Here is a 72,089-nt window from a genome sequence, read left to right as displayed (position 1 = left end):
CTCAAAACAAATAGCAGCACCTCTCATTTTGTTTAAGCATTTATAAATTCACAAATAGCCACTTTTAAAGAATGTTTTCCAATTTCCAAACTTCCATCCCTGTCAAACATAAAAGAAAGTGTCATAGCCAGGCAGCTTACTAAGTTTCATAATTCAAATCATATTTATGTCGTTCTCCACTCTCTGAGACAGCTCTAATAAAGGCAAACACATGACTTGCTATTAGCCACAGACCTGGGCTAGTGAAATAACACAGCTAAAAACATTCAACATGAACACTGTTAAGTTTTTCTTTCAACTTTCTTCTCCTCTGTGTAGACAAGACTGTAAGCCTCAGTATGGCACCTAATCAGGAAGAGCTCTATTGATACTTCATATCTTTCTGCCTGGTGTGTCATAGTATATTGTATATGCTCGCAGTTGCATCCTGAGCCTTACGGTAAAAATCAAGAGAACTGTGGGGGGAACAAACAGGATGAGGGGGGAAAATTGTGGTCCTTCCTTCCTTACCGGCAAATACTCTCCTCACTAGAGCCCATCACTTCCCAGCAAAAAGGAAATCTCTATTGAGGGACTGTTCAACAAGGTAACGCTTTTTAATTTCAGCCCAGTTGAAGGCCGGGTATTTGCAAGGTCAGCAGGGTGCAAATCTCCCCGCTCCCCACCCGGCCTTGTGCAGACGCCCCTGTGGAAAGCAGAATCATGACTGGAAATATAAACGGACAAATCAACAATTTTCACAAAATGCCGCTTTTCTACTGGGTTTGATACACAGTTGAATTTGCCATTTTAAATGATATTACCTCACGTCCTGCGTTAGTGTTTGGCATTCGTTTTTCCATTCTAAACTAAGGATTAGATGCATTACTGTCATTAAAGTTGTATTAGGATTTTTTTTTAGGGACCCCATTTTCATATAAAGGGCCACACTTGTAGTCCCGACCCCAAGGTTTGGAAACTCTGGGGGTTGTGCCTTTCTTTTCTTGTGCAAAGCAAATTAAGCGGTATGTTCTGATTGAAGGATACGTTTCTCTGATTCTGTCACTTTCAACTTTTGTGTTTGATGTTAGAATGTTATAGCCTGTCTTTTTGTGATTGTTTAGAAATTTGCATATACCTGTGTAGCTAATGTACATATTTAAACTATTAAAGTACCTTTCAAAATATGTGCCTGCAGGTACTGAGCTATTTTGAATTTAATAAAAGCAAGAAACACAGTCTCAATCCAGTCTCAATCAATGAAAGGCTCATTTCATGTTAATGTTGGTCTGTGTATCCGTTTGCTTGATGGTAGAAAGGTCGGCATTTTTATCAGTGAGGCTTAAAGTCCTCCATATACACCTCACAAGGGAAAACAAACAGTTCTTCAACGTCCCACAACAGCCCATAGCCATGAGGTCCTCCCACATTTTTGACTGGGAGCCAACTTGGCCAAAGTCACTGTGGGAGAGCCGTGCATACCGAACTATCCAAACACATCCAAAATGATTTTTAAAAAAGGCATTTAAATATAGCTTTTATATTCCATTTGTCATTAAAGCTCTCCGTGGTTGAAAGCAATCAACTTTTTTTCAAATGGATTCGCACAGCTTTTGAGAAAATTTGGAAAAGAGTAAGCTATTCAAAATTGGTTCCAACTATATCGCTGCTCCAGTTTGTCATATTTTTAATAGTTGTTTGTTAGAAGAAGGGTTCCCAAGAATGTGGAGGGAGGCAAAGTTGTGCCTTCACCTAAGTATCACAAAGTATCACAAGTATCACAGCCTTCAACAGTACAAACAGTAGACCAACCAGCTTGCCTCCGATCCTACGTACAGTGTTTGAAAGTATTATATTTGAGCAAATACAACACTACTTTGATTTAGTTTAACTATCAATTCACAACATGCTTACAGGAAGGAGCACTCTGCCTGCTCAGCCATGCTTCAGGTGTCTGATGACTGGCTCAGCAAAATGGATCATGGAAACTTAGTGGCTGCACTAATGCTGGATTTAAGCGCTGCTTTGATGTTATTGATCATAACCTACTGATAAACAAACTTAAATGCTATGGATTTTGTGACACTGCCATCTTGTGGACAAAAAGCTACCGGTCCTGGTCCATTGACAATATAGTTATGACGATGGGCAGAGGTGTAGCAATGGCTAAAAAATTTCTCATTGCATCTCACAAAACATATTACCCTGCTGGTTGTTAAATCTCTAGTTCTTTGCCATCTACTTTACTGAGCTCAGCAGTTTTGTTATCAGCTGCTAAAAAATACCTGCAAGTTACACTTAGTGCAGAGCAGCAGCTATGTCAGCGCTCAGCTGTTCAATGAGAGCGAGCAGAGAAACAGTGCATGCCCGTTTGTCTTGGTTACTAGTTGAAAAACACTGCTTAGGCAAATCTTCCAGTTCAGAAATATAATCTCCAGTCAGCACCAACTGTTATTTTCAAACATGTGCATTTTATTGCTCACTCACACTGTCACAATACTAGAATGACCAGCTAGGATCTGATATCATTACCCAGACCTAGAATCAACTTCCTCAAAAGGGCCGTCATTTACAGAGCAACCACACAATGGATGCAGTGTCACCAGCACTAGCACATAACCAGGTGAGGTTGTAAACAGGATGTCAGTCAATTATTTCAATTTTCTGATCTTATTTTTACCATATATATTGCTTATTTCTCTCACTCTCCATTATTTTTTTCTATCTGTTGTAATTTGTGATTTGTATTATCTATTGTTGACTTTGTCCTGTGTTTTTTGTTAGACCCCAGGAAGACTAGTTACCACTGTGTGTGGTAGCTAATGGGGATCCTAACATAACAAGAAAACAATCTCCCAGTCTGCCTGAGAGCACCTTGGGATCCCCTAGGAGGAGCTAGAAGAAGTTGCTGGGAAAAAAGGCCGTCTGGGCTGCTCTGCTGCCCTGTTGCCACAACAACCCTGACCCAGATAAGCAGAAAATGGATGGTTGGATTTACATATGATCAAAGGCTATTTTTTAGGTCTTAACTTACAGACTTGGTAGCCTAAACGAACCAAATGAATGAACAAATCTGGAGTCATTTTCTTGAGAAATATTGACTGATTTTTTTTGTCACTAAATTAAAAATGACCCTTAGCTTGTTTATCATACCAAACACACTCCACTACTGGTGCTTCAGTGAAACTTGCCGTGCCTCAAAGATCCACAAGGACACCTCAGGACTCCTCAAGAACTCTGTAGCTGGTTGAGTTCTCTGATGGGATTTGGGTGTGCTTGGACTTTCGAAATCCAATAGAATTAGCATAAATATATAAGCATGTACATTTTTCATTGATATTATGTATTTTTTCGCATGTTACTTATGTTAGGGTAAAGGTTGTATGCATTTGATAGTATTCTGTCTAGCCACCCAATGCTACCAAGACATGAAGAATTGATCTGGGAAAAATCATCACAGGAAAGCTCTGGTATTACTGAGTTTAACTGCAGCTGTCGCATTTTACAGTACAGTTGTTGGGTTCCTTGAGGAATCCTTTGTTTTTAGCGCCGGGTTTAAGAACCAGGTCTATGGCCACTGTTCATCAAAACAGACTTTCTGTAACTGAACACAGTCATACTATTTCCCCTATTTGAAGTAGAGCATTCGATATTGTTCAAAGAGAAACCGAGGCATGCTGCCAACTTGCTGGTCCCACAAGGAGCCTTGGACGAGTGTGGCAGAAAGCAGAGAGTTTATGATTATTTATGATTACTTGCATGGTAGCATTCAGCTTGTGTTTAGGGTTTAACCACAGCAAGGAAAAAAACAAACAATAAGACAGTAACAAAAAGCAGCTGTTATGGTGGTAACTTTCCCAACCCCACAGTAAGCCTGCAAAAACAGTGGTATAGGGCTGATGCAGTTATTGTTTATACTTCACCAAATCTGCCTTAATCTGTACAACACCCTAAAATAGGGAGGCCATGCATACATACCAACATACCCATCCCATGGTAGTCCCAGACTTTACCTGTGAGCGCGCCCCCTAGGCTCTTTCTTCGGACGTGCTTCCCATCCTCACTGAGGTGTCGCTTAAACTTCAGCGCAGGATTGAATCCGCGAGTCAACTCTGGGTTGCTGGACTTCCTGAAGGGTATGGAGGGAGGGTATAGGATGTTGTCCAACTAGAGGGAACGACAGAAAGAAAAGCAAGTAGGTTAGGGGATCAACTTGAAGATTCTGAAGCTAGAGTTTTGTAGTCATGAACAAAACAAATCTCAGGTCATGATCGTGTACAATACCAGATTTTTTTTAAACCAGGCCATCAGAGGTCCCTAAGGTGATGCGGCACTACAGCATATTCCCCTCCCACCACTTTTCTCACGCCCCTTCTCTCCAATCCACTATCTCCCAGTAGAATTCTATTCTTTAATCCACCCATCAGTGCCACATCAGACTACTCTCTAGCAAAATTGACCAAATTCTCCAAAATCACTCCATAATTAAGAGGGCAGGGATTAAAACAAACAAGGCAACATTAAACACGTCGTTCCCCACGAATGGTCCCCATCTGGGTCAATCAATAACAAATATCACCTTGTTCCTGTGCTGCAGTTCCCCCTTGGGCCAATCAGTGTCATTCTGAATGCTGGGAAGCAGCAGTGAGATGCATCATTTTATGTCAAAACTGGATCAGTGGTGTCTGAGATGATGAACCCTTGGGCTTATCAGTGTCATTTTCAAAATATGAGAACACAGCGGTGAGATGCATCATTCCGACAACTTTGGGCAAAATACACTGAGTAAACAAGCATTGTAGCGCCCCAGGACAGTCTCTTTAACTACTCGACCAATCTGCCTCAAAATCAGTCACAGAACTATATTAAGAGAAAACAAATATGCTATATTAGTGAGAAAAGTAGAGCAAATACAGTATTCAACTGCCTACATCAGGGAACATGGCAGGTTACAAATACAATACATTACACACAATGACACATTAAACCAGCCTCGCCCATTGTATTCCCAGAAGATAATGAGCTTCCATGAAGCTCTGACTACATAACAATGCCCAGTGGTGAGGAAGAGGCCCTCCCAGAGAATACAAACACATACATGGCTCAGAGTGTGTGTTTTCTGGAGGGAAACACCCTCTGTTGTTTTTTTCTGTGGGATGATTCATGATCCCAGTACAGGCACAGAGAACTAACAGTGAAACAGATCTGTGTAGAGCGTCCTGAACTCTCAATGAATGTAGAGACCCAGAGCCAGGGACGCTATGGGAGACTGACATGTGAGACATTACTATGGGCCACAAGAGAACTCAAATATAATAAGACTGAGTCTGAGAACAAATGGTACAAAATGAAAGTGATGCTCAGTGGCTGAAACCAATATACCAAGGTCCTTACTGTAGGAACATGTCACTTAATAAAGCCTATAGCTGTGGAATCACAAAGTCATCAGTATACTATAGGCAAGAACTTGATACCTAACCAGGCAATCACAGGCTGATCAACTGATCAACCCATGACACTAAAACAGTGTCGTTCATTGTTGAAAAATACTGTAGCGTTTATGGCAAGAACGGATGTTACTGTGCATGTTTACCATCAGTGTCCCTCTGTCTGACATGTAGCAGTGAGTTTACGCCTAGAGCGGAGGAGCTGCAGTGAAACATAATGTGTGAAGGGAGAAGGAACAGGATGCCAAAGCGCCTGTAGATAAGTCAGAAAAATTCAAAGGAAATAAAAATCAAGATTATACACCATGTTTCAGTCAAGGGCAGCAACTAGCGATTATTTTGGTAATACATTTATCTGTATCTCAAGTTTCGATTCCTGTGGGCGGACAAGTGTCCATGCCCGACACCAGAATGTCACTTAATTGGGCAAATAGGGAAACTCTATAAGGTCTCAATTAGTGGGGATGGGACACTCCTCTGTTGCAGCCCCACTGTGTGATATAGCCTGATAATGGGTGTATTTTTTTTTTTTTACATGAAAATTTTGCCTAGTTTAGCTTTAACTACTCATTGTAGAAATGTTACACTATTTCTGCAACAATCTCACAATGAGAAGACTTTCTGTTTTTAAACTTAGATTTTGTGACCCTTCTATAATTTCTGAAAACCACAAACCAGAGCCCTATTAACAACTCTAGGGATTAATTCATTGAGTCGGGGGAGAATGCATTTTCTCTAAAACATGCCTTAGCAGAGACATCAATTTCATTCATCGTGAGGTGCCAAACACATGCTCACATTGTTATGGAAAAAACAAGATGGCTTAATAGTATATGCCCACAGAGGAAATTTGTTTTCATTATATAATGGAAGGCTACAGAGAGACTGAGATAAAAGGGGAGACACAGAGAGAATACTTTCCATATGTGCATATCTGTTGTAATGTAGGGAGGGATCAACCCAACCTGAATACTGTCACACTGAAGAGGGCCTGAACTAGGGATTTGCATATCAGCTGAAGCAGGACAAGATGACATCACTGTGGCGTGGGCACAAGCTCTTTTTAGACAAAGGAACCCGCCTAAAATTAATCTTGTTAAAACTGTATGCACAATATTATCAAATGTTTAGTCAACATTATCTCATGTAATCTCTGCCTGACTGCTTATTATGTAACTGTAATGAACTGACTTCTTTAAATTAGCGAAAATAGTTTTAAGTTTATCTTGGACTGGGACTTTTGTTGTCGATCATTAGCCACAACAACAACATAATAGCACCTCTACCTTTGACAGACTTGATACAATTATTACAACGAAGTCATTGTTGAATGGCAATTCAGCCTGTCTTGACAACTGATCCTAGCACATATTAAGCCCAATAAAAGCAAATTGAGTCATAATACACCCAGAATGCACTGCGTGAATGATTCATACTCTGACCTCACCAGCTAGTATTTAGGCAATAAACATCTCTGCCTCAACAGGTAGAGATGAAGACCTGTGATAGCCAAATGTTGCACATTTGTCTTGTAAATGATTCATAGGAAACCCCAGAGTTTCAGAAAAACATATATTCTCTCCATAGACAAACACCATGTTGTAAACAATATGAAAAGTTAGAAACCTTTGACCTAAATGAAAATCAGCAGGATTTTGGGCCTATTTTAAGATCAGGTGTTTTAAGGCAAATACATTCAGATTAATCACACTGATAAGGGATGGACGGAGGATTACGTAATTTATAAGGAAACAGATAATAACTAAGCAATGACCCCTTAAGCAGCTTAGGGAGATGCTGTAAAAACAATCACTGGTAAACTTCCCCATCATCCAGGCAACCAGAAACATCTGGCTCCAAACAAACATTCTCAGATTATCATATGGACCGTCTGAACACCATGCAACATGAGGCGAAGGGGAGCCATGAGGCCAATTTGACGAGGATTTCTGTAGCAGCAAGTTAAACTCATTCAAGTATTAAAGTAAAGTATTATAAAGAATGCAGGCTGTTTACTTTGTTTCACCATTCAGCAACCCCTGCTGATATTTACCAGTCATATTATGCTTCAGTAAAGCAGAAATATTACACATTTAACCTTTAAGCCTTGCAATCCTATTCACTTTTTGCTTTCCCCTTCATGAGTCAATTGATGAAGCATAATGGAGTCTGAGCATGTCAAAAAAAGGGAAGTGTGTTCACAACCATCCAGTCCTGTCCTGATCACTAAACCCATGTTGCCCATCGTAGGCCTACTGTATTTGAATTTAAACAAACTTCATGAGCCAGCCTGACAGTAAGCTCTATTACTAAAATATATTAGACAAGTCTCTGCCAGTCCAAACATATCTGCATTGCTTTTTCGAGGGGGGTGTCAGCCCATTTAATGCTCATTTGATTACATTGGCAGTACTGCAGTAAGCCAACAGTAATTTCCTTTCCGTACCTGCTCTGCTGCACGGCAGGCAGTAGACACATGCAGCAGTGTTGGCAGCTGCCGGTGCCCTTTCACCTACCGTTCCTTTCTCCCCGTGCCACAGAGCCGCACTGAGATCCTGTATGCAAGACCGAACTTGACCTGCCCCTCCTTCCCTCCATCCTCTTTTCCACCCAGAGTAGACAGTACCAACAATCCTTTGTTGTCAAAGCAAAGAGCAGACATTGGTCCTTTCATGACCAAGACAGGTGAATGAAAGTAGGTGAACGGCACAACATGGGAAGCCGGTTGTGTTTACCAACTCAAAGACGAGGCTACCTTAACCATAATATGGACTGTAGCAACATAGAATTACAGTAAGACGACGGGCTGGCAGACAGTGGCGTAACCAATAACCAATCACTCATGTGACTGAACTTGAGTCGATTTTTAGAGTAATGCTACTTATTCAGTTATTTTTTAGACAACTGCTTTATTTCTACAGAGTAATTTTTCAATTATTTACTGTTAACAACTTGACAACAAACTTGAAGTTTAAGTAGTAAATACAAGATTTACAGTAAACAACACTGACAGTAAATAATCACTTTACAGTTACGAATTACTAAGTGATATTATAGCTCTGTTGACCTAAAATAACCTCGAGCTGATCTGACCAATCAAAATATTTGCAAAGACCATGCAAAAAATGGTAATATGATTTTGTTTTTCTTGTTTTGTTTTGTTTAATTTAGAGGGGGAGCTATATTGAAACAATTTGGATAGACTATTAGATTGTTAGAGCAATAGAGATATGCACAGAGTCGTTCTTATTTTGATTATACCCATTTGCTTTTTGAAGAAAAGACTGAAAGGAAAAAAATATAAAATTATCAAATGAATGTTACCACCATTTATTTCTTGAATTATGATTTCCTTCCAATATTTTGCAGTGGTATTTTACATGTGTGTGATTGTCAAATGAAGAGCAAGTGTGCTGGCCACAGCACCCTCCAGGTAAATGGCTTGTCTAAGAGCCAACACAGAGCAGCCAGAGTGTTATCACAGGATCAGCGGAAACAAGGATTGAGAAATACAGAGGCAAACAGAGAGAGTGTGTGTGTGTGTGTGTGTGTGTGTGTGTGTGTGTGTGTGTGTGTGTGTGTGTGTGTGTGTGTGGGGAGGAGGGTCAAAGAGATTGAAAAAAGAGAAAGAGCCAAAAAAAAACAGAAATTCAATAAGAATGATGAAACATCTAAACTTAAGTTAGCTCATGGAGGAGAGGGAGTGAGTCCAGGGTATCATGGATGAGACTGATAACAGACAGAGGAAACACTGTGGAGTCTTTATTCCTGCTGCTGACCTCGACCAGCTGAGCCTAAAGAGACTAAATGCACTGGATGAAGGGAAAGACACTGCAGAGAGGCTTACTCTGCACCGGTATATACACAAACAGAGTCTACAACTACCCATGTAGGCACATTAAGGAGCAATTAGATAGTACAGTGGCTGGATCCACTACACTGACAAACAAAGGGACAGAACCGCAAAAGAGCACTGATCATATTCTACACAGGCAGATACAGGGAGAAAATAGCAAAAAGCAAGGCTGCACACAGGGACACCATCACTAATGTCAAGTAATACCCAAACAGTTAAAACCAAGGGAAACTCTGTGGTATTCAGAGAAAAATTAAGTACAATTTCAATGGCTTTCTCCAACAAGAGACATGCAGTCCAAGACAACCACATTACCGGCTGCTCCAAAGAGAGACATCAAAGTATTTAAGTTCTACAGGACTAAATGATGCTGATTAAAGACATTAAGGAAAATAATTGTTAATCTATGATTATTGTTTTTAATCAAGGTACAAGGTTGCTCGCGAGCAAGCTTCCATATGACAAAACTGAAGAGGGATGAGCCACGATTTCCACATGAAACACAAACCTGTAGGAGTTGTACAAAGGGCCAAACAACCAATCTATTCACACCATGGGATATTCATCCTCTTTGTTGGTTTTGTGGGGAAGTGTTGTTTATCATTTCATCGAGATGGATGAAAGGAACCTTTTACAAGTGGGAACAAATTGTTACTAGTGCCTTTCATTGGTTGCTAAGACACAGTGAATACACATTTATAACATGAAGGGGGACCACATACATCAAGAGGCAACGCACCTTTCTAGTTAACGCTGTCCTCGCTTGTTTAATACTTCGCTCATCACTCTCCCTGACGTTTTTTCTCTATCACAGTATTACATGGATTAGCAGTAATCAAATCAAACCTCCTCATTACATAGCATACCCAAAGGCTTTTCACTATTGTCAAGTTAACATAATTGCTTAGGCATCTAAAATCATAGACTCAGCTGAGCATTTTTCAATAATGTGATCAGCCTATAACGGCTCAGATTGGTGATTGAAATGATGCATTGTACCCAGACTTTCTAATGACAACCGCACATCATGTAAAAGTGCACAGTAAGCATAAATAGTAAAATCCCAATATAGCACTGTGTTTAACAGATTGTTCTTATGGCTGCCTGATAGAGCTAGCCTATCAATGTGTAAATAAAACAGGTTTTGTTCAAACAGTAATTACATCTTAGTGTGTGTTTGACGACTGAGGTGCTGACTCACCTATTGCCACTGGTATCACATGAAAAGCTTTTCATTGCTGCAGCATAGGCTCTGCCTTCTGTCTAATATATTAAACTGAAACACAGAAGCAGAAATGCCAAAAAATAACCTTTAAAAAAAAGAGAGATCTGTTAAAGGGCTAATAGTTGGCTCCTCCAACTTTTGCCTCCCATTCAATAGTGGCAAGTAGGCCATCCTTCTGGGCTAATCATGGGCTCAATTCCAACGAATCCACCGAGCCTGGTGGCATACTGAAAGGACCTGGGATCAGCATTTTCTCTCACTGACGGCACTAGATCATACGACCCTACTCAGACCCAGACAACACAGTTTATCACTACCAAGGTAGTGGCTTGGTAGTGATAGTTTGCTCATTAAACATAAAGAAATGTATCTACATGTCATGGCAATATGTATAGGGATCACAAGTGTGTGGGATGCTGTGTGTGTTTCGTGTGTGTGTGTGTGTGTGTGTGTGTGTGTGTGTGTGTGTGTGTGTGTGTGTGTGTGTGTGTGTGTTTGCCTATATATGGACGGCAGGAAACCCACATGGAGTTGTTATGGGATAATAGAAACTGTCATTGACAGCACAAGTAGCAAATAAACAGCTCAAGGCCATCTTTTATAGATGGTACATCTCTGCTACTTTACTGGTTAGAAACAATATTGTGACTGCTCTGAAATCTAGTCAACATTGTGCTGCTGTTGTTGTAGACATTTCTAAAGCCTTGGGTATAGTTGATCATTCCCCCTGCTATTACAGAGACTTCCATTCTCTGGCATAGATAGATCCTATAGCCTGTGGTTTGCTACAAAACTACTGTACCTGTCAGACAGATTTCAGTGTGTTGTCGGGTGATCTGTGATTTTTGAACATAACTAAGGAGTTCCCCAAGGCTCAAAATTAAGTCCAATTTTGTTCACTATGTACATTAATGACATTGTCTCATCCATAAATACTGGTAACGTACATCTCTATACTGATGACACAGTTCTCTACTCTTACACTGCTTCTAAAGACCTGGCAATCAAAAACCTCATTCTCCAACTTGTGCTGAATATTGATAATTATGATTGTGTCATGCAATTCTGATTAATTACAATGACATGCAGATCAGTGCTCTAAATTGTTTTTAAATTGAGAGAGTCCCTCAATATAAATATTTGGGTACATGGATCTCGATGACAAATGATGCCTTGGCCAAAAAATTGAGACTGAAGCTTAGCTTTTTGTATAGAAACATGGCTTGCTTCCCCCTGTTCTGTAGATTGAAGACTGTAGAAGCAACCTTTCTCTGTTTTGGACTATGGTGATGCAATTTATAGACATGAAGCAGTCTCCACCTTTAAGCCCCTAAATGCTGTCTAGTTTTATAACGGGAGATGCCTATGTTACTCATTACTGTATTTTATATCAAAAAGTGTACTGGCCGACTCTTTATGTGAGAAGACATCAGTATTGGTTTTTGATTTTTGATTTGTTTTTGATTGTTTATAAAGCGGTTCTCCAAAATTACCATTGCATCTTATGTCAGTTATTGATTGGAGAGATCGATTTATCAGACCCACTCTCAGGACTGGCTAATGCTCCAGGTTGCCCGTGTTTGCACTGACCTGGGAAACTCATATTTTAGATTTTGTGATCCATCCTGGAGCCAGCTGCAGCATACACTGAAGCTTAATGTCTTGGCTGTGATGGGTCAATTCACAAAATCTGATAAAGTACCTGATTAACTTAAATTGAGAATGTTATATTTCATGTTTGTTTCATGTTTTAATTGATAATAGTAAATGTCCTATAAATTGGTTGATTATGTGGTTGTTTGTGTTTCTCTCTATATATGTGAACTTCTCACTTGTGAAAGGGAGAGCCCCCATCCCTCAGTGTGTGTTGTGAGTATCAAATAAAGGTGAAATTAAAATGAAAAGTGGATGAGCAAATTCAAGATGATAGCATTTGCATCAAGGAGTGAGGGTGCCTGCCTGCCTACATGTTCCGTTCCACTAAACTCCTTCAGCAATCAACAGCAGCACAACCCGGTAAGGATGACATAACAAGTACCTGCATACATTTTCCATAATACTTGAAAGTGCAGTCACTGTCAACTGTCCACAACCGGTTCTGAGCAGGGCTGTGTGTTGGAAACTTTCTGTGCGTGGGTGTACGCGTGTGTGTGTGCGTGTGTGTGTGTGTGCATATCTTAATTTAGAAGTCGCCTTCTCAGTTAAGACTAATGCTGCTTAGACTGTACAAAAAATAATTTTAAGCACTATCTGCTACATACATGATATTAGTGTTCATAATGATTAAAAATTGTTAAAATAATCGTGCTGTATGCCTATTGGAAGCTTAGACAATAGACATAATGACTAAAACAGCAAAACTGGTAATGGGGCCCTATTAGAGGTATGAGAAGCTTGAGTCATTTGAACAGTCATATCAATTCACCAATAACTCTGTTGATAGATTGAGTGATTTTCCCCTTCACCCCTTCAATCTCAGAGTGTGTCCAGATTATCACACATCAACATGTCTAACATCATGACCTAGAACCCAAGCCTTCATTAGCTGCATGATTTCTGTGCCTCTTTGGTGCCAACTTCAGCAGCTCAGCACTCCATCTCACGTTCCCATGTCTCCCTTGACACCAGACACGAGTCCGTCTCTCACTTGCACACAGACACACATATTTCAATTACTGTACTTGTGAGGACATCGCCCCGACTTACTTTGATTCACTAACCACTAAACATCTAACACCAACTCTAACCCTAAAATAGCCATTTTTCAAAGTAATGGACATCATCACTGTTGGATTTACTTCATCCTGCTATCGCTTTAAGAACATTTCTCACAATTGGGAAATTGCTTCTCATGAGGAAGTACAACAAGAGAGATGCAATACATACATGCACAACTTGCTACATTCAACAGAGCATGCACACAGAAACATTCACATGCACACACACACACACACAGCTGCGAAACCTATTGCTGGTGCTGCCTCTGCAACCCCAGAATAGCCGCAGACTACCAAGGTAGTGGTAACATGAGAGAAGGCACTACACAGCACATGTGGTACAGCTTATAATAACATCTCACCTCAAAACAAATTTAAGTAAGAAACAAACGTATGTGACAACAGAACACAACATGGTCGAAAATGGTTTAAAAAAATGCAATAATAATAATAACTTTATTTATGTAGAAAATAAGGCTAAAAAGTGCTTTACAGAGACAAGGAGGTAAGGCAGAGGCAAAAGGCAAAAGCACAGTACAGAATCATACTCCTTTATCTGTAGTCCAGTCTTTCCTGTCTCTCTCCACTTTCAGCTTGCTAATAAAAAAAAAAGGCAGAAAATGCCCAAAAAAATAATCTTAAAGGAAGATTCTGAGTAGCCTATATTAATGAGAACATTTGTATTTTGAGTTTCTTGGCTTCACGTAGCAAATTTGTGCATAAACCTCAAGAATTCAACCGTTATTAGTCTTGGTTTGACTCCTTTGCCTAAATCCTCCCCAGAGAAATGGGTACACACAAGTTTAATATGATTTTGATCCACTTAGAATTTTTCTCAGTATATTTTTGTAATTTCTGGAATGTCCCTCCAAAATGTAATTATTGTGACAAGATTGATTGTTTTTTGTTATTGTGAGAAGGCACCACAACCCATTACACTACTCAGATGACTTATCGGAATTGGATCTTAAATCACCTACATCTTTTGAGTGATCTGTAGGCTTGTTTTGAGGTCGATATATCTGTTATTTCATCTAGTCTTTTGTTGAATAAGTCCATGAGCATTTAGCCAAACTGTTGTTGGATAACACAACAAGCCACACACCTGGGGAATGGTAAAATAATCTCGTCTACAGTGATTTTTTGACTCCCGTCCAAGTTAGAGGTGAACTTTGAAACAACAGAGGACAACACAACCGATATCAGCAGCAGAATAATAAATATGGTAACTGCTATGATGATCCAGAGGCTTTCCTCTCCCAGTCTCTCCCAGTCTCCCAAGCAAAGAGCTGCAACACTGTGAGAAAGTTCCACAAAAAGATCCCATCACGTGGTCTCATGGGCTACTTTTTAGAGCAGCGGCATCGGGAGTAAAATGTTTCAGCGGTGACGACATGGATGATACACTATGAATAAACCCACAGCGACAACGGCTGAAGACAGATGGAGGAGAACTGGATTGTGGTTTCCATTAACTAAACACTGAAAACCAAGCCGTTTTTTCCTCCTCTCCAGAGAACAATGTCTGATAAACACGTCTGGCAGCTAAGGGAGCACGGCAGACTGTTGGGGAACTGCAGTTTAAACAACTGGGCCCAGTGGAGAGAGTGTGCTAACATCATGTTGACAGTGCCGTCCCTGCTGTGGAGAGTGTTACGTAACAGGAGGGATGAGGCACGCTGACCCCGGTGTCATATTGCTGACATAAGCAGGAACATACACACAGCTTCAAAAGACCATCAGCCAAGTATAAATACCCAATTCAGAGCTTCTACCTAGGACTTATGTGATAGGTTACACTATATCTATAATCAATTGGGGTGTGACTATGCATTATTTCCTATTCCAATGCAATGTGTTATCTTCAAGTCATATGGTCATTATTACAATATTCATTCACCATATTCTACTAACTACTAAAGGCAAAGCATAATGAGAGTTGGACGCCTTCTACATCTGTGTACTGAACTCAATGAACCCCAGAGATAGTGAACATTTTCACGGTTCTCTTTCTCAGGGTCGGCTGCAGTAGAGCAAACTACGCTCGGGCCGACCTTGTCACCGAACATCTGTCTTCTTCAACTCTCCCCCAGTTCCAGTCTGGGCAGTATATCTCTCTGTCTTCTGTCTTTGCACTGAGGACCTCAATGTTTACTCAAGAAAATAGTACACTTGAGTTCAGGAGCTCAAATCCAAATAACCCCGCGTGAACTATATTCTCCAGGGGGGTGCTCCACATTTCAGTAGGGCTGGACACCCTGGTGTTCTCCTTATACTGACAACGACGTCCATTCTTTTGCTAAAAAAAATAGGATCTTTAGCAGGGTTTGAGTACTTGAATCGTGTGTGTTCTCAGAGGGGAATTCAGTTTCCTGTGTTGACATGAGCCAATGTTGGCTGAAATACAGGCGTTTCGGGCATCATGGTGGCTCAGTGGTCTAAGGCACGTTCCATGTAAACACGACGTCCCGGGTTTGAATCCGGCCCAGGACCTTTGTCACATGTCATCCCCGTCTCTCTCCCAGTCTTTCCTGTGTCTCTCAACTTTAGACTCTCTCATAAATGTGAAAATGCCAAAAAAAAAACAATCTTAAAAAAAAAAACTTTCCTTCAGCCAGTTCAACCAATAAACTATTTTAAATAGTTATCTTGAACATGTTATGAATTAAACCATGCATCATTTCCTCTGTCAAGGAGGTTATGTTTTCGCCCCCGTTTGTTTGTCTTGCTGTCAGCAGGATCTCTCAAAAACTTAAGAACAGATTTCCATGAAATTTGGTGTACAGATAGGCCTTGGGCCAAGGAACTTTTTTTTTTTCAGTTTTGGTGGTGATTCGGATCTAGGATGTCCACCAGGAAAACACAAAGTAATGGAGTGACCAGGACACGTTCCTTAAAACATGGTGCGTCTTACTCAGTGACCATTTAAGTTCATGTTTTGTATCTTAAATCCAGCCATATTAATGAGCTATCACATCAAACTAGCTTTTTTCTTCAGAATTCTGATATGAGATCAGCTAGTGTTAATAACAGCTAGAATGTGCAAGATACATTTGCCAAACTCAACATTGGATCTTTTAGTTCTTCAGCTGTTGGAAAGAAATGAAGTCAGATGATAATATGATAGTAGTAATAGTTCAAGAAGGAGAACAAATATTATTGTCATTTGTTTTGTGTTTATTTTCCCAGTTGTTTGCCTCAATAACCTCATTAACTCTGTTTTGTATGAAATGCCTACAGTGCTGTGGGGACAATGTGTGGCTGCTGCTGGTCTTAATCCATATGAGACTGATCTATAAACAGCAATAGGCTGAAGGGAAAACATTGATTATGGACTACTTTCTGTTCCTGTTTCTGTTCTTTACTTCTGTACTTTCAAAATCTGATTCCCTTGGTACTTCATTACCACCATAATATGTTCACTTTTAAATTCAACACAGGCTGCAATTAAAATACGTTTCGCCTAGTGAAAAGGACTTCTCATTCTCAAGAGTTAAACCTAAAATATTTTTCTGTGTTTCCTTTTCTTTCTTTATATGTCCCCGATGAGGATGTATAGAAATCTACCTCTCTTCACCATAAAATGAAATTTGATGAGGGACAATAAGCTGTGATGACATAATGACGCATTACTAATTCACAAGCAAATAAAAACGCAGAGCTGAGCAAATCAAAATCTCATTACACACAAAGCAAGACAAGCACAATCATACTTTTATTCACCCTACTACCTTTTGCTAAACCATCTAATTGCCAAGTGTCAACTGTTGACAACTGTCTCTTACCTTGCTTCCCTCCGAAGATGTACATTCACTTCTACTTAAATTCCGACGCAGAGGCATTTTGATTTTTCTATCAATATACTTTACTTCCCGTATCACTTTGAGCGTTCAGTCATCACAGACAGTGCTGATTAGTCCCAGACATGCACATAAAGGACAGGGTAAAAAGTCAGAAATCAAAGCTAGATCCTGGGATGACACTGCCCACCAAAGGAGTGAGAAGAGTCTTAACCGGATTGTGTTAATCCTCTTAGCCACAAACCATACACTGAGCCCTGGATGTCCCTTTAGTCAGCCTGCTGAAGGAAATGGCTGCTTATTTAGGGGCATAGCATAGGGGATGGTTAAACATTGTCAAATTGTCAAACAAAAGCAAATATTGATACGCAAGTACTGATGTAAAGCTTGTCAGTTGCTCCTCCAACTTCAGAAAATAAACCTCCAGGGAATAAGCCAATTTGCCAGCCACAGATTATGTCAGATTGAGAGGGACAGTGGAAAGGAGACAGACAGAAATAGTCACTGACTTGTCTCGGTTGGCAAGATATTTTGCATATGTAAATTACTCAAAAGGATATTCATAATGTTAACAAGACAAGGTCGATGTTCAGTCCATCGTATAGGATGAACAAACACAGTCAAGATCAGTAGCCACACTTGACCCTTAAACAACCTTATATATTAGCCTACAAATGCTGGTTTTGTGTCTGGTCCCTATTGCAATTTGTATGTATGGAAGATCAATTAATAAATCAGACTCACAAAAGCCAACGTGACTTGAGTTGTAAAGAATATTCTCATATGGCTCCATTGTTAAAAACAGAGAGATAGTTTGGGACTGCAGATGAGCTGTTCTGATCTCTGAATGAGATGTGCATTCATGATCAGCTAGATAATAAAGGAAACGGCAAATAAAACATGTTGAAAATGATTTTACGTTATACAGTAATTTCTAATGGTTTAAAATGATTATAAAAGGTATTTATCATCATCATGTCGAGTCCCCTGGGGCAACTCGGGCTCTTGAGATGACACCTCTCCACACATCCCGGTCCAGCATGCCAGAACGCAGTTCATCAGTGCTGGCATAGCCAGTGTCTTTCTTCAGCACGTCCATTATGTTATCCTCCTAGCACCACGTGTGGCTTTACCATGCATGGGTTCCCAGAGGACAAGTTTTGAAGCGATGAGGTCAGGATGGCGCACGCTATGGCTGGCAAGCCTCAGTCTCCTTTGACGCATCTTTGTGGTCACCGGCGGTATTTATATGCTAGGCTGATATACCATTTGTTGTTACACTAAAGGAACTAAAACCAAATTCACTAACAGAAACAGACATATAAAAAAAATGTTCACAATGTAAGCAATGTAATGATTTTTGTTTTATTTTACTGAAGCCTTGTTTTAACAAGCGAGTCTCTCTCCACCAGAGCCAGTCCTCATATGCTAAACATCCAGACCAGATGAACATGGTTTACATGACGTGAATATAACTAGAGAGGGTCCTGGTGAGATGTAGAACCTTATCTAGACACAGTAATTCAAATTCAACACAGCCTGCCAGCTTGTGCAAGAACCACCAGTAGACCAGTTAGCATTGCACTCAATCCAACAGAGCCTCCCGTTGGGATAACAATTATCACACCGGGTGCATTCAAGCCTTTAGGAGAGGGAAAACTGTAGGGCAGGGTGATGTGACGACAGTATCGGACATCAACGATGATTGACAGCCATTGTGATGGATGCTGAACATCGTGATGACAGATGACATCTAGCTTTCACTACCCCATTGCTGCAGTAACATATTGTTAGAGGATTGTTGGAAGTTTGGGGGCCATCTTTGTTTAGGTGGTGTTTTTTTTTGTGTTGTTTTTTGGCGGGGCTGTAGCGCAGTGTGTGCTGATGGTGTCGCCCACTTCATTCAAGTGTTTTGCCTCATGTAGAGTTAGAGTTAAAGCATGTCAGTTACTTTAAATAATAACCGGGGTGGGGGGGGTGTGTGTCTCTTAAATTTAGATTGTATGCTATCCCTCTTAGTCTTGTGCATGAAAGAAAGGATTATTTCAGTGGGATAATCTCATCCTGACTGCAAATGCATCCATCACCGTCTACAAGAGTCAAGTGATCTAGATGTCTGGGATGAACCATGCAACTTTGAACTCGGTATCAAACAAACATATTGCTGAAAAAATCCAGTGAGTACCGTAGTAAGTAGTTCACCTCTTGATACAGTGCATGGTGCTAAGTCGGGAAACACGGTTGTAACCGAGCCCGTCGGTACTGAGAGGTGATGTCATAGATAAGTTCTCAGAAGACTTTCCTTCTTTAACCCTACAGCAGCATGACATAAGTCAAAGGTCAGAGGTCCCTGATTAACCCTCCGGCAATGTCATGGGTCGGCTGCTCATCTGACCTGGCTTTGTGGTGTGTGGGCCCGTGATGTGTTTATTTAGCTCCACATAGTAGGCCACGTTACATCTACTGTTCTGGGACCAGCATAAGTGAGGTTATTGGAGATTAAGAGAGGTTATTTGAATAGAACTCCACTGACACTTCAAAAAGATCAGAAGAAAGGGTGAATGCAAGATGGGGACGGTCAAATTTAGAATTAGGGCTGACTCGTTCTAAAGACAATCTGGATTTTCTAATCTTATTTGAGCTATATGTGCCTTGAAATTCTGCTCATATTTTTTATGTGAAACAAATATAGAAAATGTAACAATAAAATTATATTAAATTAGCTGAATAGTAAAGGAAATACATGGAATTTCAGTAAAATAAATACAGTCCTGTGATGTAGAACAGTTCAGTTTGAGAGAGAATGAAATGAGAGACAAGACTTTGTCCTGTCCCCAAATATGTGATGTCATCTCTGTTGAGCTAATGGACTGTCCTTACTACTATAACAAAACTTATGAAACGTATGACCAAGTGATTAATCAATTATTTGACTCACGATGGAATCTTGTCTTATAAGTTCACCCTATCAGACAAAATGGTAAACCACAGCTATACAGCCTTTCTTGGATATTGCATCCAAGAAGTTATGAAGTGAAAAATGAGGAGTACCAGATGGATAATGTTGCACAGTTTTCAATGACAAAAACAAAACAGGTCGCCTCACCTATACAGCCTGAAGTCATGTTGTATGACACTTTAAGCTTTAAAGAAGGTTTGTGGGTCAGGGAAATGCTTGAGACCTTGAACACACCCTTGAACAGATCAAGTTGGATTAAACAACTCTTCATCATAGCCAGTCAAACCAGTCACACCACCTTATTAAATAAATTAGCAGGCTGAGACAAGATTATTGTCCCATCTATTCCCTGAATAAACGTGATGAGCACATCATCTTCTCTGAACAGACCAAACAACACTGCCAAGAGGGGCAATCAAATGACTCTCAGAGGTACACTTGACAGACAAATATCCACTTGACATTTGGCTTAAAACACTATTGTCACATAATGTCTTCAAAATTATGTTCTTGGCATCTGGAGGTGGTTTCCTTTCAACAAAGGCTGGATACATCAAACAGCAACTTTTTAGCTCCAAATGACTTCATGGAACATCAAACAACAGTGAATACACTTGTTAAAACGGAATGCATTAACTGTTTTCATATTGGAGGAGGACTCAGTCTGCATGTTGAATATGAGTGATGAATAGACTGAACGCATAAAATGTGAATTATCCTTCTGACTTCTTGCGCAAACCACCAAACATGAGCCAAGCCACTGTGCCTTTAATGTCAGTGTTAGCTCGTGCAGTGGGTGGCCACGAGAACCACTTTGTTTACAACTATTTTGACAACTGACCAAAATTAATCAGAGTTTGTCTTGGGGTTTACTGGCCTGGTAATTAAAGAAGGGATTAGACTGATACTGACACGCCTCACGACAACTCTCTCTCTCTCTCTCTCTCTGTGTGTGTGTGTGTGTGTGTGTGTGTGTGTGTGTGTGTGTGTGTGTGTGTGTGTGTGTTCCATCTTTGCCAAGTGTATTAAACGAGCATGCAAGCAACACCACTTGCACACACGTCACGCTATCTGCACAGTCGCATCTTGAACGGGCGAGGACAGCTGAGACGTTAAAACTGGCTCGTGCGCTTACCTTTTCGTCTTCGTCTCCCTCTTCCGCGCATTCTTCATTCTCTGACTTCTCCCCGTCATCTTCTGCAACGCTGTCGTCCTCTTGTCCCGCCGCCGAGGAGTGACTCACATCTCCAGAGACCTTGGTGTCCGGTAAAGCCGTAGTGCCTTCTCCCTCAGACAAGGTGTCTGAACCTGACGACGTGCGACTCACGCCGCTGCCAAATCTCTCGAAATCCTTCCGCTCCATAACACTAGGTCATCAACACCTGCAGAGGTAAAAAAAAAAAAAAAAAAATGCTCTTATGATGCAGTGCAGAACGTCAACAGAAAATACAACCGTTAAATACAATTTCAATGCACCTGTCCGGTAAAGTCATCTTCAATCACGAGTGCAAAGCAGGGTTTCACTCTTTGACCAAGCCATAAAGTAAAAAAAAGAATCACTGTCTTCGAAAATCAGTGATCGCAATAAAACGTCTATCGTCTCAGCTTATCGTGAGGTTCAGGCATAAGGGTGTCGAATCAAGTTAAAAGTTGTTTTGGTTCAGGTTTGACGCTGTTTACTTCCATGTCGTGCTGGCTCCATGCTGTGGAAGTCCCAAATGCTTTCATGATGTGCGAGCAACGCCTGCAGCCCAAACATAACCCCGCCCACACGGGGCGAAGGCGGACCATCAGGATGACTTCTGCAAGTGGGCAACTGTCAAACTGGAATAGTTTTTACCATCTTTCCATGCATGCACTCCATTTAGTGATAATAATCACTGATATGGGTATTGGATTGTACATGTACAATGTTCTGGTAAAGCACAATGGTAAGTTGAACTGCACTGCATGCAGAGATGGCTTTTTGGTCATTATTATTATTATTATTATTGTTTTAAAAGACAAATTCCCAGACTGGATGGGAAATGTGGGTGGACAAAGTGAATAAGTAACTCTCTCACCTCCCTCAACAACTATTTTGGAGGTGCCTTCGAGCAAGGCATTGAACCCCTAACTGTTCAGTGGACAACAGTAGAAGACAGTTCTCCCAGGATTGAATGTGCCACTGCATGAATGTGAAGGAGGAAGGTGCTGAAAAAGAGGATGCAGGCACTAGAACTAACAAATAGCTTGTCTCAGGCCTATTTGAGGCAAGTTAATTATTTCTAGGAGTAAAGTCCTGCACTGTGGCACTGGCATCCTTCAGCATCTAGAGAAGGTGCTTGTTAGACACGGCCTATGATGATTTGTTTATCTTCATCATGAAGAATATCTGTTCATACAAGCAAGTCCTTCCAGATATGCTCAGCACACAGGCAGTCTGAGAATGGGTCTGTGGAATTGTGTCCCAGAAATGGCTTTCCCCTTCCTGGCCATGAAACTGGCAACTTACTAAAACATTGCCCACAATCCTTTCAGCAATTTTCTTGGCATTGCCAGGATTCCTCTATGTGCAGTGGCACATCTTCAGATTCAGTAGTTTCATCTTCTAAAAATACCCTTGCCTGGTTGTGTTTCTAAACCCTTGCACAGCTGAAATCTGTGAGCAAATGAGAGTCAAATTCTTTTTCCTTTTCCTTTCTTTGAGCTGGGGTGGCAAATCTGCAGCTATCTCTTCCACTCCGTTGTCCATTATTTCTGATGCAACTGACATGCAAATACTTGCCATTTCTTCAGGCAAACAAATTTGCTAGCTTTTAGCATACAGCTCTTGCCCTCTGTGATTGGCCACCACAATTTGTTAGTTCCCCCTTCTAAACTGAAACTTTTGACTCAGCAACTTTCTGATGTCTGTTCTTGGTCAATATTTCCAATATCTCTGTTTGTGGCTGCTGCAGAGGGAAGAGCAGAGGGGTTTAATGTCCCCAGGCTCATATAGGGCCACTAGAGGGCCCACATGCATCAGAAATGAGATCACATAAAAACATGAATACTTTACTTTTATAATGAAGATTAGCCTATTATTTGAATCTATCTTATTACTAATATACCTCTTTTACAAGGCCCTGATGGTAAATATACAGTCCTGACTCATGAGAAAGGGTCAGAAAGGCACAGCAACCAAGGTGAGGTAGGAATTCCTTTAATTGTTAATGCATTGTTCAGTATATATTTTTATGGATAGTTATTTTCTCTGAGGTGGTAAATTAATGTGTGTTTTTCCTCTGACTCGCACCAGGATTGGTTGCTCCATTAATTAATTGGTTGTCCCGTCATAAACCTTCATTGCTAGGATAATTCACAACAGTAAAAATAAATATCTTCCTTAACATTGTGACTTTAAACTTTAAAGATCATTTTTCAGACAAATTTGTACTTCAATACCCTGAAATCATGTAGCATGATGTCAGAAAACTGCACACAGCACGCTCATGTTTACCAAGCCAGTGAGACCATATCTAATACTTCAGCTTATTAGAGCTTATTATAGTTCAGCTTTCTTTTTCTAGTGTCGAATAGTTCAGTCGGACTTGTGATAGCACAGGCCCTCAGGCCCTAGACCCTCTCCAGAGGCCTCCGTCTGGATGAGGAAGGTTCCTTGAAGTTAGGAGTGACCAACACTGGCTGGAGTTGGGTGGTGAAGTCCATCTCTGCTTCTGGGGTCCAGGTAACCACATGGGGGTGCTGTTGTCACATCAGGTCAGTCAGGGGGGCTGCAACAGTAACAAAATGTGGGATGAACTAGTATCCAACCGGGCCAAGAAAGGTTTTTACCTGTTTCTTGGTGGAGCGCTTTGGCCAACTGCCTGTATCCCTTGGTGAGGTCTAGGGTGGAGAAAAACTTGCAGGGCCTAACCTTCAGTTAAGTCATTGCAGAACCAATCTGTCCCATCGGGTTTACTTAAAACACATAATGTGAAGTTTGCTAGAGTGCTAACAAGATAAACTAACATTAGCAGCTTTTACTGGTGATTATAATCATTAAACAAACACACATGAAAGAACATCTATTTACCTCCCGTCTGACGCAGTTGCTGTGACATGTAAGTTGTTCCTGCCTTTCTCCAATCACTGATGTCTACTGCTACTAAGTGCAGGGGGGGAGCCGAAGGGGAAGGGGGAATAGTGGACCGACAGAACAAACCACTTTGCCTGCCCAGGATCAGGCTGTGATGTGACTTTTATTTACTGATATAATTTCTTCATTTTTTGTGTGCTTGTTTTTTGTTTTGGGTTTTTTTTTACACAGTCAATGAGCACAATACACCTGCATATGACTGCCCATGCCCTGCCCCAACTACCATGAGCATGCGTGCTGGTGCAAACCACACCACACCACACAGCCTGAGCACGGAGCTCCCACACACAAAGTCCAATTGGAAGGTAAGGAATTACTTTTCAAGCCCCTGATGCCCTCCATCCAAAACGGAGCAACCAGTGGCGGACATAACCACTTAGGCACATCAGTGGCTGATGCTGTGGAATGTAAATAGCATGGAGTGCTATTTACACAAAAAAAAATGTCCAGGAGGGAGAACCAGGGCAAGCCCCAAATTTCCAGCATCTAGCAAGGACCAGACACAAACTCGAGACTTCAAGCTAAAAAAAAGCTATGCAACAATATAATGCATAAACTCCTATATTAGTGATGAGATAGATTTGGGTAATTTGTACTTCAACTAGTGTCTTTTCTTTGCAGCCAGAGCTGCCGACTGCTCCTGTTCAGAAGCTGTTTAAATGGCCTGTTGTAAACTTTGACAACACGTGTGGATGTAGCTAAAAAATCCAGAGCACCACCTTCCACCTACCTTTCCCCAGCCTTACAGCCTCACTGAGCTCCTAATGCAGTGTACATAAACTTCTTCCGTTCATACACCTCATCTACCACACTCTCCCATGGTACAGTGAGCTCTATAGATGAAACAGACCACTGAGTGTTGATTCCCAATCCCTAGCCTCACCTAGCTGCCTAAACTTGTGCTCAATAAGAATTTATTTTGCTGACTTCTCTCTTTCTGACTCACAGCCAATTTTATGCACAGGGTTCTCTGCTAATAAAGAATTTCTGCTGAATGAAGAATTAGTAGCTGTCTATTAATTCTCAGTTGCTGCTGCGATGCAGGGACTTCAGTACTTGATTTTGCATCCTGACGAGATACTGTGTCTAAGCATTGCTGCTTTTCAACACATAGGACATGTGAGGTCTTCACCTAGCCAAGGTTTGAGGTTTTTGGGTGATGGCAGCTTTGGCATAACTGGCACTTTTTTAGAGGCTCATTTATACCGCACTGCTAGAAGGGCAGCTACACTTCTTTCTGTGTCCTTGACTCCATAATCACCGACCCCCAGTATTAGTTTTACACATTTGAATTCCCCTGTCCAAGGCCAGCAGCTTCCAATACAATGCTACACATTTTCGTACAACTAATTTGTAGCTGTCACAGATTTGGTATTAATAGGTCAGATTTAAGATTGTAGATTATAATTAATTATTAGAAGTGAAAAAGTATCTTCAATCCAATGAACCAATGTGTAGCAGCACTTCATATTCACTTTAGATGCGCCTGACAGATGATCAAAAGTCTGAAGTTTACTCCAGTATTGGACAGTTTAACTGCTTGTTTACCTGCTTCAATGACATCACCAAACAATCCATTACCACTGACACAACAGTGTACACAGATGCTAAAGCCGTTTCCCTGTTCACAGTTCATTTTTACAAGACAGACACAAAGATTTTTGCTTTGGTTATCTTGGCTGTATTACTCAACAAAGCACTGTGTGAATTTGAAATGTATAGTATTTCAAATCCATCCAGCACCAATCTCTCTTATTCATTTGATACAGGTTTTGTTCACACATGAAATCCCCACAAGAGGGCACTGTTTTCTTTGCAGTGGTGGAAGACAAAATATTCTATGGCAGCTACTCTCATCATGGCTTCTGGGTGTGGCCATGGGAAATACATCATAAAAACTTTTCTCAACTCTTGATGTAATAATTTTAATTATTTATCCAGACCCTCCATGATAATATTTGAAATGCCATCTCAATGTTTTTGATAATTGAGAAGTAGCTGCAAATGGTAGTAGGCCTATCACTCTTACTCTTGTTAAACCATCAGGCAGTCGCTTATGCCTTGATGGTGATATTTTCATTTTGGAAACCACCACTCTAGTCAAATAAATAAATAAATAAATGATCATTCAATATTGTTGTTAGTCATAATAAGTCATAATAATTTGTGTAGCTGTCTGTGACAAATTCCTTTATTCCATTCCACAATATGCTCCCAATACCAGTAAAGTATCCAGCAAAAACCTGTACTGTAGTGTGTCTTTTTGAACCATATCCTGTATGAACTATTGAATACTGAATATTGAATATTGTAAAATAAACTTTTGTTTCATGCAATTCCCAGTAGTCAAGCTCTCAAAATATTTTGCTTTCAACAACTTTTTTCAGGTTAATAAAAACTAGAACCATTAACTGCCCCGTTTTATTGTCTTTATTTGTTTTGGGAGGTTTTTTTCCATTTTTTCCATTGCTACATCTACAATCAGAATTTTTCATCGTGCATTTACTGAATGCAGATTACAGAAAACACAGAGGAAATGATGAAATTTACTACAGGGATGCTCACAGAAGCCTGTGTTCTCTGGTGGAATATTTCATGTGAAAACACAGTCAGAAGAAAGGCACGAAGACTTGACATCAGAGGATTATCATCAAAGCGACAGACCAAGAAAGGAACAAACGTAATCTTTCAATCTCCTATAACCCACATGTGAGCTTTTTTGCACACTGATCGCAGGGATGATAAGAATTAAGGTGGGGAAATTTACTTGAAAAAAAAAAAATGAGTAGGCATGCATTTGTCAGTTTAGCAGAACTGAATTTCCTGTGGCAAGGATCTCAACATTTCCATTCCAGTATTAATCACTGGTTTCATCATCTGTCTTTTAATTGACAATTTTTGATCAGGCGGCAATTTCAATCCCCTAATTTGAATACTCTTAAATTTGGTCCTTAAGAGAAACATTTGTGAAGTCAATCATTTGTGAAGTTATCACCTATAGCATAAATGGCTTTTGTATTTGCTTCACAACTTAACGTTGTTAGTTTATTTCACAGTTTGTTTATTTTTACTCTTGAATACCAGTCCAGTAAAAAAAACGTACCGAGAAATGTCTCACCCAAGAACACTTACAAAGATTAAAAAAAATTACAAAAAATCTTTGAGAGCAGTTACTATTTATATGAATGGTTTTCACCTATTACATCCTCTGGTACAATGCCTGAGTTTAAGTCTGCTGCCGAGATCAATAACAGCCTTCTTGGCCTCCGTTTTCTAACTGAAGTCACTGGGGTGTGAACAGAGCTTCCTGTGTGTTCATACAGTTTAGCCCCTAAGGAGGAACATGCATGTGAACTCTCTCTCTCTCTCTCTCTCTCTCATATACTGTATAGTGCTTAATGTAATGTGCTTTCACCCTTCTTTTCTGACAACTTAGCTGATAGTAAATAACTAAGATATTTTACTCACATTTTTTGTTGTTGCTGCATATGATAGCCACTCACAACATGTGCAACAGATCCTATATGTGGAAGTACATCAGGGTGATGATTGTCAGGATACCATTAACCCAGACTAGTGTACTACTGTACTGCAGAGAATGTTCTCATCTATACCAGCAATGAAATACATGTAATGTGACGATGAATGTTCAGGAAACTCCAAGCAGGCCTGAGTCCTCCGCAACGTCGCTCTAGCCGAGTGTCGTTTTGTCTGTTTCACACCAAGGAGAATTCTCCTTTCTGTTGCAGTGTGTGTTGCAGTGACACACCGTTGAGCGTGGTCTCCACTGCGGATCTGCGACCACTGTGTCAGAAACCGCATCCATTTCATTTTCCTTCCAGTCTGACAGGTTATTTAGGCCAGTCTGACCTGCAAACAACGCCCGAATTGAGTGAATGCAGCTTTCTAGTGACTTTCGTGTTGAAGCCCAGCAAGCCGTCCTCGTCACTGGTGACATGTGTCCGCTCTACACTCCCAGTAGAAATAAAGTCCTAGCCAGCTCCTGAGCTGTACCATCATCACAGATGTGCATTTTAATGAGCTGGCTCATGAACTGGCAGTATCGATCCTCTCCGCAAGACCTCCTTAACTTTAAATCAGGAAAATTATTTAAAGTCCTGAGCTGAGTTGTTGTCTTTTAAACTGGACATCAGCCTGATTTTATCCTCCTACTACCAACCCTTCAAAACATAAATATTAATAGACACGGTTGCATGGTTGTGAGGCGTGTTGAGGGGAGAAAAATCCACACCCTGAGTAGTGTAATCTACGTAGTTGTTTCCTACAGATGCCTGTGAGAAATGAGCCTTGGGCCATATCAGATATAATTTCTACAAGTGGTTGAGGTGAAGTGGATTTCCTTTAGGCGGTGTTGAACCAAAGGCATGTCTAATAATTCAAGAACTTGATGTGAAACTTGGATGACACATGCTTGAAATGATCAGCAGCAGCTTTCAGCCTCCTCACAAAACCTTGTGGACAGAGGGAGGGAAACATCTCTCCAAGTAAATGGATCATTAGAGATATTGTCCATTTTTAGTATTCTGTGGATAAGGGCACACACACACACACACACACACACACACATAGGCTATATACACTACATGCCACCCAACTGGGATAGAAACTTGGATTCTGATGTTCTTTCATTCGGTAATTGTCAATAATCAGTGAGCACATTGGTTTGTCTGTCTATAAAAAACAAACAACTGAACTATATGATATGAACCAATTGAATTTACATATTCACTTATCTCTAAATATAATGAATAAATGTGAAATAAGCTTTGTTATTGACCACTGGAGCTATGTTCTGTAGTATTTGAGCTGAGTAGGCTACTATATGCTCTAAAATGACATTTAGAAAAATCATAATATAATTTGGGTATTAGGCTATTATTTGTCACAGTAATTTTTAATGTTTAAATTTGTCTTCTCTTTTGAAGTTTATTGTAAATGTGTGGGTTCTTCCTCTACAACACAGTAAATCAGTAAAACACTGTATTTGTCATATTCTTTTTGGCTACTTTTAACAGTCCAAGTACAACATTTTGTACAATTTTAGTGCAAAACATCAGAGACGACATCTTCCGATTACATTCAGAGAAGCTATGACTGTTTATTTTTACTGTACAGGAAAACTCAACAGTACAATATGTGTACGAACTAGAGGTCACCTACTGCAGTTCCCCAAAACCATTCCGTTGAAGAAATGGGGAGGTGTAGGCTACTGTACGTCTGTCGGTGAGTCAAAATGAAAGATGCATTAATCTGTTACTTTTAGATTTAGTGTGGACTAATTGTAACATTTCAAAGGAAAATTTACATTTGATTCTTTGAAAGCAAAATGAGCTTGAAAGGCAGAGCAGAAAGTAATTTGTTTTTCGCGCTTTGAGTCACTCCCAGATTCATTTTCAGTAATAGTAACAGCAGGACATAGAAGTAGTAATCCATTCATTCAAGGTCTGTAAGATGAGTAATGCTGTGTTTGCCTCCAATAGGGGAAACCAGGGCATGTTGTCACACTTCTTACTCCTCGGTGTATTTCTCACTAGTGCCTTATACAATATAAATTCTTCTAGCTAGATTAAGGTCTTCTCTAAAAAAAATATTGAATTTTTACATTTTTAATAATTTACTGGAAGAAAAAGTTATTACAGATGAAATACCACGTAACAACTTGTGACAACTTACCCCATGTCAGGGCATGTTGTCCCATAGACAAGTGTGCTGTGTTTTTGCACACAGTTCCATTTCCTCTGAGGTATATATACAATAATAACATGAAAAACATACTCTTGTATCGAAAACAATCTCAGAAATCGACACCAGGTAAAATAACCCGTCCCTCACCCATCCTATCCTATTTCTAACAGTATGATATATTGCATGTACATGGAATATTTACACATTTAATTTGATGTTTTATTATGTAAAATGGCTTCTTAGTCACTTAGTCACTCTTAGTCACCAGCAAAGAGGCCAAAGGTTTGTGGGTTTATTTATATTTATTCAGAAAAAAATGAATGTAAAGTTATTTCTAATAAAAAAAAAAAGGATTTGGATAGTTATGACAATATGCCCCGAAATCAATGTGACAACATGCCCCACCCAGGCTTTCCTGACAAAGGTCCCCTCTCTGAGCACAGAGCTTCACTAAATCATTCAAATTTATTATCAGGTTATAGCTGGCCCTTGCTTTTATGTGTCACAATGTATAATGAATGAATGAATGAATGAATTGACCCAGCCCAAAAAATCAATGTCCCCTTTTACGTTACTGAATAGAGCCTTTAGTTAAAAGGACGATACAACATGAAATGGATTTTATCCTCAGTAACATTTAAATCACACATATGGCAGAGTCTATTTTCTTTGACCGTACCAACAAAGCGCCCAGTGTCAACGTGAAGAGGTAATATACCTGATCTGATTTGAGCACACAATGATCATTTATTTTTGGTTAAATTATATTTTACATAATTTCCAGTAACATAATCACTATTATCCCCCATATCCCAGGCAATTGCATGGGTTGGTGGAAATTTGTGTACTCTAAGAAAGTATCTCATTGCTCCCCTTCACATTTAGGATGATTCTCATGTCCCCAAACCCCAGAAGCATAGTCCAGCACTGGACAAACACATGCATGATACAGGAAAGCCCAATATCTCTCAGCTCTTTAGTTTTACCAATCACTCCTCCTGAAGCTCTACTAGCTAACTCAGAAAGAACATCAGTACCCTTTATAAAATTCATATGCTCATCAAGATAGAATCCAAGATATTTACAGTATGTTGCATAATTCAATTTCTTTCCACCAAACTGGAACTGAAAATTATTAATATCTTCTACTGGATGTCTAAAATGCATTATGTATTATGTATAATTATTTTGATTCCTTTATAAGAAAAAAACTGAGAGGAAAAACACTAAGATTTTCATTAATTACTTTCAGCTTTTATGTTAGAGTGGTTTGACTTAGACTTTTGTATTCAACATAGGTAACCTCTTATTAAGAAAGTAAAACATTTTTTTAATTGGACTTTTGTCTCTAAAATATTCAGTTTCAGAACTAAAACCACTTTGACAGCTTACCCACGTGACAAATTGCCCGGCTCTCCCCTATATCAACGCGACTTTCATTTGAAAGGGGTTAACCTCACATGAGTCATGATGGACACCTCTATTTGTAGAAAGAAGAAGTAGAAAGAAGAAAACAGTTTTCTAATGCAAGCTCCAGCTTTATGAAGGCGTTCATTTCATCATCCATCTTCGGATCGATCCTGTTTTCTTACATGAGCCGGCAGCGCACCTGCTGTGCCAGGAATACGCATGGAGTCCACATGTTTTAGACTGCTTTGGTAAACCTAAATGAGGTGGTTCTGTGAAGGACCGGCAATGAAAGTGGACACCTAAACATACAACAGAGATACACACCGTGATCTCTGTACAGTAAGTGTAAGTAACATCAGATTTGTGTGATGATTGTTAATTGTTTTCCATTTCTCCCCGTCTAGACCGGTACTCTGCCCCGTACACGCTGCCTCCAGTGCCATTCAGCGCGCGCAGTGCATCATCCCGATGAATGGTAACAGACTGTGTGCGATTGCCTCAAAAACTCAAAAGCCACTCTTGGTTTCTTGCTTTCTGTCTTTCAGTCCGTCAGTTGAAGGCGAAATGGTTGGCCATGGACTTCGACTTGATTGCTTTAGACCCAAAATGCACTTTCTACGCAAGTCACTCCTACGTTTTATCCTTGGTAAGTGGCCAATATTAGTATACGCATATATTAGTTTAGTTTTGTTTGTAGCCTATGTGGTGTGCTGCTTTTTAGTGGTAATTAAAGGTTTTAAAACACTGTAGGCTATTCGAAGAAACCCTCCTAATGCATAGCACCGGTAAAGTAAATCGTAATATCCTTCTAAACTTAAGTTGAATTCAGCTTAGAGGGCTAAAGACTGTTTTTAGCTGTATGAATTTAATTTAAATCTGATCACCAGTGATTTACTAAACAGTGTTACATAGACTATTATGGGATATATATGATTCTTGGCAAACTAATTTTCTACTGAATATGTACTGAATGTGTGTACGATAAGGAGCGCACATTGGGCTACAGGACTTGGTAAAAAAAACAAAAAAAAAACAGTCATAGTAAGGCAGATTTAGCCTATTTTCTCCTAAATGATTCTGCTATAGCCTACCAAAGTCACGCTGTACTTTGTTCATATTCAAGGTTTGATCCTTGCTTGCTGCACCCCGCTCTGCTCTCTTGTCCAAGCATCTTCAGGTAGGCTTGTCTTACTTTTTTGTCTGCAGATTTTGGGTTGCTGATCTCATTATCACAGTGGTTCCTTTGTATTACCTCAAATAATTCAATTAATTTCTCAGCAGAATAGATTAATGACATGTTGCAAACAGATTGTAATAAGTTATAAATATTGTGTAGACCTTCTACTCTGCTCCTGCTGGCGGTATCATTTCTACTAAATACATCTCCACTAACTACAATACAATAAAGTTGAAAATTGTTTCATGTCTACAATGCAGCATACTAATTCAATTTTGCACCATATTCCAGTGAAATGCAAGCCTAGCACCATTTCCTCCTATGAGCGCTGTGGGACTTACCCAGGTAATGAAAATGAATTTGAGTCGTTTGAGAGAAGAGATTGGGGGAAAAAAACAGAAAAGCAGTGTCCATTTTCAGGAAAAAACATCTCATAGGATACATCTTGACCACTTTTTTTACTCCTAAACATTAGGCTGCCTGTCTTTCAGATGGAGTCCGTGATTTAGATTGCTTTCGTCAACAAAACATGGAAACTATAAGTATGGTATCGAGGTGTGTGTGGACACCTGGAGACCACACATCAAATACGACATACACACTCATCATAGAACAAGCGTAAGTAATACCAGGTTTCTCCCTGATTCACTTTTCCATTTACCCCTGCCTAGACTACAAGTACGTCAAATAAACCATAAACATACTGACTGCACACGCAAAACGCAACTCACCCACCCACCAACACTGTCTTCATGTGTTTTGTAATGACTTTTGATATTAACCATCAGGGCATTACTGTTATTACTCTGCTAATAATCATTTTTCCATAACATGTTGCTCCTTGTAGACACAAGCCCTGCCGAGTGTACGACAACATATCTGGGATCTCTCAAACTATCACCTTATTTGGAAAATATAACATGACCGTTCATGTTGTTGAAAAGAGCGACCCAAATAACTGCACAAAAGCATTTTTCAAAGGGTCACCAAAACACATGGGTAAGCTCACAAGAATTCATTTTTACAAGCAAGATTTATTTTTTTCTTTCACTTTGGTGTTAAAACTCAGTGATAGAGGTATGTTAAGGTTTGAGGATTTTTCCCATTTTAGTTCGATGTGGTCCTCCCGATAAGGTGACCTTCAGTCGCCATTCAAGGAGACTAGAAGTGAACGTGAGCTGGAGACAGCAGGAGATGAAAGACATCCAACGTTACTCTGTGAGATATAAAGCGCTGGACAGCTTGTCATGGAGCGAGGTCGGTATCCAACACACCCGCAAACACAAAGATGTATTTGAGACATTCAAATTTACAAATGCCATGTAAAATAAGCATCCTTGACACAGATTTTAAATACAGTGTAGAGTTTTAAATATATAGTTTCAAATATTGCTTAGAAAGCAAAGGAGTTACTCAACAATAATATCTAATATCTAGGTTAAAGTTTGGACAATGCCTCCTGGTATCCGTTGATTCCCATGTTGTTTACAGTCGCTGGTGCGATCCCAGGACAGGGAGAGGTGCACAGTGGGGAACCTCACCTCCTCACTGGCCTACGAGGTGCAGGTACAGTGCGTCTCCAACCACAAATGTTCACAGTGCCCATGGAGTGAAATCCACACTGTCCCACCAGGTCAGTGTGCCCTCTACTTGGTTTATTCTTAAAATGAAAAGGCTATTTCTAAATGTTATTCCATTAAACATGAGTGGGTTTTCATTGGGTCTATGTGATATCACACTTATCAAATAATAAACCAAATATTGTTTCCTTTTCTTCCAGTATATGGGACAGCAGGAAACACATGGCACTTTAATACTGAGATATACAATGGAATAGACTGGTGTGGTTTGTTGTTTCTTATATTAACTGAATAAGCGAGGTGTCTAATCAAGTTCTCTTTCAGAACTGACAGTGCAGCCTGTCATCCTCAAAGTAAAAGCTGCTGAGATTGCACCAAGAAAAGGATGCCGACTGCTCACTGTAACATGGAAGGTTAATTCTTTTACTTTATCTCTTACATTTTTTCATTTTTTTCATTTTCAACCATATCAAAGTGCTAGCTGATGTTGATCTGCGATCGGTGAGTTGTTTTATTGTGATCGCAAAATGACTGTTCACTAGCTTCCCGTCAGCGAGGGTTTTGAAGGCTACAACGTGACGATCGAGAAAGCGTCAGGAGAGGAGCCGTGTGACTGGATCCATACCGCTCGGCCCGAGGTCACACTGATCCTGTCCAATTCAGAATATCATCTCAACATCACTGCCTTCAACCGAGCCAGCACCTCCCCGGCAGCGAGCCAGACAATTCTCCCACAAGAGGGCATGGGTAAGGAGTAGGTACGGGGTTATAAGATTAGATAAAGAATAATGATTATACACAAATGAACTGCCTTGTCCCCGCAGATACGGGAGCCGGGAAGCTGAATGTGACATTCAACAGCAACACATCTTACACTCTGTCTTGGAAAGATGATCTCATCAAAAAATATTCCTGCTATTCGGTGGAGTGGGGCAGGAAAGGATATAAAGCAGCTTACAAGTCCTTCTTTGAGAATGCAAACAACTATAAGACAATATCCCTTAAAAACGGTGTGTAAATATTCCACATATTTCTGTAAGTGAAGAGATAAAATGGAGTGTTTCCCCACCTCTAAACAGCCCATTTGGTTGTTTAAATGTCCCAGATCCTTTTGAGCCGTACAAGAGATACAACATCGCTCTCCACACCAGACCGGACAAAGACCCCTGCAACCTGAAGCGCGTCAACGACAGCGAGAGCACTTATGGAAGGATGCAGGTCTATTTTACTGAAGGATGTGAGTCAGAGAGACCATCTACCTTTTGCTCATCTTAGCGTTTGGTTTCATAGCTTTATTGGAATAACGATCGACAGTGAAGATCATAATGAACAGGCCAATACTGTCCATCTGTTGTTCTGTTCCCCAAGCCCCCATCAGTGCTCCCACTAACATCAGCGGCCACAGTGTGATGCGGAACTCAATGGTGCTGCAATGGCTGTCTGTCCCAGAGGAAGACCTCAGAGGTTTCCTACTGGGCTACATCATCCACTACACCGAGTACGACCAGAAGGAAACAGAGAAAAGTAAGCACCGTCCACTCTTAAAGGTTCTATATGTAACTTTTACAAACTTTTTACATGTATAAATCATTTTTTATTGCCAATGTGTGAACAGGTTGTAACGTAACTTAAAAAATGAGACCTCAGCCGACTTTCTCCGTTGCCTGTAACAGTGTGTAAAGCTACATTCTATGTGAAGGACTCGGGCCGTTTTTTCCGGGAGACTCCAACGGATGTGACGTTATGCACGCTCCCGTGGCTAGTCTCTTCAGCTTCACTACTTCTATAGCTTGCTTGCTCGTAACGTAATACTTTCTGAGTGGATATGTTAGTTGGCTAGCTTGCCAAATCACTTCACCAGCTAACGTGATCCATGATACTAAGTTATGTAGCTATTATGACAAATAGTGTTGATTTTAGCCAACAATAAATGATGTAACGTTACAAAGCAAAGGTGTATAACGATTGCCTTCTACTAGCCAAGAGCGATGCAAGGCAGCGGCGCACACGGGACAAGTTTGCCTTCAGGGCTTTCTGGTAGAAAGCCTTAGGGTAACCCTAACCCCTACCCAAACCCTAACCGTGGATTTCTGTCAGAAAGGCTTTCTGGCAGAAAGCCCTGAAGGCAAACCTCTCCTGTGTGCGGCAGCGGCGGCCAAATAACGTTATCTAACTGTAAACAAAGCTATGCTAAGGTTAGCCAGCTAGCTGTAACTTAGCTATGCTGCATGGATCTGGCATTTGTACAGTGAACTACAATGCTGATTTACAGTAACGGTGAAATAAACAATGGTAAGCTGTAATGACACAGCAAGGTGAACTACAGTCATTCAAGAAATGATGAATACATATAGCCTACATATTCCGTGTAGTTCACTAACAGCGTTATTGCAGATAACAGCGACATTGCTGAGCCTCACGGTGAAACTATTGCTGTTTTCACATATGAAAACTGGCTAGCAAGCTAACGCCAACCTATAATGTTATAAATACAGCCAATGTAATGTTATCACCCGACAAAGTTCACACATAGTCACAGTTCCTCCTCACAAAAACACAGCACTGAAAACATACTTAACATAACTTCAATTAATAGCCCGAGAGAGAGAGAGAGAGAGATGGTCGAGCGAGCTAGAGAGAGAGAGAGAGATGGTCGAGCAAGCTAGAAAGTGAATAAAGAGAGGGAGCGGTAGTAGCGAGAAAGCCGGTGAATCAGAGAAATAAAACGTTATATTCTGATTGTTTCACAGCGGTTACGTTCTAAAGCACAGAGAGAGAGAGGGAGAGCCCCGTATCAAAATACCAGTAGCCTACCTTAGAAAAAAGATTTAAAAAAAAAAAGAAGATCAACGGAGAAATGTCTTGCTGCTGCTTCTCCTGAGTTTTGTTGAGCAAATTTGACAACTGACAGCTTGAATTTCAGGTCGTACTTTTTTCTCTGTGCCACCATGGCGATCAACATTTGAATGCAAGTAAAAAAAAAAAAAAAAAGAAACTGCTTCCTCATCTATCAACATGATGCCGGTCCATCACGTTCATATGGTCACTGTTTTGGCCGATACACAGGATGCTCACTCGCGCCTACGGAGTGCGGGCACACACGCGAGCACGAGCAACAGGATGCTGACTGCAGTTACCTTAAGGGCCACAGGTGTCACTAATAACAAGCAATTTATGAATCTTACAAACAGTACCTTTAAACTTCTATTCTTCTTGTTTCAGACATGTAATTTTTGTTAATTCATATATACAACTGACAATTATTTCACCAGAGGCAGCGTTTGCTTCACACCCGTTGACTGCAGTTGCATGCGGCCTTTAAATGCAGTTATTCTCAGTGGATTTCCCACACTCCGCCAGATATTTTTTACTGCGGTCCCGCAGTCTCTTGGGGTTTCTGAGTATTAAAGCAGAAGTGTCTCACTATCGAGTCGTATTTGCAGTAGAGCTCCACTGGTGAGTTTTGAGCTGTACTGTAATGGTTCATTGGTTTTGAAAACTGGCACTCTTGATTGCAGACATTACAGTGGATCCAGCGTCAAATAGCCATGAACTGGGGGATCTAAAAAGTGGAACAGCGTACCTGGTCCAGATATCAGCTTTCACCCGAGCAGGAGCAGGGGTGCGAAGCAGAGCAAGCCTCTTTAAAACGAATCCTCAAGGTTTACATATTAATCCAACAACCATTTTAACCATTAATATTTCATAAAAGAGAAGACAAATTGTAATGTCCTTTGAATTTCACACATATATGAGTTTCTGATTTTTGTTATTTGCATCAAAGGCCAATGAAATGTCCTCACCTTGTGTAGATCTCCTTAGCAATCATGCATTTACCGTCTTTATTTTCCCTCCATAGGTTATGGCATTCTAATTGGTGTTATCACAGCCGCTGCTGTTGTGGCCATTGTGCTGATATTTGGACCTCCATTGTTAAAAAGGTACAGCGCATCAGTCACTTTCAACAGCAGCTTGAACAAGATGTCGCTAATCTTTAATTCGGGCTGAAATAAAACCAGGAGAAATTGACTTACACCATATGATATGCTGTACATTATCACTGACAAGCTGTGGGAAAGCAAAGTGCACCTCCTGTTCCCACATGTGGTACTGTAAAAAAAAACTATCAAAAGTGAAAGTACATAGCAAAAATCAAATCACTCCTATGACTTTATTGACATGAGTAGAAATATCTGAAGTAAACACAATATAATTAAGGGGCTCTGAGTGTAGACTAAATGCAAATTTAATTAAAAAAAATGTAAACAAGTTAAGTTTCAAGTTTCAAGTTTTATTGTCACACCACAATTACAGCGAGTATAAAAGCGAGTTAAATTCTTGTGTGCAGACTCCTGTACACTGCAGTATAAGTATTAGAAATAAAATAGAAGAGAAAAATATGAAATAGTAAGTTAAAGTATAAACTATAAAATACATGTATTTGTATAAAAACACATGTCTATGGTCCAAACTAATGGTCCATCAAAATCTCATTTTGGTCTGACTGGTGCACATGGTTGAAGGTTGAACGTCACAATGGACCCAAGCATTATTTTGTTGTTTTTTTTCAGAGCAAAAGTGGTTCTTTGGCCAAGCATACCCAACCCTGGCAACAGCAATACAATGCAGAAAATAGATGGCCCCTATGAGCTGGTAAGTGTCTGTTTGCTTGAGTATTATTGATAACTATGTTAGATACCACCAGTTTGATCATTGTGGGTCCCGGAACCAAACACAATGTACAGCACCCAAGCTATTGCTACTAAAATCCTTATATCCTATATCCTAATCCTATATACTTTAAGCTGCTGTCTTTCAAAAGGAGATACACGGTTGCCATTTTTCAAAAGAGGATAGGCAGAACAGGTTTTATTCCCACAAAGACTCCTTAATAAGGAATTGCATATTTCATGTTTTTGTATTTTTCTTTGTTATTGTACTAAACTATAGATAGATAGATAGATATAAATAGAGGATTTCCATCCCAATGCACCGATTAAGTATTAATTTCTTGTTTTTTTCCCTCAGGAACTCCTAGAGCCCATCAACACTGAGAAGTTAGAGGAATGGGATACAAATAGTCTTCATATAGTTGAGAAAGGACCTGAAACTAACCCTGCTGGGTCATCATCACCAGCGTTACCGTATCCTCTGCATGACACAGAGGCTGAGGGAGACTCAGACTCTGAGCCGCCGTCACCAGATGTGACTTGCAACTGGTTCCAAAGAGACACAAGCGATGCAGCCGGAGATCTCTCACCTGGCAGCGTTACTGCTGCCACACACTCGGACACACAACAGAAAGACTTCCAAAGTTCTCCTTTTGCCTTTCCGAGTGACTATACCACCATGGAAATGTTCCAGCAGGCGACGCCTCAGAGCATTCCAGCGGCAGCGGTCAGTGAAGCTGTGGCGCTCCAGCCACAGGACACAGACCGGACCGGGACGAGATCAGGACTGGACTATGTACGTCAACATAGTACCAGTCCATCTGAGAGCAGCAAGGAGCTTTCCACTTTTTTGTAAAATAGCTTGGAATGGGATTACAGACCATGAAGAGCCAGGCCCATGGGATTAATACACACAAGGACTTTGTGCGGACCAGATAAAGATGGAACTGTAGTCTGTGAAGGTTTGGATCAAATTAGTCCCTTTATTACTCTGCTAGTCCTGAAGATTAATAACATCAGAAGTGATACCAAGAAATTGAATTAGGGGCTGACGAGCACTGTTTTGTTGTTGGTCAGCAGCATGGATTTGCTTATAAAAAGAAGTCATTGTACATTAGCTGGTACGCATCCCTGCATACATTTCTGTACATATTGTATCTTAATTCCATCTGTAAATCTGATGATGTGAATAGCTTATAATGCAAACATGGCTAACTGTGCCCTTGCTTACAGACTCTCAGTCCATTTGAGCACTTACAGGAGATTCTAGAGCAGTGGAGACTGTGTTCTCCACCCAGACTTAGCCCTTAATCACAGTTCCAGTCTCAAAGGGCTTCACATATGAAAACTTCGACCCTTAGACTCTCTATGAGAACAAGGAAAAGCTCCCATGAAAGTCTCATGAGGAAAAAATGTCAGTGACAAAATGGAACATAAAATACCCAGAATACACACAGTAAGAACACTAGGGTGAAACATCCGGATCTGGCGCAAGGTATCAACATAATGTGGTCACTATCGTCACTGTGTGATGATGATGGTGTAGTAGTGCAGGAATGTCAGCGCTGTCTCAGTCACCATAGACAACAACTATGACCGGAGGTGAGGAGGGAGAGTGGGGGACCGCTTAACTCTAACAGACATGCACCAAAATGAACAGGCGCACACAGACTGCAAAAAAACAGGACATATAAACTAAATTCCCATCAGCAGGAAGCTGAACTAGTGCTAACTAACTAGTCTGACCTTACTCTATGAAGAGACTGAGTCACTCCCAGTAATTGCGCAAAGCTAAGGTTGACCAAACGATAGTGAAAATAAACAGGGTTTTAAGGCTCGATTTAAAGACAGCAGTAGAATTTGTCTCTCTAATCGCAGCAGGGAGACTGCTAAAGAGAAAACTTCTGCTGCCAGCAGTTTTTTTGGACTGCTGGGATAGATAGGCAGCCAGTGTCTTGTGAACGGACTGTGCATGGCAGTATATACTGTATATGTTATATATTAGCACCTTTAAGTCAGATCTGGCATGGATTGGGAGCCAGTGTAGGAAGGATGTGATAGCCGTTATGTGGTGCGGTTTTGGTCGAGATTCTGGTTGCACTATTTTTGTAAGATTTTTATTTTTATTTTCTCAATATTTTTAGGCATTTTTATGCTTTATTGACAGAGATAGTGTGAGAGAGAGAGGGGACAGAGATAGTGTGAGAGAGAGAGGGGAGGACATGCAGCAAATGACCGTGGGCTGGATTCGAACCCAGTTACTGCGGGAAGGACTGAGCCTTATGTGGTACACGCTCTACTCAGTGAGCCACCGGGGCCCCCAGAGCTGATGATTTTTAAAAGGTAGGATTAGGGAAACCAGAGAGCAGGACAGGACAATTAATGCCAAGTCCAAATTACAACACTCTGAGGTCATATTGTTGTGGATGACGCAATGCGGTCTTTCTAATAGATGGGACCTAAACCATGAAAGCACCAATTCTCAAATACCAATGTAGTTTTCAACACAATCTAAGAACATTGTGGTTGACCACATTCAAAGCTGTGCTCAGGTGGAGCAGCAGCAGCGCTAAGGTTGATTCAGATCATTAGGAAGCAGGAAGTGCAGTTTCAGCAGTATAAAAACACTTAGAACCTTTAAGTGAATTAATAGCAATACTATATGATCAGATTTCTTGTGTAAGAATGCTGTTGCATCACTTCAGTACACTTCCAGGCACTTTTTGGCAGGTATCTGTACAATATGGTATGACACAGCACAGGAACCAGTGCAAAACAACTGAATGAAAAGTCTCTTTATTGGGTATCTTTTTTTGGGAACGTATCATGATATCATGTTTTGATAAAGATACAAATTTTAGAGGATCACTTACATACATCCAAGCTCTTCAAAACAAGAGTATTACCAAACCTTTACACCAATACTCTCAAACGCAGATATCAAGAGCACGCCCCCTCAGGAGTGAGCCCACATGGTTTCTACAGTATATATATGAATACATGGATATAAAAAATAAAATTCTTCACATACTTATTAAAGATGTCAGTTAATTGTGTCTGAAATGCCTTTTTACCAAACATTATCACAAGATATATTACCACTTCAAACCGAGGCCTTGCATATGCTTAAAAAAACAAAAACAATCTGGTCTGTTAAAGCCATACAAGTGGAATTTGGCTGAGAACGTCATTAAGTCTTAAAACCTTTAGCAAAACTAAAGCTTTCAAAATATACCAAGCTTTGACAGAAACTCAAAAACAGTGTTCTCAATCTGGGGCCAGATTGCAGATACTAGTTTCTTTTTATTCACCACATCTCTCAATAATGGCTTTATCAACACCAGAAATGACAAAAACTTGACAAGCTGAAATTTTTTAAAACAATAACAAAATTTGTGAATGTCCAATCTCTATTCTGCTATTAATTACTGAAGACAATAGTACTCGCAATACTTAATATAACTTCTTAATAGTTTTAGCCATACATCTCAGTCTACCTAAACAATAAATTCAGGTTGCATCTGTCAATAAGTCTCCATATTTTTCATTAGAATATTTTGTACAATCTGAGTCTAGGCACTTTTCGACTTGTCTGTGCTTGCGAGCAATTAGTTGACCTGTGAAATATCTCATGTTCAGCCTCGTCTAGATCGGCATTGTGAGCTTCGTTAGCCTGTCAGACATTTTGCACAACACCACCAGTTTACAGTATAGGCCAGTATTATATCAATGAAACAGTAAATAGATTTTGTCTCACGGCATTACATCAATAACAGGAGAGGGAACATGGTACATTGACTGTGATTTTGCTGCAACTACTAGTAACCAAAATACAAAAAGCTTAGCATGTAAAGTGTACACCCATAGAACAGAAACAGGAAATAAAGCAAATGTAGAGAAATGAGAGAAATCAAACTGTCCAAATATCTAAAAACCTGCACGTTCATTTGTTTTTTCATAATATTGTAGCAAAAATGGTACAACAGGGGTCTGCATTCTTGTAATTACAGCACTTCAAGTCGTGAAATCAAAATGGTACGTTATGTACGTAACCCCGGCTCCCGAGTGACGGGGAAAGGTGCAACACAGAGAATATGGAAAACATGTCTTCACAGACCCTGCAGCTGGAGTTTTTCTACAGTGACACCCAAAGGGAAAACGAGCATTTGATACATCAGGGGAAATCCTGTTTTTGTCTCGGCCTTTAGTTCATCCCTGTGGAGCATGTTACTAGGGATGTACCAATCCGATATCCGGTATTCTAATCGGACCCGATCTGGGTGAATTTTGAGGTATCAGTTTCAGCCACAGGTTGTTCGATCAACTTCCAATCCATTTCTAAGTGTATTTATTTAATTTCCGCCCCCCCACCAATCCATCTATGCAAATTGACAAAGTATTTGCCGTAAACGAGCGTCATCCACCGCTCAGCTGCACACAGCGGGGTAGCAGTCATGTCTGCAGTCTGGAATTACTTTAAACCCAAAAGCAGTCAAACAGCTAATTGTAATGTTTGCAATGCAAGTGTTTGGAGGGGTGACAGCAGCTGAGCTAATTACAGTGCTGCTAATTGAATCGGGTAGTTGGAGAAACACCGTTTGAAGGAGTTTTTACACATAGTAGCTCTCAAAAAGTCTGTGCCAAGACAGCAAACCTATGAGGACGCACTGTAAAAATTGGATAAATTACCCCAAAAAGCTAAAAACAGAACAAAAATAAACAAAAAACAAAAGAAGATTATTATTGAATTTATTGCACTGGATGACCAGCCCTTCTTGGTAGTGGAAAATGTAGTTTTGGCCATTTAATGGAGCATTTGGACCGACTCAGACGCTGCCGTCCCGCTACTGTACAACAAGGTTATGTGAACGCTACATTGCTTAAAAGATGTAATGCAAGCAATTACTTTGATTACAGACACTTGGATCTGCCCAATGTCACTGGTGAGTTGGACCACGCACTGGAATGAGTTGATTCAAGCTTTACTGTACTTTGAAGTGCAGGGCTGACAAATGAATACGTTTCCATTAATTACAAAAATATTGGATTCTACTCAGGATCAGCAGATACTCAAAATGTAATAACCCAGATCAGTATCGGAGACAAAGAAAGACCGGATCGGTACATCCCTAGTCGTTCTTCACTTCTTTCAGGGCACCTGGACTACATGTAACATACAGTTCCCTTTCATTCAGTACACTTGTGTAAAACAGAACATGGGAACATGCCATCACAACCACACCAAGCCCAGTGTAGCAGACTAAGAGACAAAAGGGTTGTTACACCCCATGATACCTCATATAGTATACTGTAGGTGGTGAGAGGCTGGTTTGTGTGACAGAGGGATCTCCATTCTTTTTACCCCTTAAAGTCTCGTACAACAAATGACCTGAGCTGGGAATTATAAGGTTCTTTTAATCAAAGTTGAGTTATCCATATTCTTAAACCTGCAGTAAGTGATATCAGACCTTAAACCAATCCTGAAGCTAATGTGTGCTATGTGGAGATTTCATTGAGACACAATATTAACCAATATCCACACAGCAGCCAGCTGTGTTGTTGTTTTCACCTCTTTTCTCAAGCTTGTTGTCAAATTCGCCCCGAGTCGTAGCTTTTCCTTTTTTTAAAACTAGCTCGTCTCCTCCCTCGCTGTTTGAAAGCGGCGCTCTCCCCCTCCCATCCCTGAAAAAAACTCTGGTAATAGCAGAATCAATGAAGCGAGTGAGAAAACCTGTTAAACTAGTAAACTTGTTAAACTAGTAAACTTGCTACCTATCTCTTCACTTGTCATTGTGGGACATGTAACCTTCAGCGGGAGAAAAATAACCGGCGACACTTCTCCATAGGTATGTTTAGCTTAGCTATTAGCATTTATGCACGGTCTAGGTTCGTCTTTGCTGTGCTTTATTTACAAATGTGTTGCAGTTTCTGTCGCCCTCTAGTGGTCAGAAAATCACTTATTGCAGCTTTAATCTTTGAATGTTGCTTCTGTGGTGTTATTTAAAAAACAAAACAAAAAAAAAACATTTTGGGGTTAAATATTTAAAAGAAAGGTCAATCTCAGAAACTGCATTTCAGCTTGGTAATATGAGGTTCTACTTCCCATCCAATCATAAACTTAATGTTGCGCATAAGCCAGAAAATAGGATTAAAAAAAAAAAAAAAAATTCATGATAATAATCAAGGGTAAGTGGGGATTTTAGGCTTTATCAAGGCTAATCGCTGGTTTACCAACAAACCATTATCCCTCTAATGTGCTAGCAAACACTAGATACCCAAGTCTAGCTACAGAGCCTAACATGAGATGGTCTAGAACAATCGTTGTTTTACTTAATGTAGTGATGAATCTATAACAATGCAATATCAACAAACCCCTGTCAACTGTTCACCATCCCAGTTAATGTACCAAAACTCTGGTGACACACTGAGTTATCCAGCTGGGTACTGAATGAATAGTCCAGAAACAGCATGTAGAGATAATGAGTAAGATGGATGAACACAGCAGAGGAGCCACATCAGTAAAAAAGGAAGAAAAAAGGGAGATCAAGAGAGAAAAAAGGCCAGGAAGAGAGAGTCCAATCCAATGCCAACACACAGTAGACAAGGAGTACCACAAAAATATGAGCAGAAAATTAGATTTATCTTACTATGAGACAAGAGAAGTCGAACGTACAACAACCTGCTGGTGAGTACATCGCTTAATTGACATTAGTTTTTAAAAGTGAAATCTGTTTATGAAGTGAAATTTCCTGTTTGGAAATTGACATTATGATTACCAGAGCTCACGATGTAAGGCTTAGGATTTAAAGGAGTGTAAATATGATCCAAATGTAAAATACGATACCAAAATTGGTTTGATGCAATCGTATCAGGTCTCCCAGTGAAGGTGAGGCTACCTCATTGTAAACCGTGAGATAGAAGCTTCCAGAACCAAAACGCAGATGTCCTAGGATTTTAATATTTTGCATTGAACGCACCATGTGGCTACAGGCCTTGCTGAGCTGTAAAGACAGAATTCACTACTCAACAGTTTTGCCAGCTGGTCTGTCAAAAATTTGACGCTCAACATCACCGACCCACACTCCAGCCTGAACCTTATAATTCCAATCTCACAAATAAATCAGACATGATTTACAGCACAAAACATTTTTTTTTATTGTTCAAGCAGATTACTGCTGCACATTGCTGTTTGAAATATGATGACAAAAACATTTTTTTTTTTTTTTCTTAAATGTTCTAATACAGTATTTAGTGTAAAAAAACTTGTAGCCTGAGAGGGATAAAAGGCTTTTTGGAGTTCTGAAGCGAGTGGTGAAGAGGACATTGGAGGGATGGAGAGTGAAAACATTGTTTGTGTTTGTCCATCATGGGAATGTCCATACAAGTCAGAGACAACACTACTATTAAAATCTGCTGCCAGTGGCTGGTAAGGAGCATCTGTTAGAAACAAGTACAAACTTAGTCCTTCCTGTGGGATCTCTGGCTGGGACGGCCATCATGAGAGTCTTTTGTTAGACAGTCTGGGGGTCTTGGGCAGGCGGACACTGGTGGTTCTGGGGGGGGGGGGGGGGGACTAGGACAAGTCTAGAGAGCTTCCCAGCTGGTTCAGGCTTGGAGGACTTGTCCCTGTCCTCGGGAACAACGCGGTCACTGGTTCAGACAGAGGGCCTAGACTTAACACCCATTACACTCCCTCGTATCCTTCCTTTCAGCTTACTGGGATATTTTGGGACTTAAGTTCACACAAACAAAGAATGAACATATACACTCACTGAGCACAATCCACATAAAAACATCATACACAAATGTTATTCACAGTCCATAAAATGAATCCTTTTGCACTTGTGACTTGGATGTAAATGGAAGTAAAAGGCATTGGAATAAATGCGCCTTCATGCTGATGCCGTTCAACAACGTACTCCTGTATATAAAGCAATATCAATCATATTTCGCACATGGAAATATTCTGCATGACACAACGTTGCCTGAAACTGGATACTGGATGCTTACTTCCAACATGAGCAATTTGCCTTGGTCACTTAATCCCACAGAGGCTTGAATTCGCTTGCTGGATATCGAGCAAAAAGACGGGAGCCTTTGCATGGTGAGAACAGTGAGAGGTTGAAAACACAAAGTCTCACAGCAACTGTGTTCTCATTTGTGTCCCAAATTACTCTAATTTTTTTTCCCTGTAATGATAAAGTTAGTATCATTATTTAAAATGTCATAACTTTCCAAAAGTTTAATGATGTTTATTTCTTTATTATTTGAGCGTGGGAATCCTGCACAATTGTCTAATGATCCACAAATGCACAATCAAATATGTATTCATTTATGAATACATATTTGGGGGGGGTGGCAGTATGTGATGACACACGAATGCAATTTTGATTGGAAAATATGTTTTAGCAAAAGATGGATTTATTCTGTCGTTTAATATTCATTTAATTATCCGTTTACATGTCACAAGTGATTTTCGTTTTTTTTTGTAGAAGAGCAATAACTTTTGTGCTCAGCGTTTATGTGGATTTGTGGTGCTCTGTGAGTGGATATGTTCGTTCTTGGTGGGACTTAAGTGCCAATATCCTCTCCATAACAGTAAAAATTGTTATGTTACAAGTTAAAAAGGCTTAATCTTGAATGCTGAATACTTCATGGGGTTAATAATGTCTGAATTTTTAACTGTTGCTTCTGCCATGGTGGAGTTAGTTTAGGCCATTTTCAATATAACAGCTGACCAACAGTAGCTAAATCCAATGCTGTCATGCTGGAATATCAGGCATGGGACAGGTGGGACTGTCTCCGCTGCACCAGGTGCTCATTTGCCCTTCAGGCGTGACTGAAAAATGAGTTCAGTTCTGGGGTCCATGTCGGCACATCTCCAGTGTTGCACGTGTTGCACGAGTGTACACTATTAAAGGGAACTGAAAAATCGGCTTGTTCAATGGGAGGAAGGGTTGATGAAAATACACCACTGTGCCTGACGACGTGTGTATCTGTGTGTGTGTGTGTGTGTGTATATATATATATATATACGCACGCACTGGGTGTCAGAAGATCTGAAGGGACGGGACTCATTTCCATGGCGCCTTTAACAGTCACTTGGTGCTGTCTGCACCCATGGATGCGTCCTCCTCAGCGTGCATCTTGTAGCTGCCATTGTGTTGGGCACACGGTGATGATGTCATGTCCTCGCTGGGCGTGGCCGAGTCTTCCCCGTCACTTTCGTAGTCTTCCTTTTCTTCCCTGTTATAGTCCCTTTGCACCTGAAACGACACAACTTATTCAGATGACCAGTAAACAAGACTGATCAGCAGCAGTTGTATTAGCTGTAAAGTGACATTTCAATATCCGTTGGAATAAATGACTTGAGTGAAAAAAGACCCCTAAATATATTACTAATAAAATAAACCAAAGCCTCAATCTGAATTTCCATTTACATCAAGTCAAGTGTACTTTTGTCCCAATGTGTTTTTCAGAGGAAGAACATGCAAATAAATAGTGAGAGAAAAAAGAAATAAAAACACAAAACAAGTGAAAACTAGCTTGCTGCTAGTTTCAAGCTCACCACCTGTTTTGCCTGTCAGGTTGACCAATATAACAGCTTCAAGTATCAAACCCGAGTGTATCAATTGTTCATCCACAATTTCCAATAATTCCCAACATCGAGGCTAAGCTGATGACATCACACAAATGACAAAAAAAATCTAGAAGACCCAAGGCAACCTGCTCAGGCCTGTAAATGACTTTAGTCTCAGAGGAGGTGAATCTAGAAGCATTCTCACTGCATGAGCCCCTCAAAAAAAGACATCAACAAACTCTCTCTTGCAATTCTAGAGTGACATTATGCTGATTATGCTTTAATTTCTAGATAGCAAATTTGAGCAAGGACATAGTAAGGACAGCTGCTCACTTGTCAGTACTAGCCAAGTAGCCGGAGCTACCCAGTGGTTTTTGGCCCGGTCTTTGAAGCAGCCTCTCCGCATGGCTTCAGCCGCTTAAGTGAAATTAAACGGATGAATGTTCAGACAAGGAATTAAACCGTGTTCAAACCGGGCTGCAGACCGGGACGTCTGGAAAAGTAGGCCCAGTCAATTCTCCGTTTTGGTTTTTCTGCCACCTGAAGCAGAGAGAGACATGCAGTGGGAACATTGGCTCCGATTGGTCGATTTAACAGCCAATCGCGCCGCTAGACCACTTTGCTATCGAGGGCCACAACAAGCATTTCTGATTTGTCAGCATTGTAGAAAAGGAAACCTACCTACCTGTCATCAATCTTTTAATGTTTAAAATTAAGGAGTCGAGGTATTATAGCTGTGTTATTTCACCATGATGGAATAATATGTATTGTCTGCGTACGAGTAACAGACATTGTCATGTTTTTGGATAATATTTCTGATTTGGAGAATGTGAAGCGAAACCAACACAAGACCAAGGACACAAGACAGGCAGCATTACCATCTAGTAAGACAAATTGGTATCCAGTTAGATCTGTATCTGAATAAAGAGACACAGTAGCTTGCCAGAGGTGTCATTTGTGTAGCGGAAGCCCTGGCTGACACTGCAGACACCTACACTGTGACATTTTGACACTGAACCACAATTAGCCTTCAGACACACGACCAGCTTTGAGAGTGACTGAAGAGGAACGCGAGAAACGTGTGGGATGTTCTCACAACTTTTACTTGCCATCTCTCACATAATAACTTTTTCTACCCGCATCAATTTCATCCCTTACATGACCTACACTGCACACATCCATATATAGACTACATGGCAATACTGTATAGACTCTGCAGTGCAACTCCAAGCGCACACATCTGCATGAGCGGTTTCTAGCGGTTTCCAAGTGGAACATTTGCTCACCTGTCTGCTGATTGTTATCGATGCAAAAGATGAAATGTGACGAGTCTAAAAGGCGTCATCTTTTATCTCAAGAGCATTCTGATACGATCTTTGTAGGAAACCTTTCAAAAGTAGGCCAGAGTTCACGTGTTTTATGATGTCTCCATCATAAAAGAGAGAAGGGGAAACACAGAGAGGAACAAGTTGACCATGCTCTCAATTTTTTCTGAACTTATACGAGTGCCGAGTACTTTATTATGTAGATCGGCTGAGCGACCCTCAGTGACCCTAAAAAGAGTAACATATTGCAGCTGTTAATGTGCAGCACATGCCCAGTGAATCTTTTGAACACAGGCTTCAAAACACATTTTTAATACCACCAGATGTTGAATACACATGCCTAAATATTACTTTAGTTTCAAGCACTTGACATATGACATTAGATCATTTTAGATTTTTACATTCAAAGACACCGTTTAGTCAAGACTTGCAGATTCTGAACATACAAGAACTTTCATTAGCCTCAAGTGGCTCAAGAGTGGAGAGATTATCAGATTAAAATTTGAACTGTGTATTCATAGGATTGTCAGTTATGTTGTACCAAAATATGTCATTATTTTTCTCTGGTTAGTGATGTCCAGAGTTATCCCACTAGAGGGAGCAGCACTTTCTGGAGCTCCTCTGAGTGCTGCTGCACAGTGGCAACAAAGCTGTTAACCCTTTGTTGTTGCCAGACCAGTCATGATATAAGAAGACTATGTAACTTTTTACATACATTATATTCCTCCTTAGCACAATAGCATACCCTTCATTTGTGTTTTCACTTCCTCTGTTTTTCTTCTCTCTCTCTTATCGGCACCTGACCAGTAGTGTGGTTTGGACATCTTGCCGTGATTCGATTCGGTATGATTGACAGTTTGACAGGACCTGTGATTGGCTGACTGCTCTGCTCCATCAGATTAAGTGAAGACGTGCCACTCTGCTCTCTATATAAATGTATTTAACAAACTACACAATTAATTTCATTCCATTGATGTTTTGGACACGAATGCCTTCATCAGAATGTAAGCCATTACATTCTTTACAATTGACCGTTGTGGGGAAAGGCAGCGTGTTCACGTCGAGCAGAGTGTGAACACGCAATGTGTGGGTGTGCACAAGTGTGAATGCTTTCTAAAACGGTGGATTTAGTGAAGACTTTCGCTACATATACATGTAAATACAGGTCTTTTGGACTCACAATGCAACCATTTGGCTTTAGGACACTTGAATTAAGATGCACAAGCTACACTGAGAAATTTTATAGTAATTTTTTTGCAGTTTTTGGAACTCTAAAGAACCAAGTAGAACCTAGAACCAATTCCCACCGGTGTTTCCACTGATGAGGTTGAGTAGATAATGACAAAATTTGCATTTTTGGGTGAACTATTCCTTTAAAGCATCTGTATCGGGACAGCTTAAGTTGGCAATCTCAGTATGAGTATTTGGGAGCTGGATCAGCGCCGACTACAGTACTACAGACACTTCAGTGCACCTCTACAGGGACGTTTGGGTTAAGTCAGAGATTCCTAAAATAATACCTTTGTTACCTTCACGGGTTTAGCCTTGCGGTTCATCCTCTCCTCATCTTTGCGGCTCCTCTTCCTGGATGTGGACCGGTCCTTTCTGTCCCTGCTGCGCTCCCTCCTCTTGTCTTTCTTGCCCCTGGAAGAGGCCAAAGAAATCAAGTCAAACGTAAGACTCTGCCAAGGCCACCAAACGCCTCTGGGAATAATAAGTGGTTGTTAATCCATCTAGTACGGGTCGGATGGAAGGAAACGGTTTGGTAAGGCAGGGTGGAGATGTGCTGGGTTTTACCTCTTCGGTGAGGGTGATCTAGCTTTCCTCCGGGGGCTCCTGGACCGATCCTTGCTCCTCCTCCTGTGGCCCCTGATGACGCCACATTCATTAGATTAGGTACATTTTCTGAGGAAAACGTGAGTGTGCTCGCTGACAAAGCAACTCTGTGCATGTGTGCGTGCGTGTATGAACAAACTGACTTAAAAAATTAGGGATGCAAACACATCAGGGGTCAAAAAGGTAATAAAAACACAAAGATGCATTACAGCTAGTGGGGTCATGCTCCCCAGAGAGAGTTTTTTTTTTTTTAATATGTGTTTTTTTTAGGTCAAGTTAATGTCACTACAAAACTACATGTGTATCACTTTGATAAACAATTCCACGTTGTTGCTTTGAGACATCCATTCGCTCCAACAAATATTCCCACACCAAGTGAACGCAGCATACGGCCTCATTCACCAACAGAGGGCATTCAATGTTTTTTATTGCTTATTTGATATATTCCTTTTTTTATATACTGCTTATACTCTTCTTTTTCTCCATTGACTTCTATTACCTTTACTGCTGCAACCCTAATTTCCCCCAATATAAGTGTGATCTTATCTTAAAAGAAATCACAATGTTAGGGATCAAGATTCAGGCTGTGTATATTTCTGCTCTATGAATTTTTCAATCTTTCACTTCAATGACTTCAAGGCATTTCCTCAAATAGTTCAGTATTATATTGTAGTTCAGCCATACCTGGAGCGACTGCGGCTGTGCTTCCTGTCTCTGGAGCGAGAGCGCCTCCTGTGGCCGCTGCGGGAGCTGTGGGAGTCGCTCACCTTGGGCCACAACCTCTGAGACGGCTTGCTCCTGCAGGGGAGGAAAACCACGTCACCGAAAACGACAACAAGCGTATCGGGCGTGTCATCTGACGTTACAAAGTTACAAAGTCCAGAGGTTCCTGTTGAGGCTCAGTACCTGTGTTTCGATCGGGACCTTTTCCTGCGCGTCCTCGAGTGCGAGCGGGAGCGGGAGCGCGTGCGGGACCGGCGCGGCCTCCTGGAGCGACTGGGGGAGCGCTTCTTCTCATCCGCTAAAACGAGAGCGGCAGTGTCAGAGCTCAGATCTGCGTCGTAATAACCCCCACGCATGCAGCAGACCATAACAGACGGTTTTGTACCTGGTTCTATGGCGGCCGCGATGGTAGACTGGGCCTCCCTCACCCTCTTCATCACGCTCTCCAGCTCCTTTGCAGCAGCCTGCGGCGTCAGCTCCGGGGGCTTCACTATGGCGTTGTTGGAATGATTAATCCTGGAAAACAGCAACACAATCCCAGCTGACACCGACAGCGGCTTTCACACTCTCAAAAACAACACGAATCACGACAAGAAACGGCTACATTTCTCTCCGACTGAACTGCCACTATTGTTTGATTTACAATGTCTGATGCTGGGATCGACTGTGCTGAAATAGTGGAATGCGTACTTCAAGGGTCTGTCTCCAAACATGACTCCGTTGAAGGTCAGGGCTCGGGACACGGAGTCCTGGTCAACGAACTCTACGAAGGCGAAGCGCGTCGGCTGAGTCTCGTCTCCGGCCATCCGCACAAACTTCACATCTCCCACCTGCTTGAAGAACTCCAGCAGCTGTTCTGCAGTGGTGGTCTATGGATGAAAGACAGCATGTTATAACCACAGCATCACGCCAAGAGCCAGTCACTGTTTTGCAGATGTAACCACAAGAAGATATGAGAGATAATCAGATGGGAATATAGACAGATTTGGCAAAAACAATTCATCTTTCTGTGAAGGAAACATATGATACGTTTCGGACTAGAAGAGTATATCTGATCCAGATTCAGCGTTTGCTACCTGTGAGTTCAGGTTGCCGACATAGACGGTCCTCCTGATCTCATCGATTTTAGAGGGATCCACATTCCCCATGAGGGGGGGCTGGGAGAGCGCTGATGAGGATGACGACGATGCCGCCGAGTTGTCCAGGACAGCCGACGGCCGATTCACTATGGGAAGGTTCAACTGCTGGTGTAACGCAAAACACACACACACACTTCATGTTAAACTCACATGACAGGCACAGGAGACACTCAGAAGAAGAAGAAGCTCACTCACATTCTGAATGGGAGCTGGAGTGGGAATTGGTAGCAGTCCCCCACCAGGAATCAGACTGGGCACAGGGGCGGCCGGGGCCAAGAGCGACAAGGCCTTGGCCTCCTCCGGGATCTTCCCTGCAGGACAGAAGCAGGTGTTGGTGAAGGCAATAGAGGGACTTTCCTCTCTGTCTCCTCTATGTCTGCACAATTAGCCCACTGTATTCTAGAGAGAAAGAGAGCATAAACTTCCTCACACAGCCTACAAGTGTTCTACAGTCTAACCATGGTATACTGGAGACCGAGCATCCTTACTTTGGTTTCATTAGAGTTAAACATTCTCCTCAGTCAATCTGAATTATTATTGGCAAAGAACTTCAAAAGTCTTTTACTTTTTTTTTTTCTCACAAACAAAAGAAAAACAGATTTTGTCCTTGGTCTCTTTTCATAGATCAAAAAAAGAAAGAAAAAAACAATGCAGAGAATGAGTCAACACTTTGATGCATGGGTCACCTGTACTGGAAACATATTGGTCATGAACCATACGATATCAAGCATGGGCGCTTTTCCGTGGGGGGGGAGGGGGGCGATCGTTTCGCAGTGTTGGAAAGGTGTGCAACACAAGACAACCCCAATGGCTGCATCACTAATAGCACACAGGACATCAAATACAGAAAAGAACAACAATTTTAAGAATTGTAGGAAATGTTAACCAAAAAAAAAAAGAAACATCGAATTAGGAATCTTTCTCATCTCAATCCTGATTAAATCTGCTGCTTTCTTGGTGGAGAAGAGAGGTGTGTTAAAGAGGAGAGCTTTACACTTTGAGTTGGCTAGCACTTAACATTATGCATGAGGATGCACCAGACTGATAAAGAAAAAACATAACTACAGATTCACTTCACCATAAGCTGGAGGCACTGAGTATGAATTACCATATCTGTAACACGACAAGTCTGCTTCCTAAACACTTCCAGTGCTAGGAAATATATTTCCAAACATAATAACAACGCAAAGCATTAATGCCTGTGTCACAACTGTCCAAGTCAAAAAGATAATGAGGCTTAATGGATGGTTTCTTAGCTGCTAAAGATCCATTTCAAAGCTGCAGTGCACAAAATGTGAGGGAAAACTCTTAAACGTTGATTAGAATTTACAACATACTTTGTCCAAATGAGGGAGAGGTTTTGTTATTGGGTCTCACGCTTATCATGACTAGCCCCTCAACTATATCAACAAGTGTAGGAGACAAAGAGAGTAAAGTGTTAGTCATCTTCATAGCACCCCATGTGTGATACGCATCCCACCGGTATGCCGTAGCAACCTGGACAGAACCCAATCACACACAAGTTGCAGCTGTAGAAGCAGAGAGAGAGAGGGGGGGTGGGGGTTGGACAAAAATCAAAACAAACCAAAATAACAAATATAAAAACAACGCTAGAGATAGGCAATACTGTAGTTTCTAGATAGAGACAGCAGAGAATGGACAACATGGGAAAGTATGAAAGGAAACAAACCAAAAGAAAAGAAAAATAAATAAAAAGAGACAAGGTGTCCATCTTGGAAGGTTCAGCGGGCTATTCTCCTGGTCACATTCCCCCCTTGAAGGCTGCGTTGGCCCGATCGGGGATAGTGGCTTGGAAAACAATGCCTGACTCAGGCTAGTGTAGTGTAACAGCTGGGCCAGTCTAGTCATCTGATATGCACACATAATCACACAGAAAAAACATACAAAACCAAATTAATAAACTCAGTAGCCATCCAGCACCAAGTCACGTGGACAAAAGCATCAAGTTAGAGGCGATATTATTTTATTTTATTTTTATTTAGCTATACATAAGGGAACAACAGTGGCACCAAAAGAGAGGGAAATTTAAAGGGGAAAAAAGGCACCAAAAATAAGATGAAAAAGAGAGAAAAAAGTTTAAGTTAGCTGTATTGCCATGTACTTATTTTACCATTTTCTTAAAACGACTAATCACTATTCTTTATGGAAAAAAAGAAAACACCAAACACTAGCTACTAGTTTCTTAGATCCCAGTGTTTACAGTGGTGTAAGCCCATGTATATTACTGACAATTTGTCTTGAAGCTTGAAAAAAAATCAAAGTAACTAGAATTAATGTTTTCTACTGTTGAAACCACCTTGTGTCACCAAGCACAGCAACCTGAACTATAGCTGATACTATGACTGTGTGCAATTAGGTTTAAGTGAGGTGATGATACGACCTGTGAATGTTGCAGTTTCTCTGTGTCACATAAGGTTAAATATGAACTCGTCAATGGCATAAATTGGCTTTATTTCGATGTGTGTGAGGGGGGTAAATATCCCAGAATTCATCCCAAACAGAAGTGAAGGCTGAATTCAGGGGGAAGGAGGCCACAACAAGTCCAGTGAGACAACCCTAAACATCTTTTCATTGCACTCACCTTCCGCACATGGCACTACTATCAGAGCTCTGTCAATAAAAACAGTATTGGTTAGATGTTGCGCCACACCAACACTGGAAGGTTCTCGATACTTTATATAGCACACTTTGGACGAGAAAGACAGAGGCGCATTGCTGTGAACGACAAGAGCAGAAAGGACAGTTATTAATTACAGCTAGTTCACGCATGAGGAATTTCCACCAGGCTTATTTTTCATGATTATCCAGAGTGGGAAAGGGCCGCAGAGCCAGGCTGTTGCCTTATCAGACATGCCCAGGTGGGCTGCGCTTACTCCGGCGGGTAGAGCCGCAGCTCCTCGATGTCCCCCAGGAAGCCGAACAGAGTGCGCATCTGCTCGCTGCTCACGGCTGAAGACAGGTTGGTGATCTGGACGACAGCGGTTCCCGGTATCCCACTCATTTCGCCCCGGTGATAAAAAATAAAAAAAAATTATAAAAAAAAAAAAATCAATGAGATGAATTAAAGAGTGGTGTTTGCAGGATATCTCGCAGTCATCCCAGTCGGCGCGCTGCAGAAAGTATCCAGGCAGGCGAAGCGAGAGGTCTCACTCCCTGCCTTCTTTCTCTGCTTGTTGTTATTTTGAACGGCGGCTGGCAACCGACCTGCAGGTGCACTAGCGCCCCCTACGCGGCTGGAGTTTGTACCAAAGACTTGCTACATTTAGTAGAGGAACTAAGGCCCCTAAAAGTTGAGATACCCCTACCCGAGGTAGAACAAAGCACAACCATGTTTTTTCATAACTTTAATATGTCTAGTTTTTGAAATGGATGGTTGTATAAAGATATTTTACTGCAAAATTAGTTTATTTGGTTGATGTTTGGATCCTCCCCAAAACCGAAAATAGTGAAAATTTAGGCTTCAATAAAGCAAAGATTTCATCAATACCTTAGTCCATCTGTGAAATGTATACACTTAAACACAAATGAATTATAGGCGGAAATTGAATAGGAAATTAAAAATCCAAAAGGTATGTATATATATGTCTGCCATTATTAAAATAAGGAGACCAATCACCAAAAAATTTCATTTATATGTACCAAAGACTGTTATCTTATCATAAAAGTAGGTTATTTGACTATTCACTTCACCCTCTGATGTCACCAGCCCCTAACAGGTAACTAGTGCAGCCAGCACTTTAAACAGACAAATACAATGGGGCCCTATTGGTGTAAATGTGTGTGTGAGAAGGACACAAACCATAGATTAAAGCCAAAAACTACATACATTTAATGCAAACAGGTTCAATAGACATTTCTTTATCATTTTAAAAACACTCTTTCTATATATTTTAATGTTTTCTTTGAACAACAATGACAATATACTGCATGATGATAATATGAGCCAACAGGCTGCATGACACAATATTTTCCAAATGATTTAACTGAAAATTTTGACTGAATGAATTGGAAAAATCAAAGATGAATCATAGATTGGCATAATCAATTATATACAGTATAGATATACACTGGGGTCCTCCTAACAGATGCCCTAACAGAATTGTGGATGACGGCATAGTTGCACCCTAGAACTTAAAATGTTGGGTCACATTGTATATCTATACTGTATATAATTGATTATTCATTTAGGATCCAATTTATCATTCATCTTTGATTTTTCCAATTCATTCAGTCAAAATTTTCAGTTAAATCATTTGGAAAATATTGTGTCATGCAGCCTGTTGGCTCATATTATCATCATACAGTATATTGTGGTACAAATGCACAGAGAGAAAAGATATCAAGCAGATTTGGAAGTCTGGCTCCGCTCTCTGCCACGCTCTCTGCCACGCTAGATTCTGAGCATTTTTAAGTATTTTTAAGTTTTAAAGTGTGATCTGAGTTCGAGTTTTATGCTAGTTTAACCACGCTAGTTTCAGAGCGTCTTTTTAACGGTCAGCTGTTAACTGAGAGGAACATTGTGGAGAGAAACACATATCAGACATGGAAATCAGCGGTGAGGTGGACACTGAAACTGAACTTAAAGTCGAGATGAAATGAAAAATGCATTTTTAACCCTTTTAGATCACATCCCCAGTCGTATTGTGCACCTATTTAACAATATGTGCCAAAAAATTTTAAAAAAAATCAATTTCTTTGTATTCTTATATCAAAATCCAATCATGTTTTCTTCCTGTAAAACAAAATATGCCGTGTGCTTACGTAAGCATGAACCAACCAATTTCAACCAATAATATCATGACATCCACCCATCAATCATTCTTCAACCTCTAGCTAGCCACACCGGTCATATAAAACCGCACTTCACCGTTTCTGGGTCGTAGCTGACAGAGCAATATGGAGAGAGAGAGGAAGAGATGTGTGTTTGGATATCAGTGGGGAAAAACCTTGTTTTCATTTCCAAAACAATGTCGCTGAGGTCTAATTCATTCATCTCTCTCTTGTCCTCCTCCTGATCTAACAACAGGTGAGGGAGGTGTGTGTGGAGCCAACAGTCCTCTGTAGCTCCGTATCGCGCTAAACTCTAAGCCCCGCCCACTGTTTAGCGGTCCAATCAATCATCATTTGATTTAAATCCCTCTTGTAACTGTACACCTCTCAAATATTCCGTTTCACTGGGAAATACATCACAGGACAGAAGCTAAAGACGCTCTAACTTCCGTTTCAGTGGGACTTTAACAAGACTAGGTCAAAACCTAGTATATGGCTGGACCGTGTATGAGTGTGCCACGTGCCACGGCCGACCAATGGTGTACCTAACTCCGCTGTAGACTGCTAATACAGAATAATAGTCCATACATCCATACTGATCACCGTTCCAGCGCGCCCCGTCTCTCTCTCCACCGCTGTCCTCTCCACTGCGCCCACGGCCCGCATTGATCCTCCCGATCCAAGCGGCAGTCGCTCTGCTACCCATCGGTGTCGAAAACGCTGTTCGCCGGACACCTGGTGAGCATCGTCGTCAGGACCTCCGCCAAAATCTCGGCCGGATCACTGGGAACAAATCGGCGCCCAGCTATTGGCACTGGCCGGAACCGTGGCCCCTGGTAACTTCGGGAAGGTCGGAAATAAGCCCTCGGTGTGATGAAACCTCCATGCTTGTTTGTGTCTCTCTCTCCGACGGTGATATGATATAATTGTATAGATTCTACTTTAGCTTCAGCTTACATGCATGATTTTGGTCAGCCTGCTTACTGTGTGGGAGAAACGTGCTCCGATCTCAGCGGAGAAACAAGCTGGCGGAGAAAACAAAACTTACATTTCTGGCTCTGTGATCCTATGATGTGCCACGTGCCACGGCCGACCAATGGGGTAACTTGATCACTCAGTCAGTCAGTCAGTCACTCAGTCAGTGACAGACATTCGCGTTTGTAAGGCTGGCCCCGCTGTTGCGGTCCAGCCAAAAACATCAAAGCAGAGCTGAGGACTATGGAGGGGGAGATCCACAAGATACTGGAGCGACAGATGCGGCTAAACACAAGAATGGCCATGTTGGAGACGGCAGGGGCCGGTGATGCTGCCCGTACGGCTGGGGCAGCCATCAACTCCGGTCCCAACGCTGGGTCCGATGAGGATTAGACGCAAGGTGCCCAGGCAGGTGCCCTGGCTACATCTACGCCAAAAAACTCCCGCCTGCCGACCCCTCTGCGCCCTCCACGCCTCAGGCCGGGCGCAGCGTTTTTCACCCCTGCACCCGCAGATGGAGCGTGGGTAGGCATATGGCAGAGCCGCAGAGGCGGTAAAGGCCGCCCGAGATCCCCTCCACCTCCACCCCCGGATTTTACCACCACAAATCGGTTTTAAGTTCTCCGCTCACCTGCATCTTTGTCACCCTCACCGCTGTTAACATCGAACAAGATGGATAATATTGTCATCATCAGAGACTCCATTGTGCGAAATCTGGACACCGCAATTGATTTTAAAGTACACTGTTTTCCCGGAGCGAGAGTCTCAGACTTTGATGGAGCCTCTGTCTTAACTGAAGCCTCTCCTCCAAATTATAGTTTTATCTACTCGATACGTGAGGGTAAGAGAGGAGGAGGACTGGCAGCTATTTTTTCAGACATTTTTAAATGCAAGTGTTTACATTTTGGTAGTTTTTCATCTTTCGAATATCAAGCTATTATATTGGAAAGTCAAAAATCAGTGTTGTTGATTACTATATATCGACCACCAAAGCATACAGCTTCATTCTTACCAGAAATGTCTGAACTACTGTCAGTCTGTTTTACTAACTATGATAGGATTCTTATAACTGGTGATTTTAATTTGCATGATGACAATGTCTTGGACTGCAAGGCTATGGAATTTATGCATCTTTTACATTCCTTTGATTTTACTCAACATATTGTTGGGTCAACCCACAACTGTGGCCACACCCTAGATCTAGTGATCTCTAGAGGTCTGAATATTGTTGTTGATAAGATTGTTGATATTAATGTATCAGATCACTGCTGTTTGTTTTTTAACGTGACTGTCGCTGGTCTAGCAAAAAACAATACAGAGCATTTCATTAAAAGACGTTTTTTTAGGTCCATCTTTAGCCGCCAATTTCCTTTATCACATACGTAGTCCACCTCTCTCAGCTGAAATCTCATCGATACGTGAAAAAGTAAATCACTTCAACTCTATATTAAGATCAGCTCTCGACATAGTGGCACCTGTGAAAACTAAAAAGAAATCACAGATTAAAATAATGCCTTGGAACAATGAGCGAATATGTCTGCTCAAGAGGGAGTGCTGTAGAGCCGAGCGAATGTGGAATAAAAGCAAACTAACAATCCACCGAGAGATACTTACAAAATCCATATATGATTATAATAAAGCCTTACGCTGTGTGAGGCAGGCATACTTCTCTAAGATTATCAGTGAAAGCGGGAACAACCCTAGAATCTTATTTTCTACCATCGATCGCCTCTTAAATCCTTCTCAGCTTCATGACCAAATATGCCATGCCTCAAAAGCAAAATATGAGGAATTTGCATCATTTTTTGATAATAAGATCGTTGATATCCGAGCTGGTATTGTGAATACTGTTGAAAATAAAAAAAATCTGATCTTTAATGGTTCTCCGGGAAACCTGAATTCTTTTTGTACAATTAGTGAAGGGGAACTCCGTAAAATTATTTTGCAGTTAAAGTCATCCACTTGCTCCCTGGATGCAATTCCCACTACTTTCTTTAAGGAGGTCTTAGATCGTTTGATTGGTGATGTACTGGATATTGTAAATTGCTCTCTAGAAACAGGCATTTTCCAGATTCACTCAAAACAGCTCTAGTCAATCTTGATTCTTCTGTTTTGGGCAATTTTAGGCCTATTTCCAACCTGCCTTTTCTGAGTAAGATATTGGAAAAGGCAGTGTTTAAACAGTTGGATGTGTTCTTACACAACAAGATTCATGAAAAATTTCAGTCCGGTTTTAGAAGGGGACACAGTACTGAAACAGTGCTTGTAAAAGTAATAAATGATCTTAGAGTGAGCGCCGACAACAAAAATGTTTCTATTCTTGTACTACTCGATCTGACTGCTGCGTTTGATACAGTCGATCACGGGATACTTCTAAACCGTCTTGAAAATTGGATTGGTCTCTCAGGCACAGCCCTGACCTGGTTTAATACTTGTAGTTAGTCTCGGTGACCATGTTTCAGACAAGCATGACATTTTTTCAGGTATTCCACAGGGTTCTATTCTTGGTCCTTGTTTTGTCTGTATATGCTGCCACTTGGAAAAATTATTTGTGATCATGGAGTGAATTTTCATTGTTATGCTGATGACACTCAGCTATATTTATCTGTAGCGCCAGATGACACCGATGCCCTAAATCCCTTGATAAATTGCCTATCCAGCATTAAACAGTGGATGAGTAAAAATTTCCTCAAATTAAATGAAGATAAAACAGAAATTCTTGGTACAAATGCACAGAGAGAAAAGATATCAAGCAGATATGGAAGTCTGGCTCTACAGAATAAGCCTGAAGTAAAAAAACCTAGGTGTTATTCTTGACACTGAGTTGGATTTTAAATCACATATCAACAATGTTACATTGTTTTCATTTAAGAAATATTGCAAGAGTTAGACCCTACCTCCCACTAGAAGATGCCAAAAAATTGACTCATGCATTTGTCTTCTCTTGGCTAGATTATTGCAATGCACTCTTTACTGGATTACCTAAAAAAAACTATTGATAGGCTGCAACTTGACTTGTACAAAATGCAGCAGCCAGAATTTTAACAAAAACCAGAAAAAGAGAACATATTACACCAGTTCTAGCCTAATTGCACTGGCTCCCTGTAACGTTGAGGATTGATTTTAAAATTATTGTACTTGTTTACAAGGCCCTAAATGGTTTAGCACCTTCATATCTCTGTGACTGCTTATCTGAGTATGTTCCAAACCGTTCCCTTAGGTCGTCTAGTGCTGGCTTGCTAAATGTCCCAAAAATGAATTACAAACAGTCTGGTGATGCAGCTTTCTGTTCTTATATGCACCAAAGGTTTGGAACAAACTCCCATTGCAAATAAGACAAGCAACTTCTGTTGATAGTTCTAAGAAACAGCTCAAAACCCATTTTTATGATCTTGCTTTTAATTAATTCCATCTTTCTATTTTAACACCATTGTTATTAATTCATACCTCTCTTATTTCTTATACTTGTTTTATGCTTTTTATATCTAGGATTGTTCTTTATTATTTTCACTTTATTTTATACTTGTACTTGTTTTATGCTTTTTATTCTAGGATTGTTCTTTATTATTTTTAATTTATTTTATTATTATACCTGTTTCATGCGTTCTATATCTTAAGATTGTTTTTATCTTTATATATTGATTTTTATTGTTTCTCTTGTAAAGCACTTTGAGCTGCATTTTATATATGAAAGGTGCTACATAAAGTTTATTATTATTATTATTATTATTGTCATTGTTGTTCAAAGAAAACATTAAAATATATAGAAAGAGTGTATTTAAAATGATAAAGAAATGTCTATTGAACCTGTTTGCATTAAATGTATGTAGTTTTTGGCTTTAATCTATGGTTTGTGTCCTTCTCACACACACATTTACACCAATAGGGCCCCATTGTATTTGTCTGTTTAAAGTGCTGGCTGCACTAGTTACCTGTTAGGGGCTGGTGACATCAGAGGGTGAAGTGAATAGTCAAATAACCTACTTTTATGATAAGATAACAGTCTTTGGTACATATAAATGAAATTTTTTGGTGATTGGTCTCCTTATTTTAATAATGGCAGACATATATATACATACCTTTTGGATTTTTAATTTCCTATTCAATTTCCGCCTATAATTCATTTGTGTTTAAGTGTATACATTTCACAGATGGACTAAGGTATTGATGAAATCTTTGCTTTATTGTATGCAATAACTGTCTGTGAACATCCAGTCCAAATTTGGTGACATTCTGATCATTATTTCCAGAGATACATGTGATAAGGCAGACGCTGTCCCTTTTGGAGAAGCCTAAATTTTCACTATTTTCGGTTTTGGGGAGGATCCAAACATCAACCAAATAAACTAATTTTGCAGTAAAATATTTTTATACAACCATCCATTTCAAAAACTAGACATATTAAAGTTATGAAAAAACATGGTTGTGCTTTGTTCTACCTCGGGTAGGGGTATCTCAAAAACTAAAGCCTTTTTTGGAGATTTGTTCCTCTACTAATTCCTCTGTTGACACAAAAACCTGACAAACTACTGCATCCTGCTCAGGGCTGTACTGATATTTGATGAGGTGGTATACTGCTTAATAGGTGGGAAGTAAGTGGGTATCCTTTCCTATATATTTCAGTGGCTATTAGGCTGATAGGTAGGTGTACTCCAAATTGCCAGAAAAAGAGGTGGTATAGGCTGCTATTCCATACCCTCCACTATGCCATAGATCCTACTTATTAACCCACACTCACATATTTGAATATACTGGTATAAACAGGGTTCACTGATGGAATATTAAACAAAGATGTCATATTATATCACTTTATTACCTATTGGATGTTTACCTATCTTTCTTGCCAACTCTTAATAACTTACAAAGAGGGACCTCCATGACCGTTCCTCAACCCAATGCCTCCTTTGCAAGTGCATCCACTCTTTCATTTCCTTCAACCCTCTGTGAGCTGGAACCCATGTGTATTGAATTAAAATACTAATTTTCTGTAATCTAAATTAAGTTTGCTGTATCTCAAAAAGTGCATGAAAATGATTCCAGACTTTTAAGAGCTGAACTTGAGTCAGAACATATGACCACTCTGATCTTCGTCTTTTCCTATATATAAACTCTGCAACACAAAGTGCAACACAGTACCAACCCTGAACCTCCAGTAGTGGGCTGTTTTGATCTGTAAATATTGGAACATAGGCACAATATGTTTTCAAACAATTACCAAAAGAAAATAATCCTCCACCTTCCTGTCTGGATGCATCTTTTCAAGAATATAAAAGTCAACCTGAAGCTTCTTCTTCTTGGTTTTTAATTGGCGGTTGGCATCCACATTTGTTGCATTACTGCCATCTACTGCTCAAATCCTATAATCCACAGCTCTTCACAATCTTTCCAGTAAAGCTGTACCTCTCAAAGATTCAATTAAAATTCTACACTTCCTTGTCCTATCTTCAAAATCCCCTTGACTGTAACTTCCTTCTTTTCTCCAATCTCTTTTCTATTTCTCTTCTACCAAATCTCTTCACTGAATGAAGTTCACTTTGTAACTGATAGAGATGTCTTCCTTTTGTTTCCCTATTCCTATATCCTTGCCATGTACATACTGCTGTAACCCATATCAATCTTTTGGCCTCTGACTTGCTCAGTGGTATAACAATATCAACCTCCTCTCAATGCAAAGTTTTTTGCCAACACATCTACTTCCTCATTCCCTTTCTCCTCTACATGAGCTGCTGCCCAAGTGAATGCAGTCTGAATTCCCAGCTCTCTCACAGGTGATGTTTTCATAGCTCCACTGCACAAGTGCATCAGTCTGCACAACATCCAACTTGTTTAATTAGGTTAATTAGCTGATCCATGAGCTATGCTTCCATAATCAACTGTCCATCTCATCAATGCATCTTAGATACTGTAGATTTTAAAGAAACACAGTCACATCCCCATTTTACCAAACATCTCATTACATTTCTCTCTTACTTTTTTTGATATGTACCTCAGTCAAAGAAGGATCTGAGTGTTCATTGATAGTTCGTGTGAAATGCTGACCAATGGATGAATACTGAATGAAACAATTAACTCTGTTATCTAGGGCTCTTTGGTCAAACATTCCATTTGTGTGTCATTCTTAAACTGATCGACAGCGGTTTTTATCCTACTGTCAGGATAATCTGTTTGAAGTGACTATGAAGGCCCTCAGCATGTTGCTGGTAGTGGAAGTCTGGGCTACAGATGCGGCGTATCCTGTTAAACTGACTGACTGGGTGGATATAGGACAATGTTGGTCAAGCCTATGAGGCATTCAGCACAGTGGGTCTTGTATCTTTCTTTCTTTCTTTCCTTCTTTCTTGACTACGATGGGTAAAGCGTGGGCAGCTTGCCAGTCTGCAGGTTTTAGCAGAGCACATTCTTTTCTCAACACCTACACATATTGAACTCTCTGGGGTCAATGTCATCTCAACACATTTCGTGGCATGAGCACCAAGTGTGTGGAAATGGTGTTACTGATAGAGCCGTTTCTCAAGAGGTGAATCAAGTGTCTCCTGCTCAGTATGACTATGATTATTTTTAAGGTCTTGTACCGCTCCATCCTACTTCACAAACTGTACAATTTTGAACACTAGAAAAATCTTCAGGCTCAGGAATGTGTTTTCTACAGCACCATGAGCATATACATTTTTAACATGGGTGGGAATTGAATTCAGGGCACTAACTGCACCTCTTCTTCACTGCTGTTGTTGTACAATACATTAGTATGAACTGTGTTATTATGCAAGTTATATGTCTGCACCATTGCCACCAAAACAAACCCTTGTCTTTGCTACTGTACCGGCTGAATAAAGTTATTCTAATTCTGAATATTTTGTTCTGGTTCTGTCCTTTTTTCCAGATAAACCCAAAAGATGAAATGAAGAATAAAGAATGATTCTTAAAGAGCATTAGTTTATTTTCCACAGGTTACTTCAGAAACAGGATAATTATATACAAAATCTGGAATGTTGGATAAATGCATATCAATCATCATCTTACTGTAGCTGTTTCCAGAGAAACCTTAGAAATACTAGCTATACATTAAAAGGGTTGCCTCTGCATTGCAATTTATTGCTGGTTTTACAAACTCCGGTCACTAATGCCATTATTAATTCTTCTTTTCTCACTTTTTAAAAGTATTTACATTTTGATTAGTACGGTCTAAAATTCACAGGAGACTGCTAAATAAATAAGAACAATATGGGAGCATAAAAAAAAGAGACCAACTTGGATGAAGAAAATGTGACAACAGGTTCTCTCCCTAGATTGTCTACATTGTCAGACTGTATGTTTTCGCTGTGAATATAAAGAAAGTGACCATTACCCCAGAAAAAAAACAGATATTTTTCCTATTCTTACAGAATCAAAAGAAAATGACTTACAAAAATTAGCACAAATAATAAAAACAATGATCTAATCTGTTTAATATACAATATGCTGTAGGAAAATTTTGGGGAAACGCACGTGTTTTAATGTCATTTGCCTCTTCTTAAAATTTAAAGCCTTTTTAGCTTCAGTTTAAAAATTAAGGGTACAGCTTCACTTAGAGCAACCTTTAATAAACATAATGATAAAAATAATGAGATAAAAAACGTAGCCAATTACCACAGTGTTGTCGTTTCAGTTTGACAGTGCCACCAGTATAATACATGGATCAAACTGACTTACAGGAACAGTACAGTGGATGACAGTCTGCAGCATACAAGCTGTGACAGAATGGCATTTGCTGAATCATTGTGGGGGGGGCAAAAACACAATAATATATTGTACATGTAATTCAGTGGTCGCAAACATACTGCTGGAATTTGTGGGGCCGTTGCTCGGTACGTGAATTCAATCATTTCCATGTCTTTTGGAAACACGTCTCATGGAAAAACGATTTGCCACTGAATGAACAGACTCAACAGGGTGATTCCATGCAAACAACAGGTACGTACATGTAAATTTGATCACATCAAGTGGACATAGCATTGCATTTTATCTTCTTACACATTCAACAAACATTACGAATGAAATATTTTGCGATCGCAGCTTCGATTGGATTAGTTTTCCAATAGTGTAGAGGTTGATTTTTTTTTTTTTTTGCACAAATTAACATTACAAAGTTATGGTATTCTAAGCAACTAAAGCTTTGAGAACAGAAACTCGGTTACAAGCTGGTAAAAAGCCTCGGGGCAGAGTGACGAGAACATTCACTGTTACACAATGCAGAGGAATAAAATTTCTTGGAGGAAACAAACGGCACTAGGCCTACATATCTCCTGTGCCATTTCGTTACAAAAAGATTCTTCTCACAATATAAAAAATCATGTAAAACCATCAGGGATTACTAAAAGTTTGTGTGTGTGTGTTTTGTTTTAAAAATGCTATCTGATGTTTTTTTTTCTGAATGAAAATAAAGGCTTCTACTATTGCTCTTAAGCCGTTATGCTGCAAATGTTCTCATAAGAGTGATTCATAAGTGAGTATTGCTTGGGTCTCGGGGTAAAGGGGTCCCCCCCCTGTTCAAACAGCTCAAGGTCTATGGCACTTGACAACTTGCTTCTCCCCACTCAATTCTCTGTACAGCAAAAGGAAACCAGAACGAGACACTGCTCCAACGTGATGGGTACAAAGCGTGGCGTAACATCCTTTTGTTGTTTTTGTTTTACAGACACAAAAGGCAAACTGTGGTCTTTTCCCCCACATCAAAATAAAACGTTGCCAGACACTGACACCCTCGCCTGTTCAGACGAAGCCCTTTTAAAACCACAGAGGCCCAAGCTTGACCCGTTCCGATTCAGACCCCGTTCTCGCGTTGTCTCCTGCGCTCACCCTCTTGTACACAATTTCCAAACGTGCTTTGGTTAAACTAGCGTAACCACCACATCTCTTCCTGGTTTTCGACAAAAACCTGCAACTGGCAAGGCGGATTAAGGCCGAGCGGACACACAGTAACTTCGCAACTCTCGCCGTTCCTACCCCCACCCCGACGTTTGACGCTTCCGTTCCGTATTCCAGTCTCAGAAAAAAAAAAACGCAAAATCACATGTGGACGTTTTTATCAGCATCTGAGAAGGTGCGATTCACTCTGGTTGTGAAGGATTTTCGTTCACAAATAAGCCGGTGACAGCATAGGAAGTGAAGTGATATGCCAAGCAGGTACAGCGGAGTCGGACGATGCAGGTTTTATGGTGCCAGAGGCGGATGATGATTTGCTCTTCATCTCATTCGGGCTCTTTCGATCTTGCCAGGAAAAACAACAACAATTCTTTTCCCAAACAAAAAACAAAAACAAAAAAAAACAAAAACACCACCATGTTCTACATTCGTCTTCACAAAAAAAGCACATAACACTGTCCCCCATATCAGATCACACAGCAGACCAGTAAGTGGTTTCAACTTCTTAAATTAAAAAAAAAAAAAAGTCATGACCAAAAAAAAGAAAGGCAAACTGGATGACAAAAGAGAGGGAGCCCTGCCCCCTAGTGGTCAGCTACAATTCATGCTCCTCCTCCTCCCACAGAAATAAAACTCATGATGAAGGGTTAATGAGTTGTCGACTTGAAAAAAGAAAGATCTGTACAGAGACCACAGTAATTATTTGCGTCAGAGCAGGTCATATCCTCGGCTTCCTCTATAGAAAAATACATACCACAGTGATGGCCTTTTGAGGACGCGTGCTTCCAAGATGTTTGCCCCCCACCCCCTCCCTCCTCTCCTCTCCTCAATCCACTACATTCAGTGGTTTTTCCCCCCGTTATATCAAGGCTCTGAAGATCTCTTGTTATAAATAGTCCCCGGCAGGTATCGATAAACCAGTCTCTCTCTGTGTATAAAAATACGAGAAGTCAGCATAAATGTCTGCGTTTCTTGTCTGCGTCTCGCGTCCGAAGCGGAGGTCAGTTTCTCTTATGCGAGCGCGTCTCTGATGATGATCAAATCCACAGTGCTGGGAAACGTCTTCAGGAGGGAGACCGCGTTCCCGTGATCCATATTCACAAAGCTGTATCCGTTTGCCTGTAAGAAGCCGTATTTGTGGTTAACATGTTGAAAGATCCTCACTTGGGAGACTTTTAACTAACTCACTTTGTGTGTTTTGTGACTTTTTTTTTTTTAGCAGCGTACCTGGATAATTTTATCTCCCGGCTGAAGGATCTTGGATGCAGGTCCGTCAGGCTGGACCCTTGTCACAAATATACCCTAAAACGATATGGGAAATATTCCATCAGTTACATACATAGCAGTCACAGAGTTGTACATAATGGACGAAACACCTCAAGGCGTTCTTGTTAAGTGTAAGTCGGTAAGAAACGAGATCTAGAGGGGATGTACATTGTCATCTGGACGGAAGGGGTTTCCCCGGCCTCCCACTCCTCCCGATATACTGAAACCCAGCTCAGGATTCTTCTCCACTTTCACACGGATCTGAAACACACCCACATACTTTCGTTAGCCATTTACATACAGTCACTTAACTGTTTATTACATACTGGTTACATATTAGGCTTGAAAATCCATACAGGGTATTTCACAAGGACAAAAGCTACTTGTTAAAGTTTCGTTAGTTATTTAAAAGAAAGAAAAAAATGACTTAAATGGGTCTTACAAATGCGCTTAATCAAACATCAGGAAAGCCTATTTTTCATTGATCTACCCGTCTTAGTTTCTTTTTAGCCAGCTTGTAGTGAAACCAATATCCTGAAAATCATCTTTCAGCAAGTCACGATTTCCTTTGTGCACACACACACACACACACACACACACACACACACACACACATACACCGTCCTTCACCTCTTGCTGCATTGAGTCGTGCGGGAGGCGTGGCGGCCCCTGGGACTGCTGGGAGACTTTGAGCATCAGGTAATCAATGAGCTGCTCTCTGGAGGGGTGGCGGGCCATGGGCGCCTGGCTCATCTGAGGGCGAGCGGAAGGGCCCATCTGACCGTTCATTAAAGGCACCTGTGTGAGACAGAAACACACATCGACAGACGAGAGAGAACAGAAAGTCAAGCGGTGATCACTTCTTCTTTTGACTTCAGAATGAGCTGCTGATTTATCCCCCACTCCCTCCTCAGGATTGAGTCAAGGGGAATGCCTCTACTGACTCATCACCTGGAACTACAATGTTCTCACAATCAATTGGCCTCCAGCACACGGGACGAAGTGCACACATAATTCAACTAAATTTATCAGATTGCAATGGCTTGAACAGTGAAATTCAATTTGTGTGAATCATAAAAACTGATCTACTCTGAGGTAAACAGAATCTGCAGGTACCAAATAAATCCTGTTTTGCCCTCAAGTGGGGGTCAACACTCTCTGACAGAGCTGAACCAACAGCACCAAGCAGGAGGGATGCAGGCATGCAGTACTACTATACTGCAGGGGGAAGAATGGAGAAACTGTATGTCTATTATAAGACAAATATTACAACACCCGACACATAGTTAATTATAAATACATCATGAATTAAAATATCTGAAGACATTTGGTTTTACGGAATGTGTTAGACGTATCATTGGTCGTATATCCCACCATCTACACACACCCAGACAGCTCTGCAATTTAAATTTCCAAAAATACATCTTTTTAGCTTGAAATTTCCATGTCAAAATCATTTGTTGCTGGGTTTTCAACTTTGACAGGTATTAGGCCTACTTTTCTGTGGGGGTCCATGGTGTAGCTCTGCTGCCCTTGGGAACCAAACACATCATCCTGAAAGGGAAGAGAGAGACAGCGATTAACATTCTGCCCTAATCTCACTCTCTAAAGCTCGTGTGTCATTGGAGCTCACTCGCAAAAAAAACAGGATAACTGACACCCCAGACAATTAGGTAATGACATGAGAATTTTTCATGTCTCGTAATCCCATTAGTCAGGCGGGTGTTGATTTAGAAGAGGAAAGCTGCACATCTGATTAAGACAAACTGCGATGAAAAACTGAGATTAAACTGTTAGTCAATTCAGACACTAAGCACAACATAACTCTAAATATATATATACATATATTGTAAATGTAAAGGAGGCAATGGATACACAACATTCTCAGACAGTATAAAGCTGTCATTTCCACAGATTTCGATACCCAACATTTTATTATTCAGCTAGACACACTCTCCCACCACTTACCTTCACAAACACAGAGTGTGTGTGTGTGAGTGTGTGAGTGTGTGTTGTCAGTGTGCATCTGCACTGCGTCTGAGTTGTGTTTTTAAAGGCCTAATGTTTCCTGACATCCCACAGTTAAAGTATCATAGAGGCAGAATGATCGCCCCTGGCTAGCAGGAAAGAGACTGCCTGGGGCCTTTCGCTCTGGGCAAGAGTGTGTGTGTGAGTGTGTGTGTGTGTGTGTGTGTGTGTGAGTGTGTGTGTGTGTGTGTGTGTGTGTGTGTGCGGTGAAACGGCCTTTAAACATGCAATATTCTCTGTGTCATCAGCTTAAACAGCTAAACAGGGTGTTCGGTGCAGAGAGGAGGAGGAGGAGGAGGAGGAAGGAGGGAGGAGAGAGAGAGGAGAGAGAGAGAGAGAGGAGATGGAGATAGAGGGAGAAGGCTCGCACGCCCGCCGCACCGGACTCCTCCATTAATGAAGGAGGAAATGAAGACGAGGGACGACGGAAGGAGAGGAGAAGGAGGAGAAGGAGAGGAAAGTGTGTGTGTGTGGGGGGGGGGGATCCTTGTTTCAAGTCGACTCTTATTATCTCATTATGTTTCCCTCTCTCTCTCTCTCTGCTCTGTCTCCCTTTATGTGTATGTGTGTGTGTGTGTGTGCGATCCTCCTCCCATTAACAGCGGCGGCGTTAAAGGAAGCGTTTGTTGTTGTTCCTGAAACAATCGAGCGGCTTTACAATATTCCGCGCTAAATTATTCACGTGTTTAAGGCTCAGAAGTTGGAGCAAATTGCTTCTTTTTTTTTCCTTCCCCTTTCCGCCCGTTCCTCAGAAGCACAGGAGGCAGAGTGGTAACGATGTGCACCGCGGGGCCCGGGAACGCGCCACTGTAGGGCCTGGACTTGAGGTCTGATCTTTCCCTATTAGCATTCCCATATTCCCTCCTTATGCGGGTTGAG

At 40.7% G+C, this 72,089-nt stretch overlaps 4 protein-coding genes across 7 annotated transcripts in view; 1 reads left to right on the top strand and 3 right to left on the bottom strand.

Moving 5' to 3' along the window:
- The window catches only part of mast4 (microtubule associated serine/threonine kinase family member 4), a 96,154-nt gene extending 74,560 nt beyond the window's left edge, over nt 1–21,594 (bottom strand). Inside the window, exons 1-3 of the mRNA XM_071524127.1 lie at nt 21,460–21,594; nt 21,119–21,365; nt 3,988–4,146 (exon numbers count right to left, since the gene is read on the bottom strand). Of these exons, the coding sequence (XP_071380228.1) occupies nt 3,988–4,146; nt 21,119–21,346 (387 nt within the window). The 5' untranslated portion in view covers nt 21,347–21,365; nt 21,460–21,594. The remainder of the gene's footprint in view (nt 1–3,987; nt 4,147–21,118; nt 21,366–21,459) is intronic.
- Nucleotides 21,595–31,434: 9,840 nt separating this feature from the next.
- LOC139648063 (interleukin-31 receptor subunit alpha) lies at nt 31,435–44,469 on the top strand. Its single transcript, XM_071524120.1, has 17 exons — nt 31,435–31,564; nt 31,765–31,865; nt 32,343–32,396; nt 32,688–32,741; nt 32,888–33,014; nt 33,244–33,395; nt 33,508–33,653; nt 33,888–34,029; nt 34,301–34,389; nt 34,519–34,723; nt 34,801–34,986; nt 35,082–35,213; nt 35,345–35,500; nt 37,495–37,638; nt 37,836–37,917; nt 38,548–38,629; nt 39,005–44,469. Exons 2-17 carry the CDS (start codon nt 31,784–31,786, stop codon nt 39,500–39,502), a joined length of 2,331 nt encoding a protein of 776 aa, XP_071380221.1. The 5' UTR covers nt 31,435–31,564; nt 31,765–31,783; the 3' UTR covers nt 39,503–44,469.
- Nucleotides 44,470–44,534: 65 nt separating this feature from the next.
- srek1 (splicing regulatory glutamine/lysine-rich protein 1) lies at nt 44,535–56,389 on the bottom strand. Of its 4 annotated transcripts, none has more exons than XM_071524122.1 (11): nt 56,144–56,389; nt 55,852–55,985; nt 53,445–53,560; nt 53,187–53,354; nt 52,801–52,979; nt 52,496–52,626; nt 52,294–52,408; nt 52,072–52,185; nt 51,349–51,420; nt 51,072–51,195; nt 44,535–47,912 (listed from the first exon to the last, which is right to left on the bottom strand). In XM_071524122.1, the coding sequence occupies exons 1-11, from the start codon at nt 56,269–56,271 to the stop codon at nt 47,745–47,747; spliced, it is 1,449 nt and encodes a 482-aa protein (XP_071380223.1). In that variant the 5' UTR covers nt 56,272–56,389; the 3' UTR covers nt 44,535–47,744. The 4 variants fall into 4 exon arrangements, with proteins under 4 accessions (XP_071380223.1, XP_071380224.1, XP_071380225.1 ...); XM_071524123.1 differs by having other exon boundaries at nt 53,187–53,351; XM_071524124.1 differs by lacking the exon at nt 56,144–56,389 and adding an exon at nt 53,936–55,118.
- Nucleotides 56,390–65,937: 9,548 nt separating this feature from the next.
- Nucleotides 65,938–70,978, bottom strand: LOC139648064 (erbin-like). Its single transcript, XM_071524121.1, has 5 exons — nt 70,680–70,978; nt 69,813–69,980; nt 69,351–69,443; nt 69,144–69,218; nt 65,938–69,035 (listed from the first exon to the last, which is right to left on the bottom strand). The coding sequence occupies exons 1-5, from the start codon at nt 70,695–70,697 to the stop codon at nt 68,928–68,930; spliced, it is 462 nt and encodes a 153-aa protein (XP_071380222.1). The 5' UTR covers nt 70,698–70,978; the 3' UTR covers nt 65,938–68,927.
- Between the last annotated feature and the right edge of the window lie 1,111 nt (nt 70,979–72,089).

The sequence above is a fragment of the Centroberyx affinis genome, unplaced genomic scaffold, assembly GCF_046629955.1.
Source record: "Centroberyx affinis isolate AG114_WGS23_722 - 3 ecotype Tasmania unplaced genomic scaffold, CSIRO-AGI_Caff_v1 ptg001151l_1, whole genome shotgun sequence".
NCBI lineage: Eukaryota > Metazoa > Chordata > Actinopteri > Beryciformes > Berycidae > Centroberyx > Centroberyx affinis.
Note: the sequence above shows the minus strand (reverse complement) of the source record. Positions and strands in the feature narration are given on the sequence as shown.

What these genes read in the sequence shown, in the direction of transcription:
- LOC139648063 (XM_071524120.1), top strand. Translation starts at nt 31,784, where the DNA reads ATGGTTGGCCATGGACTTCGACTTGATTGCTTTAGACCCAAAATGCAC. An exon ending in ACACTCATCATAGAACAAGC is followed by an intron (nt 33,015 to 33,243) that starts GTAAGTAATACC and finishes TGCTCCTTGTAG; the next exon opens with ACACAAGCCCTGCCGAGTGT. An exon ending in TCTCCCACAAGAGGGCATGG is followed by an intron (nt 34,724 to 34,800) that starts GTAAGGAGTAGG and finishes TTGTCCCCGCAG; the next exon opens with ATACGGGAGCCGGGAAGCTG.
- srek1 (XM_071524122.1), bottom strand. Translation starts at nt 56,271, where the DNA reads ATGAGTGGGATACCGGGAACCGCTGTCGTCCAGATCACCAACCTGTCT. An exon ending in CTCCAGCTCCCATTCAGAAT is followed by an intron (nt 53,355 to 53,444) that starts GTGAGTGAGCTT and finishes GCGTTACACCAG; the next exon opens with CAGTTGAACCTTCCCATAGT. An exon ending in AACCCGTGAAGGTAACAAAG is followed by an intron (nt 47,913 to 51,071) that starts GTATTATTTTAG and finishes GTGTCGTTTCAG; the next exon opens with GTGCAAAGGGACTATAACAG.
- LOC139648064 (XM_071524121.1), bottom strand. An exon ending in ACGACTCAATGCAGCAAGAG is followed by an intron (nt 69,444 to 69,812) that starts GTGAAGGACGGT and finishes GGTGTGTTTCAG; the next exon opens with ATCCGTGTGAAAGTGGAGAA. An exon ending in CCTTCCGTCCAGATGACAAT is followed by an intron (nt 69,219 to 69,350) that starts GTACATCCCCTC and finishes ATATCGTTTTAG; the next exon opens with GGTATATTTGTGACAAGGGT.